Source organism: Dipodomys ordii, unplaced genomic scaffold (genome assembly GCF_000151885.1).
Source record: "Dipodomys ordii isolate 6190 unplaced genomic scaffold, Dord_2.0 Scaffold15, whole genome shotgun sequence".
NCBI classification, from domain to species: domain Eukaryota; kingdom Metazoa; phylum Chordata; class Mammalia; order Rodentia; family Heteromyidae; genus Dipodomys; species Dipodomys ordii.
In genome coordinates, this window is record NW_012267231.1 from 14,712,827 (window position 1) to 14,766,761 (window position 53,935).

Below are 53,935 nucleotides of genomic sequence, written 5' to 3' on the forward strand. Positions count from 1 at the left end.
TTGAACCATGATCCTCAGATCTCAGCCTCCTGAATAGCTAGGATTACAGGCATGAGCCACCGACACCTGGCTAAGTCAAGCTTTATATCTTGTAAACTTTGAGTATTAACCACTTCTCCTCATTGAATTTAGGGCTTTACACTTGCTAGGCTGGTGCTCTGACAATTGAGCCATTCCTTCAGCTCTCCCCCCCGCCCCCCCGCTTTTTTTTTTTCCCTTCCCTTGGTACAGGTAGTAAGGCTTGAACTCAAGGGTTCATACTTGGCTTCTTTTCATTCAAGGTTGATATGCCACTATTGAACCACACCTTTGCTCCAGCCTATTTTACAGTGATTATTTTTAAACTAGGGTCTTGAATTTTGTCTGGGCTGGCCTAGGCTTCTAAGAACTCCTACCTACGTGGTGTCAATGTACATGATAGGCACGTGCCACTGCACCAGCCCATGTGCTTCCTTCCCCCCTTGGGCTGGTCTCAAACCACTATACCCTTCTTTCTGCCTATCAAGTAGCTATGATTACAGCTTGAGCCACCGTGCCTGAGAAACTCTTAATTTTTTGAAGTTTATTATAATTTTTTGAGATGTGGATTTTGAACAACCAGACTGAGAATTAATGCCTTTTAGTCTTCAAAAATTCTTAGTAGTTTTTTGTCACAGTTTGCCTTTTCATCCAGTTCTCTTGATGATTTTGGAAATTTTTTTTCTACCCCTGTTGTGGGACTTGAACTCGGCCTGAGCACTGTCCCTGAGCTGCTTTTGCTCAAAGCTAGCATTCTACCACTAAACTATATTCCCAGCCCCTGGAAAATCTTTATAATTACCTGCTGAAATATATAGACTTGCATCTTCATCCTTGTATCTGTTGTGTGAATTTTTTTTGAGCCATCACAGGGGCTTGAACTCAGGGCCTGGGCTCTTCGACTTCTTTTGTGCAAGGCTATCACTTTACCAGTTCCACTTTAAACTATATTCTACAGCTTCACTTCCAGGTTTTTAGTCATCTGGAGATAAGAGGCTCAGGCTTTCCTGCCCATATTGGCTTCAAACCAGGATCCTCAGATCTTAGCATCTTGAGTAGCTAGGATTATAGGCATGAGCCACTGGTGTCTAGTGAAAATTCTTTTAATTTACTTTGTTCATCCATTCTACTGTGTGTGTGTGTGTGTGTGTGTGTGTGTGTGTGTGCGCGCGCGTGCGTGTGTGTGTGTGTGTGTGTGTGTGTTTATACTGAGGCTTGAACTCAGGGCAGTTTACTCAAGATTAGTGTTCTCCACTTGAGACATATTTCCATTTCTGGTTTTTACTGGTTAATTGGAAATAAAAGATTTGGATATTTTATGTTTGAACTGCCTTGAAACTTGACCCTCACATTTCAGCCTCCTGAGTAGCTGGGATTACAGGTGTGAATTCTGCTCTTTAGCTATGGCAAACTGTTTATCCCAGAGTATCTAGGTCATTCTTTTTTTTTTTTTTGGTCAGTCGTGGGGCTTGAACTCTGGGCCTGGGCGCTGTCCCTCAGCTCTTTAGCTTAAGGCGAGTGCTCTACCACTTGAGCTACAGTGCTACTTCCTAATAATATTATTCTTGTATATTAGTTTGTTCTCTGACTCCTCTTGATACATTGTCTTCTTATTCTACAGTAGAACTAAACAATGAGGATATACATAAATATGAAAAGTGGTTAAAGAGGAGATACAGGGAAATTTAGTTTTAAGTGTTTTTGTTGTTACCTCAAGTATTTTTACCTCAAATAAAATCAACCCCAGAAGTTAGGAAAAAAATACAGAACTAAGGCAGAGACTTAAAAGTAGACAGTCTTGAAATACAGAATACCAACAACAAAAAGCTAATTATGACCAGGCACCAGGGACTTATGCCTGTAATCCTAGCTTCGCAGGATGCTGAGATCTGTGTGAAAGCCCATGAGACTCATTTCCAATTAACTACCAGAACAGCTGGAAGTGGAGCTGTTGCTCAAGTGGCAGAGTGGTAGTGTTGAGCAGTAAAACTCAAAGGTAGCTCCCAGGCCCTGAGTTCAAGCCCCAGGACTGGCACACTCGTATGTGTGTGTGTGCGCGTGTACGCGCGCACGTGTGTGCGCACATGCATACACACACAAGCTAAATATGGAACATTTTTGAAGTAACTTAAATTTAAAGAGAACAAAGAAAATGACTAATCTCAGACTGGGAGAAAAAATTTTGCAGATACATCTATTGAAGGACTCTAATCAAAGTATAAAAAGATTACTTGAAACAACCACCAACCAGTTAAAACTAGGCCTAACTGGGCAATGGAATGCACAATTGATGTTAATCAGCACTTGGGAGATTGAGGCAAGATAGAGAGTTAGATGCCATCCTAGGCTTAGATAGTGAGCTTTGTCTGAAAAAATTTAAAGAAGAGTAGAAGACTTTCACAGATAGCTCATCAAAGAAAATATCCAGATGGCAAATAAGCATATGAAAACATGTCTAATGTCACAACAGCAATAGAAATTAAAAAGTGAGATACAATTATACTTCTTTTAGAATGTCAAACAGTGACAGCACCACAAACAGAAGAGAACACAGAGCAGTGGAAACATGATCCCCTGTGGCTGGGAATGGGGCTTAGTGATAGGGTGCTTGCCTGGTGTGCATGAAGCCCCTGGTTTGCTTCCTCATTACCACATAAACAGAAATAGCCAGAAGTGGTGCTGTGGCTCAAGTGATAGAGTGCTAGCCTTGAGCAAAAGAGGCTCAGGGACAGTGTCTCGCCCTGAGTTGAGTTCAAGCCCCAGGACTGGCCAAGAAAAAACAAAACAAAACAAAAAACCCATAATTTTCTGTAGGTAGGAATGGAGAGGATGGCATGGCTACTTTGGAGGATGGTGGACGTTTAATGCAAAATGAAATGCTCTTCCCTATGATTCGGATGTCCTCCTTGGTGTTTACCCAAATAAACTGAAAACTTTAATATCTAGATGAAAACATATGCATTGGCCAAAGTTTGGAACCAGCCAAAATATCCTTCCATAAGTGCATGAGTATACTAAACCGTAGTAATCCAGAACTGTAGTCCATTCAATGCCAAAAAGAAATGAGCTATCAGGCTATGAAAAAGTACAGAAGAACCTGAAACACTTTTAAGTGAAAGAAGCCAGTCTGAAATGACTGTATGATTCCAACCATAGGACATTTTGCAAAAGCTAAACAGTGTGTGTGGGGGGTTGTCAGTGGGCAGATGCTGGGATCTAGGGGAGTGTGGAGGGAGGGAGAATAGTGTAATGGGTTTAGAGCTGCAAAACCACTCTCTGTGATGGTACAATGGTGAGTGATGAATGTATCCATTTCTCCAAAGCATGGAGTATACAAGTGTGAAACACATGTAAACTGGCCTCCGAGTGAAAATGACAAAGCATTCATGGAGAGACAGTAGATGTATGTTCCTAGTATGGGATGATGTGCTTAGTAGGAGATGGTAGTAATGTGGGAACAGTACTCTGTGCTCATTTTTTTTGAACCCCCAATATCTCTTTAAAAATAGGTTCTGTGCACTTTTTGCTTGTTGTGTTGGTGGTACTGGGATTTGAACTAAGGATCTTTCAAGTGCCTACTTGCAAGTAGTAAATTTACTCTTGGAGCCATATATCCTTTTTGTGATAGTTATTTTTGAGATGGAGTCTCACTTTATGCACAGGCTACCTTGGACAGCAATCCTATTTGTGCTTCTCTATGTCCTTGAGAATTACAGGCTCATACCATTGACTTTTATTCCCTGACTGGCCTTGAACATCCACCTTGTGGTTTCTACCTCTTAAGTAAAGTATCTAGGATTATAGAATTGAACCATTGTATGTTCCCATGTGTTTGCTTTTAAAGGTGGGGAAGGGGCGTAAGTCATTTGCAGATGTGTCGTTGAGAAAGGGGAGAGCACACAAACATTGCACAATACAGGCAGGAAAACATTTCAAAAATGATAAAGGAATGCCATGTACACTTTTACCAATGTTTCTGAGCAGTTCAAAATAGAAAGTACCTGAATTATTTGCCACTAAGAACTAATAGAAAATTAATAACCCCAGTAAAATATTCCTTTCATTCTTCTAAAAGCACTAGATAATTTTAGGGGAAAGTTATTTAGCAAACTATCAGCTAAAAAAAAGTGGATACCTTTTTTTTTTTTTTTTTGGTCCGGTCATGGGGCCTGAGCTCTGGCCTGGGTGCTGTCCCTCAGCTCTTCAGCTCAAGGCTAGCGCTCTACCACTTGAGCCACAGCACCACTTCCGGCTTTTTTCTTCTTGTTTATGTGGTGCTGAGGAATCGAACCCAGGGCCTCATGCCTGCAAGGCAAGCGCTCTACCACTGAGCCACCTTCCCAGCCCTTTTTTTTTTTTTTGAAACAGGTCTACTTTTGTCTTTTTTGTGGATAATTGGAGATGAGACTCATCCCCTCTGTGGGCTGGTTTTTAATATGATCCTTAGATCTCAGCTTCTGTGTAGCTAGGATTACATGAGCCAACAGGACTTGTCTTTTAAAATATCTTTTTTTTTTTTTTTTCCTGCTGTTGGTTGTGAGGCTTGAACTCTGGGCCTGGTGCTGTCCCTGAGCTCTTCAGCTCAAGGCAAGCTCTTTACTACTTGAGCCACACTGCTACTTCGTTTTCTGGTGGTTAATTGGAGAGAGACTCACGGTCTTTCCTGCTTGGGCTGCTCTGAATTGTTTTTTTTTTTTTTGGGTCCAGTTGTGGAGCCTGAACTCTGAGCCTGGGCGCTGTCCCTCAGCTCTAGAGCTCAAGGCTAGCGCTCTACCACTTGAGCCACAGCGCCACTTCTGGCTTTTTCTTTTTGTGTATGTGGTGCTGGGGAATAGAACCCAGGGCCTCAGGCATGCAAGGCAAGCGCTCTACCACTGAGCCACCTTCCCACCCCTTGGCTCTGAATTGTTATCCTCTGATCTCAGCCTCCTGAGTAGCGAGGATTACAGGGGTGAGCCACCTGTGCCCAACAAAGTGGCAAAGCAGTTTTGTTTAGCTTGCATAAAAAAATTTATTCCATGGGGCTGGGAAGGTGGCTTAGTGCACGCACACGTGCATGCAAGCACTGGGTACTGGGACTTGAACTCAGGGCACTTTCCTTTGGCTTTTTTTGTGCAAAATTGATACTCTGCCATTAAGCAACTCCTCAATTTCCAGCTTTTTTGTTGGTTAATTGGAGTTTTCTGCCTGAGGTGGCTTTGAATTGTGATCTTCATATCTCATTTTTCTGATCAGCTATGATTATAGGCTTGAGCCAATGGTGCCCATATAACAATATTTTATTTTTTTTTTGCCAATCCTGGGGCTCTGTGCTCAAGGCTAGCATTCTACCACTTGAGCCACAGCATCACTTCTGGCCTTTTCTGTTTATGTGGTACTGAGGAATCAAACCCAGGGCCTCATGAATGCACCCTACACTGAGCCACATTCCCAGCCCCACAATACTTTATTTTAGAAGGGTTATAGTGTTCTAAACCTTAGGTTCCAATCTCATTCCCTAGAATAGGAAAAAATAATCGGTGTCTATTACTGAACTTCTCTTTCTGTGAAAGATGAAGACCTTGCTCCCAACCTGGAGAGTGTGGGGGTAGAGTTTGGAGAGTTTGCTCCTAGCCAGCCTAGGAATATGTAGCAATTCCCTGTTTCAAAACAAAGCACTGAGGGGGAGTCTTACAGTGCCTGCTTCCTGCTCTGTTGCTATATTCAGATCTTTTTATCCTTTTGTGATTTTTGCTTTTTATAAATTTGATCCTTTTCTTACTAGTCCATAGGATTTAAGAATTAGAAGTAGGTTAAAGTAGCCAAGAGATAGATTATTGAAATATTCTTAGAGAAGCTACTGATGTCAAGGAGCTTTTTTAGCATTTTGTCAGCACTTATAATTAAAATGTAGAAGAATTGTGACTGCTTTTCAGTAGTCCTTCACTTAAAATACTGAAAATTAGCTGGGTCCTGGTGGCTCACACTTGTACTGTAAGCTACTGAGGAGGCTGAGATCTGAGGACCAGTGTTCAAAGCCAGCTTAAGGAAGGAAAGTCCATGACTGTCTTATCTCCAGTTAACCACCCAAAAAAGCTGAAAGTAAAACTGTGGTTCAACTCATAGAGCACTATCCTTGAGCAAAAAAGCTCAGGGAGAGTGCCCAGGCTAGGCATAAATTAAAAAAGGAATCTTTTGTGTACTGACTAATTTTTAATTGTGAATCTCCTGCATGTATAAAAAATACTGAAGTCATTAAACTTTGGTAAAGCTAGAGTAATTTGGCAATTGTATATTGATATTTTAACTGTTGTACTGACTTAGAGATCAAAGGTTCTTTTTAGACTATTAGGCTGTTTCAGAAGGCTTTTTCTAAATAGTACTATTGGTAATCCTAGATGTTGAACTACTTCTGTATATTTAGGTACATATTTATGAAAAGCTAGTGTACAAGTATTTGATATAAAAAAGAAAATACTCAAAAATGTGAAAAATGCAAGTCTTACATAGAATGATCCATGTAATCTTTTTTTTTTTTCCCCCTTTTCTGGCCAGTCTTGAGGCTTGTACTTAGAGCCTGGTCACTGTGCCTGAGCTTCTTTTGCTCAAGGATGGTACTCTACTATTTGAGCCATAGCACCACTTCTAGCCTTTTCTGTTTATGTGGTAATAAGGAATGGAACCCAGGGCTTTGTGCATGCTAGGCAAGCACTCTACTACTAAGCCACATTCCCAGCCCTAATCATTTCATTGTTAAAGTGATTTTTTTTGTAAGGTATGCTTTGTGAGTGGTTTACTAAGAGCTTGCTTGTTTATTTAGTTGTCAGTTGCGGGCCTGGAACTCTGGGCCAGGGTACTGTCTATGAGCTCTTTTGCTAAGGCTAGCGCTCTACCAGTTGAAGCCATAGCACCACTTTGGGTTTTTTAGTGATTAAGTGGAAATGGGAGTTTCATACATGGCCTTTCCTGCTGGGCTGGCTTTGAGCCATTATCAGATCTCAGCCTCCTGAGTAGCTAGGATTACAGGTGTGAGCCACCAGTGCCTGGCTAGAGCTAATATATTTAAACTGATCTAATTTGTCAGGTATGGTGGCTCATACCTGTAATCCTAGATATTAAGGAAGCTGAGATTTAAGGATTGAGATTTGAGGCAGCCTGGATAGGAAAGTCTGTCAGACTCCTATTTTCATTAGCCTCTTACTTACCAAAAGGAAAGTAAAGCTAGGAGAGGAGCAGTGGCTCAAGTGGTACAGAGCCAGCCTTAAGTGGAAAAAGTGAAGGGGTAGTACTCAGGCCCTGAGTTCAAGTTCCAGTACCAGCATAAAATCACCCCTCCCCCCAAATACCAACCTGATTTAACTAAAGTTATTAATAGAATCAACTTAATTGTATAAATTAGACATTTCAGATTCTACTATTCTTCATAGGTGATTCAAGCAATATTGTAGTTTTCACCCTGACATTTTGGGACGGGTAAAATGCTAAGCACTTAACTTCCCATAGCTCTTATTCAGTGACAAAGATACCAAAAATCAAAGGCAGCAAAAACTGAATCACACACATACACACACCCTCTCACTCTCTATTTGCTACAATTTGTAGCCATTCCTTTCTCCTATCCTTTGAACAAAAGGTTAAGGTCTTGGTGATTTTAAATTTAGTGACGTGCTTTTCCTAATAGAAAATCAGTTTGGAGAGCTCTGACTTGCTATTACTGGGCTCTCATCCTTTCTGTTTAAATAATGCAGGTACTTTGATGGAAACCTGGAGAAGCTTTTTGCTGAGTGTCATGTAATTAATCCAAGTAAAAAGTCTCGAACACGCCAGATGAATACAAGGTCATCAGCACAGGATATGCCTTGTCAGATCTGCTACTTGAACTACCCTAACTCGGTGAGTATCTGGTAGTTTAAGGCTAGCACTGACCATATTTCAAAGAGTAAATCACCTTTCAGTATTTAAACAGGAAATCTGGGAGTCTAGGAGCAGTTCCATACTACCAGTAATGTATCAATTCATTAAGGATAAGGACAAAAAAATAATACCTTTGCTCCCCTTACCATTCCTATCCCTGGTAGTTTGTTTGAAAAGCTTGTTTATTATAGAAAGTTGTTATCACACACCTCAGGCTTTATGGAATTTGTTTTACCACCATGGGAAGAATTGTGTAAACCCTTTTCTATTAAAAAAAAAATCCAAGACTCTTCTAATAAGCCCCATGTTTAATATTATATGTGAAGGCACTTTCAGGATTCTTCATGAGATTTTGACTAACACTGATGAAATCCAAGTGGTGACAGAATTAGAAGACCGTAGACCAATGACACATATCTTCCTGTGAATGTGTGACTTTATTAGTAACTAGGAAAGTTACATTGTAACATAAGGGTAAAGAGTTACTTATAATTCAGTTTCTAAGATGTTTCATTATCTAACAAATTATTTCTTAGAAATTTTTATTAATACTGTATTTTTAATATACTTAAGAATTAATAATACTATATTTTTAGTATATAGTAAATTCTATAATTCAGGAATTATAGCTACTTGTTTTATTTTCTGCCTTAATATGTGACTCTACCAGCTTTTTCTCACCAGTATTATAGTTATGTAGTTTAACCGATCAAAAGTTTTTTTGATGAATATTCCTAAAGACTGTATTGATCAGAATTAATTCATTCAAGTATATAACCTATTAGAAAAGCAGTTGACAAATGTAGTTTTAGAGAAAATAGAATGATCAGTGAATTAGTGTAGTATAAGTATAGAACTGAATTTCTGAATTCTGAAGTTCTGATTTTAGCTGTTTATGATACTTCATCCTGTGCCTTTAAGTAGGTAAATCATTTGCTCTGGTGTTTCAAATGAGTTGACTAAAATATTCTTTTAGATCTCTTCCAGCCAGTGAACTATATCATTCTTTCTCCTCAAATTATCCTAAGTTGAGTATTACAATTAAAATACATGAAGTTAATTTTTTAAAAAATATTTTTATTGTAAAGATACTGTACAGAGGGGTTACAGTTACATGAGTAAGGTACAATTCCTATCTAGCATTGTGACCCCCTCCTTTGTTTTTCCCCTATCTGAAGTTAGTTTCTTTTTTTTAAAGTTAGGTTTTGACACCATTAATCTTTAACAGTTTCTCTTTGCCAGGTAATCTCTCTCTCTCTGTCTGTCTCTCTCTCTGTCTCTCTTTTCAGTCCTTGGGCTTGAACTCTGGGCCTGGGCACTGTCCCTGAGCCTCTTTTGCTCAAGGCTAGCACTCTACCACTTGAGCCACAGTGCTACTTCCCCAGCCTTTTCTGTTTATGTGGTACTGAGGAATTGAGCCCAGGGCTTCATGAATACTAGGCAAGCACTCTACCACTAAGCCACATTCCCAGCCCCTGCCAGTTAATATTTATGTATGCAGTTCTTTAGTTTATAAATATTTCTGTGAGCAAATACTAAGGTCCACATAATTTGTCTTAGACTTTTGTAATTTTGTAATTTTATTTTTTCCTGGTCCTGGGGCTTCAAGTCTTGAACTTGGGTACTGTCTCTGAGCTTTTGGGTGTCATGGACTTTTCTGCTCCAGTTGGCTTTGAACTGTGATCCTCAGATCTTAGTCTCCTGAGTAGCTAGGGTTATCAGGTGTGAACCACTGGCAGCACCTGGCTTATCCTAGAATTTAACAGAGTTCCTTATACTTTGACATTTTTTTCTTCCTGCATATTTGTTTCTCCATTTTACCCATAACTGATTCAGTACTGAAGCAGGCTACTACTGTAGTCACTGTAACTTTTCCAATGCTCTTGATATTGTTCAGTAGTTTCAAACCAGTGTTGAAAATCAGGAATGAAGATATACAGTGTGTAGTTTTGCCTTTGCACTTGTAACTGATGATGGAGAACTTAGTGCCAGGCACTGTTCTTTGTTTTACACCCAAAATAGAACCAAAAATTCATACACAATCTCTTCCTTCCAAGGTTATCTGGACAAATAAGTAGAAAGGCTTTGAGAGAATAGTTGAGTGATTTAGGAAGACACAAGATAAGATGCTGTGGAAGCCTGTTGGAGGGATGCTGTTGGTCCTTATATATACATCAGTTGCCGTGATGAGAGCTGAGGATGGAAGACTTACTTTGGGTCACTTGGACTCATTGCTTTGGTTTGTCTCTAGAACAGCATTGTGTGGAATACATGGTGGAGCAGGAATGCTCAACTCATGGTAGCCAGGGGTTGGGCGCAAGACATATACATGAATGGGAGAAAAAAGCAGGAATTTGTATCCCTTTTAATGGCACAACCCCTACCTGCAAAGTTTACACAACCTCTTTACCCTCATCTGGAGATTAATTTTGGAACACATGGCTTGGGGGCGGTGCTCATGGATCTTTAAGACCTAAACCAGAACAGACACCTAATTTAACTTTTGATATGGCAGGTCTTCATAAATTGGTAATTAGGAAAATACAGCGATACAGAAGCCAGAGGAGAATAGAAGCATGAATTTTAAGAAGTACTGATGTCTCTGAAAGTAGTGTGCTAGAATAAAAAACCAGACTGCATGGGCAAAAGAGTCACTGACTTGTTCATGTTCAGTAGTTTAGATCGAGACTAACTTGAAGTAGGAAGAGGAAGGAATTAATGTACAACTGTCTATTGGAACTAATTCAAGAGGGGTATGTGTGTGTTTGTGTGTGTGTGTGGAGAGAGAGAGAGTGTGTGTGTGTGTGTATGTTGTGTGTGTATGTGTTGTCATGAGTCTTGAACTTGGGGCCTGGGTATTGTCCCTGAGCTCCCCCCCCCCCCCCCCCACTCCCCTTTGTTGGTTCTGGGGCTGGAACGCAGCTTGGATGGATACACTGTCCCTGAGCTCTTTTTGCTCAAGGCTAGCACTCTACCACTTGTAGACACTGCTTCACTTCTGGTTTTCTGTTGGTTAATTAGAGATAACCGCTCCACTTCTGGTTTTCTGTTGGTTAATTAGAGATAACCCCTCCACTTCTGGTTTTCTGTCGGTTAATCAGAGATAAAAATCTCACAACCTTTCCTGCTTGGGCTATCTTTGAACTGTTATCCTCCGAGCTCAGCCTCTTGAGTAGGTAGGATTAGACCTGAGCCACCAGCACCTAGCTAGGAGTTTCAAAATCCCCATCACAGTTTATTATTTTGAAACAGCATAAAAATATATACGTACACTTACTCAGACTTCCATTAGGAAATAAATGTCGTATGTGCTATAATAGCTCACTTTTATGAAATGTATAATTTGTATTTTTAGAATAGGATGAACTAAATATGTAAAGACAGAGTCTCATGTCCACCTTGAGCCACCAAATACTCCTGTGGAATCTTTTTTTTGGGGGGGGGGTTGGTCGTGGGACTTGAACTCTGGTCCTTGGCACTGTCCCTCAGTTCTTTAGCTCAAGGCAAGCACTACTTCTGGTTTTCTGGTGATTTATTAGAGATAAGAGTTTCACAGTCTTTCCTTGCCTGGGCTGGCTTTGAACCACGATCCTCAGATGTCAGCCTCTTGAGTAGCTAGGATTACAGGCGTGAGCCATAGGCACCTGGCTTCCTGCGGAATCTTGATCTGAGAACATTCTTGAAAACTAATCTAGAGCCAACCTTGTCTTCCCTCACCAGTTAACCCTTGCTTTGTTGTTGTTTTTCCTGTCCTGGAGCTTGAACTCAGGGCCTGGACTCTGTCCTAGAGCTTCTTTGCCCAAGATTAGAGCTCTGCCACTTGAATCACAGTTTTACTTCCAGCTTTTTGATGGTTAATTGAAGATAAAAGTCTCAGGGACTTTTTTGCCAGGCTGGCTTGGAATCTTGGTCCTCAGATCTCAGCCTCCTGAGTAGCTAGGGTTACAGGCGTGAGCCACTGGTACCTGGCTCTTTACTGAGTTTTATAAGCAAAATGGCTTCAGTTTTGGAGATGGGCAATTTCTGGTGGGGAGAGCTGTTCATTAACATCTTAACATCAGTTATATATATGAGTATGTAGCTGTGGAGATAAGTAAAATACTTTAGTGTGTATTTGTCTTTTAGAGTGTTTCTCTGGGCTGGTCACATTTTTGTTACATAGATATCCTAAGCCCTTTTTTTTTTTTTTTGGTTTGGATTTATTTAAACTATATAAAAAAACCATAATATAATTGTGATTTAGGGGTACAACCCAGAGAGCTGAGGAGGGTAAAGGCCATCTAGTGGAAGAAGGAAGAAAAGGGAAATATGATAGATCCAGACTTGTCCACAACCCTGACACAACCCTTAGCACCGTATATAAATGCCATTAGCCACAAGTTAGGAACCAGAGGCATGGCTTAAGTTTTAGAGCACCAGAAGAACATGTTCAAGGACCATGAGTTCCAAACCTTGTGCATCAACAAAAAAAAAAAAAAAGGATTAAGAAAAAATGCTGTTTGTGACTCAATGGTAGAGTACTTGCCTAGTATGCATGAGGCCCTGGGTTCATTCTTCAGTACTACATAAACAAAAAATAAAGTTAAAAATTTAAGGAAAATGCTGCTTATAGGAACCATGAAGAGAAAGAAGAAGTAAACTGACAAAGTATAAACAAATTTTAAGTACTAACATATAAAAACAATGAATATTTTGGAAGAAAATAGTTAAAAGTATTGAGGAAAAAATAGTAAGCACTAATTCTTGCATATTCAAGAATGGTAGAGTGGTGGGTAAGGGAGTAACACATATGCATGAGGAGTACTTGAATATATGCATGAGGAGGACATAATGTATTAGTAGGGGGGCATTTCAGTTAGTGGTATTGGACCAGTTCTATAGCCACTTGGAACAGAAACAGAGTCTTACCTAGTTACTTGTATCAAAGTTACTTACTTCAGGAACTATAAATTGAAAGACTATTTTTTTTTTTTTTTTTTGGTCATGGGGGCTGAACTCTGGGCCTGGCCTCAGCTCTTCAGCTCAAGGCTAGCGCCCTACCACCAGCACCACTTCCAGCTTTTTCTGCTTATGTGGTACTGAGGAATTGAACCCAGGGCCTTATGCACATGAGGCAAGCAAGCACTCTACCACTGAGCCCCTTTTTACTTTATTTTACTTTATATAAATAAAGTGCTTCACAATAGAATGTGAATATGCAGAATTAAAACTGGGAGAACCCATGTAATTGTAACCGCTCTGTACGGTATTTTCACAATTAAAAAAAAACTGGGAGAAAATATTTTCACATAATTCGAATGCCAGTTTCCTTCATAATGTAGAGCCCTATGACCAACAACAACAAAAAAGACTAATGAGGTTCTTAGTGTGTTTTCACCAGATAGATTAGCAAAGATTGGGGAATTGAAAGATACACTGTGTGACATGGGATAAGAAACAACATACTCTTGAGCTCTATGGATTATTACCACCTCTTGTAAGAAACCTACTAATATTGTCAGATTGTACCTGTTAGGCGCACTTTGTCCTAAGGTACAATCACATGGTCAAAGATAATAGCCAATGTACTAGACCAGTAGGGAAAATGTATAAATGTCTGATAATAGTGGGCTGTTTAATGAGTTGGGTATCTTTCTGTAGGCTTTAGAAGTAGATCAACCAATTCAAGTGGTGGTAGCTCACACCTGTAATCTTAGATACTCAGTACACAAGGCTCTATCTTGAGGGTTTTTTTTTTGTGTGGGAGGGGGCTTGAACTATGGGCCTGGGTGCTGTCCCTCAGCTCTTAAGCTCAAGACAAGTGCTCTACCACTTGAGCCACAGCGCCACTTTCCAGTTTCTGGTGGTTCATTGGAGATAAGAATCTCATGGTCTTTCCTGCCTGGGCTGGCTTTGAACCACTATCCTCAGATCTCAGCCTCCTGAGTAGCTAGGATTACAGCTGTGAGCCACCATCGCCGGCCTGTCTTCAGTTAACTAGAAAAAAGCTGGGCTGGAGGTATGGCTCAAGTCTGTCTGTCTGTCTGTCTCTCTTTCCCTCTCTCTCTCACACACACAGTTCAAATCCTAAAAAAAAAAAAAGAGTTTAACCAATATATCAATGTGAAGCCATACCAGAAATATGTTAAATAAAGGGAGAACAAGGTGCACAGACGCAAACATGGGGTCCTTTTACTGTGTTTGTCCTTGAACTCTTCAACTCAAAGCTAATGCTCTATCTACCACTTGAGCCACACACAGTGCCATTTCTGGCCTTTTCTGCTTATGTGGTACTGAGGAATAGAACCCAGGGCCTCACTGAGCTCCTTCCTAGCCACATGTTAGAATATTTCTGTAAGCTTGTGTGAGAAATGGAAGTAGCAGTTGCTTCTAGATAGAGGCTTATTTTTTCAACAAACTTAAACTACAAGTTGTTTTTTAAATAAAGATAATGTGTTTGGCTGTGTTGCCCTGGCTGAAGTACAGTGGTTGTTCTAGTCATGACTCTGTGCTGAAACTGGGGGCAGATACCAGGTAGGGTGCTATATAGCCCCAACCTCTTGGGCTCAGTGACCTTCTGGTTTAGCTTTCCCAGTAGTAGTAGATAGCCCATTCCACCATGCCTGTCCCTGTAAAAAGAACTATTCTAGCTGTGAACCTGTATTGCTTATTAGTTGAAACTAATTTGTGATAGTGTATCCTTTTTTTAAAACCAGTCCTGGGCTTGAACTCAGGGCCTGGACACTGCCCCTGAGCTACTTTTGCTCAAGGCTAGCACTCTACCAATTGAGCCATAGCGTCACTTTGGCTTTTTCTGTTTATGTGATACAGAGGAATCAAACCCCCAGGGCTTTATGCATGCTAGGCGAGTACTCTACCACTCAGTGTGGTATTGTATTCTTAAACCAACACTGGTTAACTGTTATGTGAATCTTGAAGAGAGCCCTCCAAATCCTCTAGCATTATTTATAGTAGTTGCTTAATATCTCCTTACAAAATATAGTATGCTTCATATACTTTCAAAGGATATATGTAATCTGATTAGAGTAAAATGTTGCTGCTATTGTCAGCTATTTGGAATAAACCTTTTGATCTGCCATAAAACTTTATTTTCTGGATTGTTTGCCTTGCATGTAGTTCTGTGAACGCCTGTATTTGCATTATATTAAGAAAACTAAATTTATTGAAGTATAATATATTAGATTATTTGAAAAGTAGTGTTCTTTTGTTTTGTTTTTGTTGGTTATTGGGCTTGAACTCTGGGCCTGAGCCCTGTCCCTTAGCTCTTCAGCTTTCAAGCCTAGTGCTCTACCATTTTGAGCCACAGCTCTACTTCCAGTTTTTCAGTGCTTAATTGGAGATATGAGTCTCAAGGGATTTTCCTTCTTGGGCTGGCTTCAAACCACAATCCTCAGATCTCAGCCTCCTGAGTAGCTAGGATTACATGAGCCATCAGTGCCCAGCTAATAATTTTAATCTTGATTTTTTTTTAAATGCTAGTACTGTCTTTGAACCCAAGGTACTGAACTCTTGCTTAGCCTTTTCATGCAAGATTGATATTTTACTACTTGAGCCACAGCTCCATTTTTTGACTTTTTTTTTTTGCGGGGGGTGGGGGGGCATGGCTAATTGGAGATAAGACTCATTTCCTGCCTGGGCTGGCATTGAATTGGAATCCTCATATCTCAGCCTCCTAAATAGCCAGGATTACAGGTATGCCCATCCTTAAATTTTTATAGCCCCTAAAGAAATTTTGTACTTTCTGTTAGGACCCATCACAACCATTCCAGGGGACCACATAGTGGCAGTCAGGCACAGGAGAAAGATTATTATAAGGTTTATTAGAGGGGCCATATGTCCCCCTGGAGAGGGAGCAGTGTGGTGTCTGCCCCCATCCAGGTGGGTAGCTCTGGGCAAGTATGGTGACCAGGTAGGTCTGGGGGGAAAAGAGGGAGTGGCTAGCTTTGTGGCTAGAACTCTAGGGCTAGGTGGAGCTCAGGTCTGGGTGGAGCTGAGGCCAGAGGTGGGGATAATGCTAACACCTTTCATACTCATTCTTGAATCTCTTCCTGCTCCTAGCCCTAAACACATATTTTTCTTATTCTAGGGATTTGACTCTTTCCGGGCTTTTATAGAAATGGAATTGAACATTATATGGTCTTTTGTGTGGTCTTTTCTTTCATTTAACATAATATTTTCAAGGTTCCTCCATGATGTATTATGTAGCAGTAACTTCATTTATTTGGTGACAAAATACTCCATTCTGTGTGACTATTTCACATTTTTATCCTTTATTTGATGAATGTCTATCTAGGTTGTTTCTACTTTGGGGCTACTAATGATGTTACCACTGAGAATACTCATGTACAAGTTTTTGTCGACGTATATTTTCATTTGTTTTGAGTATATATAGAGTAGTGGTCGTATGGTAACTGTTGAATATTTTGAGGCATTGCCTGTTTGTTTTCCAATGTTAATGTACCATTTTACATTCCCATCAGCAGTGGATGAGCAGTGCTTTTTATTATCTACTTTTTTTTCTTAATTATTTGTTTTTTCTTAGTTGTTTCAGTATGTGTGTTGTCCCATTGTGGCTTTGACTAACATTTCCCTGATGGCTAATGATATTGAGGGTCTTTAATGCTCAATGAAGTGCTTACAATTTATTCTTGCATTTAATACAAATGGTTGCCTGCTTTTTCTAAAATTGGTAAATGCCTACCATATGTACTTGGATTATTCATTTTTTTGTGTTAATGTATTTGCATGTCTAGATTGCACCACCTTTAGAAGTTCATTTTAGCTCATCTGTTCATGTCCAGTTGGACATTTTAGCCACTTATCAGAGCCTTGAGTCATTACGTACAGTGTGTTTTTTTTGTTTTATTTTAAATAATATCTTTGTTAAAGTCATGGATTTTTTGTTTTTGTTGTTGTTGTTGCAGTATTTCACTGGCCTTGAATGTGGACATAAGTTTTGTATGCAGTGCTGGAGTGAATATTTAACTACCAAAATAATGGAGGAAGGCATGGGACAGGTAAAGATAATGATTTAATTTTCAGTTCTTGTTGAATTTCCTTTAGTGCTTAGACCCTTAGGTAAATATGAACAGGTGAAAGTTCCTGGATTAGTACGTAACAGACAGGTGTATTTCTGTTTGACAATGTGATATTTCAGTTAAAATAAAACCTAGATGAAGTTTTCTCAGCAGGCATCAGAATTGGCTAAATGTGGTGAGTGATTTTTGTCAGATACTTTGCTGATTTCACTTTATGGAATAACTGCATGTGCACACAGAAACATGTTGCCTTAGTGGCAAGTAAAGAATTGCGATCCTACTAACATTAAAATATCCCAGAATCTAGCTAAGTGCCTGGTAGTGGGAAGCATTCAGTAAATAATTGTTGAATGAAGACACAGTTTAAATTTCAATCTTTTTCAGACTATATCGTGTCCTGCTCATGGTTGTGATATCTTAGTGGATGACAACACAGTTATGTAAGTATTTTTGATAGATTCTGCACATTCAATATTGGCTAGTTGATTAACTAAATTGCCTTGTACTTAGTACTTCAAAGAATGAGTTTTTAAAAGTCTCTTCAGACTTTGTAATCTGCATTCTTTCCTATTACAAAGGCATGTTGTAACTTTGTTAAATGCTCAATCACTGTTGTAGTAAATTTGACAGCTGGATTTTGTTAAATTGTGGACTTGGAGTATAGGATATGTCAGTGTGTCATTGATGTACTCTGGGAAACGTGAAGATTGAGTTAAGGAAAACTGGGTTTTGTGAATGTAATCCCAGCTACTTCGGAAGCAGAGGCAGGAGGGTCCTAAGTTCAAGGTCAACCTGGGCAAAGTTACCAAGACCAAATCTCAAAAACAAGAAAAGCTAAAGGAACTGCAAGTAGCTCAAATGGTAGTGTACTTGCTCAGCAAGTATGTAGCACTAGATTCAGTCCCCATTCCCACAGGGGACTGTGGGATGAGGGGAGGGTATAAGGGAAATAGAAAAAGGATTGGGGATATACATAGCTCACTGGTAGTCTGCTTGCCTAGTATGAGTGAGATCCTGGGTTTGATCCCCTGTACCACAAAAATTTTAAATGAAAAATAAAGGAAAGATTCATTGTTTGAATGCAGGATTAAGTAGAGGAATAAAAGTAGACAAACCTCAGTGCATGTTTGGAAAGGAAAAGAAAGCAATTTTGAAGAGACTCAGATGCAACTCTTGAGCCCTGGCAGCTATGAGAATTGAGCATGGATTTCTTATAGAGGAATAGCTCAATAAATAGAAACTGCTGGTCTCGGGCAACCCTGCTGTGTGCAGTTGTTGGCTGGGATTATGCAGGGAGGATGTGTTCTCCTGGCTGCTGGAGGCTGTCTCCTAACTGCTTGTCATATCAAACATTCTCTTTCGAAGAGAGAAGAAACCCGGAGAAAGTACAGTTAGTGTAGCGTTCCTAAGCCTGGTGTAAAATCCCAGCTTGCTTAATTCCAGGTCATTGCTTATTTTCGTAACTTTTAAGTTATCTCATTGGCATCATTGTAGAATGACAAACAGATTCAGGGCTTGAATAATCCACAGTTTGTGTCATTAGTCTTAGATAATTGTACAGAAAAATGTATCTCGTGAAATGTAATGAAAGTAAAAGTATAGCCATATGCTTTAATGAGTCAATTTCTTAATGAAGCGACAAACTGGCCAGCACAATTTATAAAGCTCACTGATTGTGCTTGCTTAATTTCAGTCTGCTTTGGTTTATTTGGTACATATTTAATGTTGTTGCTAACTGTGTTTGTCCTGGATTTGTCTTTCAGTAAATCTTACTTCTGTTAGGAGTACCATAATTCTTTTCTGTCTTATCTCTCTATGCTTTTGCATCAGGGTTGTGGGTTTTTTGGGTTTATTTTATTTTTTGCCAGTCCTGGGGCTTGAGCTCAGGACCTGGGCACTGCCCCTGGGCACTTTATCTCTTGAGCCACAGCACCACTTTCTGCCTTTTCTGTTATTTGGTACTGAGGAACTGAACCGAGGGCTTCATGAATGCTAAGCAAACAGCACTCTACCACTAAGCCACATTCCCAGACCTGTGTGTGTGTGTGTGTTGGGGCCCGTGTGTGTGTGTGTGTGTGTGTGTGTGTTGGGGCTTGAACTCTAGGCTTGGGTGCTGTCTCTCAGCTCTTCTGCTCAAGGTGAATGCTCTACCACTCTAGCCACAATGCCACTTCCGGTTTTCTGGTGGTTCATTGGAGATAAGTGTCAGGCTTTCCTGACTGGGCTAGCTTTGATCTTCAGATCTCAGCCTTCTGAGTAGCTAGGATTACAGGTATAAGTCACTGGCACCTGGCAGGTTTTTTTTTTTTTTTTTTTTTTAAACCAAGAGATAGACAAGTTTGGTCCTGTGCATCATCGTTACAGATCATTGCATCCTTCCATTCAACAGACATTTGCTGGGAGCCCGTTTCCTAGCACATACGCACAGGGGATCAGAAAAGTTAAGATACAGGTTCTCCCAAGAGGTGCACAACACCAAATAACTGTAAAGGAAAAGCTTAAGTAAAAGGTATACAATAAAGTACTATTAGTGTATTCTCCCTTAAATCATTCACCCTTAGGAGTTTAGGAAGTAACATAAAAGGAATAAAAACTAGAATTGAGAGGATGGGTAATATTCATTAAATAATGTCAATATTTTAAAAATAGGTTGTATACTTCTCTGTTAATGTAGTCTGCAGTGTGCAGAGCACAGAGTAGTATAGTAGGAGCTTATTAGAGAGTGAAAAGAATTATAATTTATAATGAGTTATCATGATAATTGTTACGATTATTATAATAAGATTTGTGTTTTGGAAATAGAACTTTATAATGGAATATACTTTAGTGTGGTAAGGTATTTGAGCAAATTAGACTTGCTTAGAAGGTTCTGGTTAAAGATAGTAGTATGGGAGTTGTAATTTCAGTGGTAGCAGAAACAAACAGACTGGTGTGTACGAGGGAAAAAAGTAGTATGAATCTATGATTTTAAATAATTTGATCAGGGCTGGGAAGGTGGCACAGTGGTAGAGCGCTTGCCTTGCATGCATGAGGCCCTGGGTTCGATTCCTCAGCACCACATAAGCAAAAAGAAAAAAGAAGTGGTGCTGTGGCTCAAATGGTAGAGAGCTAGCCTTGAGCTGAAGAGTTGAAGGACAGTGCCCAGGCCCAGAGTTCAGGCCCCACGATTGGACCCCCCCCAAAAAAAAAAATTTGATCAGTTTGATAAAAATTAGTGCCTTTAGGTTTGGAGTTTAGTAATTAGATAAGTACAAGCTCTAACATAATAGGTGAACAATGTAGTACAAAAAAAGAAGGGCTGGGAAGGTGGCTCAGTGGTAGAGCGCTTGCCTTGCATGCACCATATAAGCAAAAAGAAAAAAGTTGGAAGTGGTGCTGTGGCTCAAGTGGTAGAGCGCTAGCCTTGAGCTGAAGAGCTGAGGGACAGCGCCCAGGCCCAGAGTTCAGGCCCTACGACCGGACCCAAAAGAAAAGAAAAGAAAATGCTTGGGGCTGCGAAGTTGGCTCAGTGGTAGAATGCTTGCTTTGTGTGCATGAGGCCCTGGGTTCGATTCCTCAGCATCACAAAGAACAGAAAAAGCTGGAAGTGGCAATGTGGCTCAAGTGGTAGCTAGCCTTGAGCTGAAGAGCTGAGGACAGCACCCAGGCCTCGAGTTCAGGCCCCACGACTGACCAAAAAAAAGAAAAAGAAAAGAAAATGCTTGGTGTTGGTGGCACATGCCTGTAATCCTTAGCTACTCAGGAGGTCTGAGATCTGATGATCACAGTTCAAAGCCAGCACAGGCATGAAAAGCACAAGAGACTCCTATCTCCAATTAACCACCAGAAAACCGGAAGTAAAGCCATGGCTTAAAGTGGTAGAGTGGTATCCTTGAGGTAAAAAGGGTCAGGGACAGCGCTTAAGCCCTGGGGTTCAAGCCTCAGGACTGGCCACCCCCCAAAAAAATAAGAAAATAAAAAAGATGAACTCTTAGAGACTGAAATTTAAGTTAAAAGAAGGGGAGTTAAGTGAAAGACACTCAGGTGATATTTTGAGAGAATAGCTTTAAATAAACCAAGATAGTTGAGAATTTCAACAAGAGACACTGATGATTTTACTTCTAGTGAAGATATAAATGAAGCTGGGTGCTAGTGGTACATGCCTGTAATCCTAGCTACTCAAGGAGGCTGCTATATGATGACCAAGATTGGAAGCCAGCCCTGACAGGAAAGCCCATGAAACTCTAACCTCCAGTTAACTATCAAAGCTGTAAGTGGAGCTGTGACTCAAGTGATAGAAGGCTAGCCTTGAAGACAAAAAGCAGGGACAGTGCCCACACCCAGAGTTCAAGCCCCACGACTGACCAAAAAAAATACTCCCTCCCTCCCTCCCTCTCCCCCCCCCCTTCCCCTGAAGGATGAAGGTATAGGCCAAATTAAACTGAGCTCAGTCATGGATGAATGGGAAGTGGTGAGAAGCCTGGTGGTTCACAAGGATGAAAGTTCTTGATTATATCCCCAGTGGCTTGTATAATGATGTATGTCATCCTAGATACTCAGGACATCATTGTAAAATCAGAGATGAATATGAGTCCATGAATGTCATTATTGACTCAGGTGTTCCTAGGCCCGTCTCCTGTCAGTGAGGTAAATTATATGTAATGAAGCCAGAAGCCAGAAATTTTCTGAAGATGCTTCAGGTGCTCTATTGAGGGCCTTCTTCTGGATTCAACCAGATAAGCTTATTTTCTTTTTTTTTTCTTTTTCTTTTTGGTTGGTTGTGGGGCTTGAACTATGGGCCTGAGCGCTGTCCCTCAGCTCAAGGCTTGAGCTGAAGTGCTACTTGAGCTACAGTGCTACTTCCACTTTTCTGGTGGTTTATTGGAGATAGGAGTTTCACAGACTTTCCTGCCCAGGCTGGCTTTGAACTGCGATCCGCAGATCTCAGCCTCCTGAGTAGCTAAGATTACAGGCGTGCGCCACCGGCGCCCAGTTAAGTTTCTTTTCTTTTTTTTGGGGGGGGGCGGGGGTCCAGTCATGGGCCTGAACTCTGGGCCTGGGCACTGTCCCTCAGCTCTTCAGCTCAAGGCTAGCGCTCCACCACTTGAGCCACAGTGCCACTTCCGGCTTTTTTTTCCTGCTTATGTGGTGCTGAGGAATCAAGCCCAGGGCCTCATACATGTAAGGCAAGTGCTATACCACTGAACCACCTGTCTTATTTAACTGTTTTCTGGATATGGCACTTCAGTTTTTGGAGACAAAGTCTTGCCATGTGTGTGTCACAAACTGGCCTTGAGTTCAGTAATCCTGGCTCAGCTCCCCAAGTAGTCTGATTACAGGATTATGCCTCTTAATTGCAGATACATACCTGGCCCACATAAGGTTCTGTTTAAGAGAACTAGAAGGGAAATGGACAGAATATATCTACCATTTAATATATCTACCATGATACCATGAGGTTCTTTTGTGTGTGTGTGGAGGGGGGGAGGTTGTGGAGCCTGAATTCTGGGCCTGGGCGCTGTCTCTCAGCTCAAGGCTCTAGCACTCTACCATTTGAATTACTGCACCACTTCCAGCTTTTTCTGCTTAGGTGGTATGGGGAATCAAACCCAGGGCCTTATGCATGCAAGGCAAGCACTCTACCACTGAGCCACCTTACCAGCTTATCATGAAGTTCTTATAAATAAATAGGGAAAAAAGATGCTCTTCTGTCAGGAAAAGAACATTTCACAGTGAAAGAAATCTAAATTCCATAAGTACAAATGGTCATACTTCATTAAATAAGTGCAATAAGGTTCTTCAGATGTTAAGATTTCAGATAGATTGGTTAAGATTTGAAGAAGTAGTTTAATGTGAGAAGGAAGTATGATAGTCTAACTATTGCAGCATTGTTGGAATACTTGGCAATTTCTAAAAGTTACTTTTGCTTGGGCCTTTTTATATTTATTTGTTTATTTACTTATTTATTGGTTGTGGGGCTTGATCTCTGGTTGGGCCTGAATGCTGTTCTTCAGCTCTTTAGCTCAAGGTGAGCGCTCTACCACTTGAGCCACAGTACCACTTCTGGTTTTCTGGTGGTTAATTGGAGATAAGAGTCTCATGGACTTTACTGCTCGAGCTGGCTTTGAACTGTGATTTTCAGATCTCGGCCTCCTGAGTATCTAGGATTACAGGTGTGAGCCACTGGTGCCCGGCTCTAATTTTTATTTTTATTATTTTTTTTAACCAACCTTTCTAAGGGTAACAATTTCAAACTGTATTTAGCCTATAATTCTCACAGCCTATTTAGATCACATGGAGATACAACCAGTTATCAAGTCCTGGCTTTGACTGTTAAATCCTTGTTTCTAACCTGTATGGTTTATGTACCTTTTCTAAGTATACATTGGACATATTTATTTATTTGTTTATTGTGGAGCTTGGGTGTTGTCCCTGAGCTTTTTAGCTCAAGGCTAGCACTCTACCATTTTGAGCCACAGTGATACTTCCTGTTTTATGCGAGTTAATTGGAGATAAGAATCTCATTAACTTTCCTACCCTGGCTGGCTTTGAACTGATCTTCTGATCTTGGCCTCCTGAGTAGCTAGGAATACAGAGGTGAGCCATCAGTCCCTGGCTTAAACTCCTTTCTTTGTTGTTCTATTTTTTTTTGCTGGTTTTAAGGATTGAAACCTGGGTATTGTGCAGATTCAATATTAAGCATATTGAGCTACACTCCAGCCCAACTCAAATTATTTTGTAATCCCACAATGCAGAGATTTAAACCCATGTCTCAGTTTTCCTAGGCAGGCACTCTACCACTGAAATATATTTCCAGACTTCTTAAATTCTCAACAGTGGTAATTGTACCTCATCCCTTTTTTTGTTAGTTTGTTCGTTCTTGCTTTTTTTTTTTGTTTGTTTTGTTTTTTGGGGTGAGTCTTGCTAACTTTGCCTGCACTGGCCTCAAATTTGTTACCCTCTTACCTCTGTCTCTTGTGTGTGTGCCACGTATACCTGTCTAACATGTTTATCTTAGGAAATTATGTCTATATACTAACTTTCGCCTTTTTCTTTCTGACCTTCCAGTTTCTCACAGCTATATAATTACATTGTTAATTTTATGGTTATTTTTTCCTGACACTGATAGCATATTTTGCCACCAGATTAATGAGAAAGTTATAAATGGATACATGTATAATTAGATATTCTATATTAGTATGTTAACGATTAGAATCAGTTAATTGTATAGGCCCAAAGAAAAATAAATACAATTTATATCTGTGTAATATCAAACCTCTAAGTTAAATGATGATTTTTTCTTTCTTTTTTTTTTGTTGGCTAAAGATCAAACCCTGGATGTTTTTCTAAGCAAGTGTTCTCACTGAGCTGCAGTCTCAGCCCAAGATGATTATGTTTGACATTCATAAGGGTCAGCTAGACCCTGTGTAATTAGGATAAGTCATACTGTTAATGCTATCTCTGGAAAATGTCTACAAAGATAAAACTATGAAATGACTTGGACGTTATGGTTAGCAGACAAATAGCTTTGTTGAAAGCCTGGGTTGCATTTCAGTATTTTCAAGTTAGAGCAGTTTTACTCATAGTCATAGCATCAACAGTTTATCAAGTCACATTGCAGAAGACCAGAAAATACTTTTAGATTTAAACTTCTAATAAACTTTATTCTTGGTTTCAGGCGCCTGATCACAGATTCAAAAGTTAAATTAAAGTATCAGCATTTAATAACAAATAGCTTTGTAGAGGTAAGTAATTTAACCTTTCCTTCCATTTAAGCTGGAACCAGTGGCTCACGTCTGTAATCCTAGCTACTCAGAAGGCTGAGATCTGAGTATTGCAGTTCAAAGCCAGCTCAGGCAGAAAAGTTCATGAGACTCTTATTTCCAGTTAAGCACCAAAAGCAGTTGGAAGTAGAGCCATGGCTGACATGGCAGAGCACTAGCCTTTAGCAGAAAAGCTCAGGGACAGTGCCCAGGCCCTGAGTTCAAGCCCCAGAATTGGGACAAAAACAATGTTCTGTTTAATAATATAAATACTAGTTGTTATTATTATTAAGTAGTTCTGCAGATAGTTTATTATTCCATAAGCCAGGTTTTGAGTGGAATGCTTCTTGATGAATGTAATCATTTCCATTGTTCTCATCTTCCGATGTCTATTCTCCAATATCTCTATTCTCCAATTGTATAGTTTAGTTTTTACATAATGTGCATTGGATAAAATGCTCTCATAGTAATGCTAGTTGTTTTTTGTCAGTCATGGGGCTTGAACTCGGGCTGGTTGCTGTCCCTCAGCTTTTCAGCTCAAGGCTAGTGCTCTGCCACTTGAGCCAGACACAACTTCCAGGTGTCTGGTGGTTTTGGAGATAAGAGTTTCATGGACTTTCTTGCCCCTGCTGGTTTTGAACCGTAATCTTCAGATCTCAGCCTCCTCAGTAGCTAAGATTACATGTGTGAGCTAACAGCGCCGGGCTTTGTAATGCTACATGTTTTTTGTGGTTGTTGTTTTTGTTTTTTGGTCAGTAGTGGGCCTGGGCACTGTTCCTGAGCTCTTCAGCTCAAGGCTAGCGCTCTACCATTTGAGCCACAGTGCCACTTCTGGTTTTCTAGTAGTTTATTGGAGATAAGAGTCTCATGGACTTGCCTGCCCCAGCTGGCTTTGAACTGTGGTCCTCAGATCTCAGCCTCCCGACTAGGATTATAGGTGTGAGCCACCAGTGCCCGGCTTAGCAGTGCTAGTTTTCAAAACATCTATTCTCCCAGCTTTCGGTGGTTCATACCTGTAATCTTAGCTACTAGAGAGGTTGAGAGCAAGATGTTCATTTGAAGCTTAGATCTGATCTCAAAAATAACCAGCAAAAGCAGAGCTGGAGGAATGGCTCAAGTGATAAAGGAGTAACCTAGTGGGTGTGTTGCCTTGAGTTCAAACCCCGTTTACCCTGCCAAAACCTGCAGTCTATTGACCATAAGAAACAGTGTCACCATGTTTATAAAGGACACCAAAAACTAGTCTCAGCTGAGTGCCAATGACTCACACCTATAATCCTAGTCACTCAGCAGTCACTTTGAACTGGTGGATCTCAGTTCAAAGCCAGCCAGGACAGAAGTGTCTATGAGACTGCATCTCCAAATAACCAGAAAAATGGTAGACTAGCATCATGGCTCAAGTGCCAGAACACCAGCTGTGAGCAGGAAAGTCCAGAAAAAGTTAGAGGCCCTGAGTTCAAAAACATGTCTCAAAGATATATGAGGCCAAGCACTGTCTGTGATCCTAGCTACTCAGGAGGCTGAGATCTGAGGATCACGGTTGAAAGCCAGCCAGGGCATGAAAGTCCATCAGATCTCCAATTAGCCACCAGAAAACCAGAAGTGGCGCTGTAGCTCAAGTGGTAGAGTGCTTGCTTGCCTTGAGCTGAAGAGCTGAAGGGACAGCATCCAGGCCTAGAGTTCAAGCCCCACAGCTGACAAAAAAAAAAAAGGCACATGAGGAGCCAATAAGTACATCTTTAGTTCTGATAATAAAATTTGTTTTTGCTGTGTTTTATGTTGATTCCTCTTTATTTCTAGTGGAGAATTTAGTAGGTTATCTAAGAGTTGTAGTAGACTCATAATTAAACATATCTAGTCATATTTTAGTTTCTATTCCTGCTGTTTTTCTGATTATTTTAGGTTCCATTCTCAATGGTTACTTGTCAGATTTGTTTTGTAAAGCAGAACCAGAGATTAGCATTGTGGCCTGCCTGTTTTCTAAATAAAGACTTATTTAGATATGTCCAACCCCAGTTGTTCTGTCTGCTTTTGTGCTTCAGTTGTAGAATTGAGTAATTGCTGCAGAGCGCATTGTAGACTACAATACAAAAAATCTTTACTGGCTTTGTATAAAGTTTGCTGATTCCTATATAGGAATGACACTGTAACTTTGTATTTCAAAAAAAATTATTTTTGGTAGAGATTAAACTGGAAAACTGTACAGTTTTGGAATCTATTGTTAATGGGCTTTTGGAATCTGGTAAAGAATGCTTAGCCATGTTTTGCCCCAGAAATAAAATTCTTGAAAAAATTTCAGCTCAGCATGGCAATACACACTTTGAAAATGGTGCTGGGGCACTTAGAAAGTTGAGAGTTTTAACTCCAGCCTGGGTTACCTAGCAAGGCCTTATCTCTCAAAAGCCAAAATCTGAGCCTGGATGCCAAAAGTTCATCATGGTGTATGTAATCCTAACTACTCAGAAAGCGGAGATCCAAGGATTGCAATTCAAAGTCAGCCCAAACAGGAAAGTCTATGAGACACTCTTCTCCAGTAAACAACTAAAAAGCTGGAAGTAGGACTGTGGCTTAAATGGGTAGAGGGCTAGCCTTGAGCAAAAATGCGCAAAGACAGTGCATAGGCTATAAGTTTGAACCCCGGGACTGGATCCATGCTAAAGAAACTCTAATTAATAAACTAAGTGATGCAAAACCAAGTGATGGAAAACCAACTTACATGTCAGGAACTGAAGTGAATTTTGCCCCTGTGCATTAGAGCTGAATTTGCTCTTTCTGTAGCATAATATATATGGCCATTAGCTCATTGCAGACTGTAGCACCTAACAACTTGCCTTATTAGGAATTAATCTAAAGAAATTGTCTGAAATAGAACCATAAACTATTGGTTAACAATCACATATCAGTAATTTCTGGTTTATCTTGGGATTTGTGGCTAAAATAAGAGATAGGTCATATGTTTTATAAAATTAGGTCTTAAGGGAATAATAAAGCAGTGCATCCAAAAGTATTATTGTAGGAGCCTGCTTAGTAATTTCCTGTCATGTTTTGATTTTCTAACCTCTGTTTCAGTGCAATCGACTGTTGAAGTGGTGTCCCGCTCCAGACTGCCACCATGTTGTTAAGGTCCAGTATCCTGACGCTAAACCTGTTCGCTGCAAGTGCGGACGCCAGTTTTGGTAAGGATGTGATTTGCTGAGTAAGAATAGTGCTGTCAGCTTGCCTGTGTACTCTTCATTGTAGTAAAATTGGGGATGGTGGAGTTCAAATTGGGAGATGAGTAGTCTGGTTTAAAATGATGTATATTTCTTTCAATTAAGAATTGGGGTAAGAGGAACTTGTGTTTCAAAGGGGTAGGATGCTAACCTAGAGCAAAAGAGCTCTGGGACAACATCTAGTCCCTGAGTTCAAGCCCTATGACTGCTAAAAAAAAAAGAAAAAAAGAATTGGATGTAGAAGTCACATCTTAAATAAGTTTTCCTCTGTCCGTGATACTCTAATTTCTGGATGTATTTTTCTTTTTTCTTCTTCTTCTTTTTTTTTTTTTTTTGCCACTTGGGGCTTCAACTCAGGGCTAAGGTACCGTCCCTGAGCTTCTTTTGCTCAAGGCTAGCACTCTACCACTTGAGCCACTGAGCCACTTCTGGCCTTTTATGTGGTACCCAGGGCTTCATGCATGGAAGGCAAGCACTCTACTACTAAGCCATATTCCCAGCCCCAGGATGTATTTTTCATAGAATGCATCTCTACCCACATTTCCTTTCTGCTTCACTACAGCTTAACTTATGTGAAAGGAAATTCAGTGATCTGAGGCAAGAATTCAGTTGTTTCGTTTTCTTTCTTTCCTTTTTTCTTTTTGGTTAGTCCTGGGGCTTGAACTGAGGGCCTGGACACTGTCCCTGAGCTGCTTTTTTTTGCACAACACTGGCACTTTATCACTTGAGCCACAATGACATTTCTGGTGTTTTCTGTTTTTGTGGCACAGAGGCATCGAACCCAGGTCTTGATGCATGCTAGGCAAGCACTCTACCACTAAGCCACATTCCCAGCCCAGTTCTTCCATTTTGAATGGATACTAATGATCCTATATAATGAACGTAATTGCACATTATTGTTTCAGAGTCTGCAATGGGAAAATGGAATCTGACTTCTTACTACTTTCAAATATATTTTTAATAAGAATTTTTAAAAATTTTTTATTTTTTGGTGGTCTTGGGGCTTGAACTTAGAGCCTGGGTACTGTCCCTAAGCTTTATTTATTTATTTACAATTTTAAGCCACAGTGCTGCTTCTGGTTTTCTGGTGGTTAATTGAAGAAAAGAGTCTCATGGACTTTTTTTTTTTTTTTTGCTTTTACTTTATTTTTTTTTAATTATCTTTTAAGTAGTTGTACAAAGATGTTCTCATTCTACAGAACAGTATATGAGTACAAAGTGTCTGACAACATTGTCACCCATCTCTCCTAACCCATCCCTTCTCTAACTTTTTTCTTTAATTGAGATTAGGTGATTACATAAGTTTCACATATATTTCACACTATTGTGGAATAGTGATACTTAAAGTCATAAACGCATTTTAACCTTCACAAGGCAAATTGTCATTATCATGGTCTATACAGTTTGTGAGTTCTGTGAGCTTTAACAATACAAGTTATTTATTCCATATCAGGTGATGTTTACATTTCTTTCTTTTTGCTTAGTGTAGGCTGTTGCCACTTATTCTGTTCCTCTCCCAGCTTCCCTCTGTTGTGTGTGCATATATGTACCATTTATATATGGTTAGGAACATGAAGTCATTTAGCAATGATAAGACAAAATGGGTGGCTGTCCTTTGTTTCTTGAGTCCTATTACTTTGCCATATTGTCTTGTGTTTTGACTTTAGCATCCATATCAGGGAGACCATGTGCTGTTTGTCTCTTTGTTCTTGGCTTACTTCACTCAAAACAATCTGTTCTAGTTCCATCCATTTCCCTGCAAATGCCATTATTTTGTCCTTTGTAATGGCTGCATAATATTCCATTGTATATGGGTACCACAATTTTTGGATCCAGTCATCAGTATGGGAGCATTTGGGTTGTTTCCATATCCTGGCTATTGTGAACAGTGCTGCAATAAACATGGAGGTGCATGTGTCTTTGTATACTGGTTCCTGTTGCACAGGGTAGATGCCTAGGAGTGGTATGGCTGGGTCATAGGGGAGGTTTATATTTAGCTTTCTGAGGTACCTACAAACTGTTTACCAAAGTGGTTGTATTAGTATACATTCCCACCAGCAATGCAGTAGGGTTCCTCTTTCTGCGCATCCCCTCCAGCATTTGTCGTTGGCTGACTTTAGGATGTGGGCCATTCTGACTGGGAAAAGGTGGTATCTCTGTGTTGTTTTTATTTGCATTTCCTTTATAACCAGGGATGATGAACATTTCTTCATGTGTTTCTTTGCCATTTTTATTTCTTCTTCTGAGAAGTCTCTGTTGACTTCCCTTGCCCATTTCATGATTGGTTTGTTAGATTTGTGAAGGGTTAGTTTCTTGAGTTCCCTGTATGTAAGGGATATCAGGCCCTTGTCTTATATTTTGCTGGTAAATATTTTTTCCCAATTAGTTGACTGTCTTTCTAATTTGGTTGCTATTTCTTTGTCTATGCAGAAACTTTTTATTTTAAGGTAGTCCCATTTGTCCAGTCTCTCTCCAATTTGTTGTGACCCTGGGACTCTGTTCAGGAAGTTCCTGCCTATGCCTGTAAGTTCAAGTGTTTCTCCTACGCTGTCTTGTAGTAGTTTCAGAGTATCAGGTTTGATGTTAAGGTCATTAATCCATTTTGAGTTGATGTTAATGCATGATGACAGGCTAGGGTCTACTTTCAGTTTTCTGCATGTGGCCACCCAGTTTTCCCAGCACCAGTAGTTGAAGAGGTTATGATTCTTCCACTGTACATCTTTGGCTCCTTTGTCAAATATCAACTGACTGTACATATATGTGACTTTATTTCTGGGTTCTCTAGTCTGTTCCATTGGTCTTCAGGTCTCTTTTTGTACCAAGCTATCTTTGTTATTATGGCTGTATAGTAGAGCTTGAAATCCAGTATATCGCAATCCCTCCTGCGTTGTTTCTTTTGCCTAGAATTGCTTTGGCTATTTTAGGTCTTTTGTTGTTCCATATGAACTTTTGTACTGTTTTCTCTATTTCAGTAAAGTACGTTATTTGGATTTTAATGGGAATTGCATTGAATGTGTATATCAATTTTGACAGTATAGCCATTTTCACTATATTAATTCTGCCTATCCAGGAGCATAGGAGATCTTTTTCAATTTCCTGGTATCCTCTATGAGTCTTTATGATTCCTTTTTTTTTTTTAAGGCTTTTATAGTTTTCATTAAATAGACCCTTTACATCTTTGGTTAGGTTAATTCCTAGATACTTTTATTTTTTCTGAGGTTATTGTGAATGGAGTTGTTTCCTTGATTTCCCTTTCTGCTTGTACATTGTTGGTGTACAGAAAGGTGACTGATTTTTGTGGGTTAATTTTGTATCCTGCTACTTTACCGAAGTGATTTATAAGCTCTTAAGAGTTTGGGGATGGAGCCTTTGGGATTGTTAAGATATAAGATCGTGTCATCTCCCAAAAGAGAGAGTTTAACTTCTTCCTTCCCTATGTGGATCCCTTTAATGTCTTTTTCTTGCCTTATTGCTCTGGCTAAGGATTCCAGAACTATATTGAATGGGAGTAGAGAGAGTGGGCATCCTTGCTTTGTTTCTTTTTTTAGGGGAATTGGTTGTAGTTTTCCCCCATTAAGTATAATATTGGCTGTTGGTCTGTCATATAAAGCTTTTTATTGTTTTAAGGAATGTTCCTTCTATTCCTATTTTTTCCAGAGCTTTTAACATGAATGAATACTGTATTTTATCAAAAGCCTTTTCTGTGTCAATGGAGATGTGTCAATGGAGATAATCATCGGCTCTTGACCTTGGATCTGTTGATGTGATGGATTACGTTTATTGACTTCCATTCATGGATTTTCTTGCCCAGGCTGGCTTTGAACCACAATCCTCAGATCTCAGCCCTCCTGAGTAGCTAGGATCACAGACATGAGCTACCAATGCCCAGCTCCTCCCTTTTTTTTTAATGCCATAAACATAGAAAACAAAATGCATTATCAGTTTATATATACTTAGAGAATAGCCTTTTAAAAAATACCTAAGCCAGTGGCTCACGCCTGTAATCCTAGCTACTCAGCAGGCTGAGATCTGAGGATCCTGGTTCAAAGCCAGCCCCAGACAGGAACGTCTGTGAGACTCTTATCTCCAGTTAACCACCAGAAAGCCAGAAGTGGTGCTATGGCTCAAGTGGTAGAGCCCTTACCTTTAGCTGAAGAGCTCAGGGATAGTGCCTAGGCCTAGAGTTCAAGCCCCACGACCAACCCCCTTCCCCTCCCAGAAACAAAACAAAACAAAACCTGGGCCACAACCATTTCTCTCTGTAGGGCAAAGGTTAATCTTTTAAATTATGGGAGCCTGTTTGCCTCTCATATATTGTTTACTGTGTTATTAGTACTAAATTATGTAATTAACTTACCATGTCACATTTCTTTATCTGGCATGCTACATAAAGATAGAATGTTGTTTTAACTTTTTGTGTCACTTGACAGCTTTAACTGTGGTGAAAATTGGCATGATCCTGTTAAATGTAAGGTGAGTTTGGCATTTTCATTTTTGAATAATATGAAGATAGGTATTTAAGACTTGATTGAAAAATAATAGGCAAAGACTTTGTTACGTCCTCTTTTCAAGAGATGATGGAAGGTATTCAGGTTAAATTGTAATAAGCTCCTGATTATTATTGGGATAGTCTGGTTGAGGCAACTCTCTTGATAGGCTTTGTTAATTGGGAGTGACGCTATGGACTCCCTTCTCATCCTAGTCAGAAGATCCTCCCTTTGGTTGGTTTTATGGGCACCAGATATTACAGCTTGCAAAGTTTAGAAAGAAGTAAGTGTAGTTATAATCTTGTTCTTTGGGTTTTACATTTAGAAGTTGATATTTAAATGCTAAAGTAACTTATTCATCTTTAGTCTTTTGGTAAGTTCTAATAGTAGTTGTTTTCAAACAGTGGTTAAAGAAGTGGATTAAGAAGTGTGATGATGACAGTGAAACCTCCAATTGGATTGCAGCCAACACAAAGGTTGGTGTTCATCCTCAGTAATGATGGCAGTGAAACTTAAAAAGGCTATTGTTTTATTTTTGTGGTACTGGGGATAGCGCCTGGAGCTAGGCAAGCACTTCGCCAGTGAGCTACATCCCAGCCTGAAGCTTAGAAGGGTAGATGTGGGTGGGTAGGTGTGGGTATTGTGACACCTTTTTCTCCATTAAGGTTTTTTCCCTCTTCCCTATTTTGTAATATTGAATACTTAACAGCATACATAGTGTTCCACTTCAGTTTTCTTTTTAAAACATTAATTTTCTGTAGAAAAAGGTGATACTTTTTCTAGGCTAGGTAGGGTTTGTTCTTGCCTTATAATCCACCGGGATTGTTTCTCATAGGCTGACTTACATTTCCACCTTAATTCTTTAGAGTCATTCTTTAGGGGCGGGTTTGAACAGGATATCTGAGCAATTATTAAGTTGGGTTTTTTTGTTTTGTTTTTTGTTGGTTGTGGGCCTGGGTGGTGTCCTTGAGCCTTTTTCTTTTTGGCTCAAGGCTAGCACTCTTACCACTTTGAACCACTGTTCCACTTCCAGTGTTCTGGGGTTAATTGGAGATAAGAATTTCACAGCCTTTCCTATCTGGCTGGCTTCAAACTGGGATCCTCAGATCTCAGCCTCCTGAGTAGCTAGGATTATAGGTGTGAGCCACCAGTGCCAAGCCAGTTATTAAATTTTTATTATGTAACTGAACTAAGTTTAACAAAATAATTTCTCCTAATCTGCTTCATATTTGACTTTTATTACTTATTAAATTACTTAACTCAGAAATAGAAGTTTTAGAGTAGCAAGTATGTCCACGTTTTTTTTTTTTTTTTTTGCCAGTCTTGAGGCTTGAACTAAGGGTCTGGGCACTGTCCCTGAACCTCTTTGTACTCAAGGCTAGTGCTTTTCCACTTGAGCCACAGCGCCATTTCCAACCTTTTCTGAGTAGTTTGTTGGTGACAATAATCTCACTGACTTACTTGCCCAGACTGGCTTTGAACCACGACCCTCAGATCTCAGCCCCTTGAATAGCTAGGATTACAAGTGTGAGTAGCCTGGCTTTATTTTTTGTTTTGAAGTACAATCATTGCTAATAGTAGTTTCAGAATTCAATCTCTTGCTGGGTGCCGGTGGCTTATGCTTGTAATCCTAGCTATTCAGGAGGCTGAGATCTGAGGATCACGGTTCAAAACCAGCAGGAAAACCTTTGAGACTTATCTCCAGTAAACCACCAGAAAACTGGAAGTGGTACTGTGGCTCAAGTGGTAGATGCTAGCCTTGAGCTGAAGAGTTCAGGGATGATGCCTAGGTCCAGAGTTCAAACCCCATGACTGACCAGAAAAAAGCAATCTCTTTATCACAACAAACAACTTCTTTGACTTCAGACTAGCAATATATAGTAGAAATACAATAGTAACAAATATTTGAATCCTAGTCTCTTAACAATGCATTCTATAAATATCTTTATTTGTTTAATTTGGTCTTAATACTATCTGTACACTTAAGTGACTTGAGTAACTTACCTATCAATACATCTCTCCCTCCTGGAAAGTATCAGCTTTCACAGTGAATCCTGCCCCATAAAATAGATGCCACATGGTTTGCGTTCTCTCTGTCTCTACCATCCAGCCATAATGCACAACATGCAGGAAAGCCTTTTAGAGTACACTGTGATGTCCAGAAGTAGTTAATTCTCTTGTTATTTTAATAGAAAATAAAAGTAATGTTTGGCAAGGGCAGCTTGGTTTTTGCTGTTTATTAAAAATTAACCTTCTGTACATTTATAGTTAGCTCTAAACCCCTTGCCACAGGTAGTTGACAGCAGAGCATTCAGGTTTATTTATTTTTATTACTATAATGGTGATGTACATAGGGGTTACAGTTACATAAATAAGGTGAGTTACATAAATAAGTTGTTAGTGAGAGACCTCATTTCAATCAGTAAGCCAGACACGGTGATGTACAACTGTGCTTCTACCTTTACAAGAAGAATAGAGAAGAAGGATCATGATCTAGGCCTGCCTAGGCAAGATTTTGAGGCCCTATTTAAAAAAAGCAAAAAGACATTTGGAAGCATGACTCAAGTGGGGGAGCTTCTTGCTTAGTAAGGAGCCTCTTGTGTAAGGGCCTGATTCAAACCCTAGTACTACCATATCAGCCTATTTAAAACCATTATAATTTATATTACAGAAAGTACACTCTGGAGTCTGGTGCTGGTAGCTCATGCCTGTAATCCTAGCTTCTCAGGAAGCTGAGTTCTGAAGATTGTATTTCAGAGCCAGCCTGGGCTGGACTTTTATCTCTAATTAACCACCAGAAAAGTGGAAGTGATACTGTGACTCAAAAAATAGTAGAGCACTAGCCTTGAGCAAAAGAGCTCAGGGACAGCGCCCAGACCCTTAGTTCAAGCCCCACGGTCAACAAAATAAAAGAAAGTACAATCTAGGAGTATATTTCACAAAGGTCAGGTCAGGTTATAGATTTCAGACTCAAATGAAACCACCCTTCCCCCCCAAAAAAAAGCTCTATGACTTACAGGGGGATTTGTTGGTCCTGGGCCCTGAACTTTTGGGTTTTGGATGGTATGGTCTACAAACTCCACTTTGGGCTTTTTGAGTAGTTAATTAGAGATAAGAGTCACAGGCTTTTCTGCCGAGGCTAGCTTTGAACCTTGATCCTCAGATCTTAGTCTCCTGAGTAATTAGAATTATAGGCATGAGTCACTGGTGCCAGGTTGTTTATAGTTTTAATAAATTATAATGAATAAGATTGGGTTTTTTATACTCAGAAGCAAAAAAACAAAACTTGCAGAGCAGGCTTTCACTTACCATTGGAGTGGGAGAAACCTGCATATTATGATGTCTGTAGCATAGTAGTTAAGGAGGCACAATGAAAAAAAAATTTAAAGTGGAGGTATTTGACCAAATTAAAGCTAGGAGAGTCAGCTTCTGCCTGCCTGCCTCACTCAGGATGCCCACGTACTTGAGTATGGTTTCATGTGACCTAAAACGAGTTTATTTCTTTTCCTATAGTTTATTCATCTGACAAACGAGGGGAAGAGTAGCATTACTATAAGGATTATAAATTGATGTACATAAAGCACTGAGAAGTATTCCATATCTAGATGAAACTAGAAAGTATTTCTATGTGAACAAAACACTTTATATTCCACAGTACCACTACTTTTTTTTTTGTGCCAGTCTTGGGGCTTGAAGTCAGGGCCTAGGCACTGTCCTGAGCTCTTTTGTTCAAGTTAGCACTCTATCACTTGAGCTCTCTACTTCTGGCTTTTTCTGTTACGTGGTATTGAGGAATTGAACCCAGGGTTTGGTTTTTTGGTTTTTTGGTTCTGGTCCTGGGGCCTGAACTCTGGGCCTGGGCACTGTCCCTCAGCTCTTCAGCTCAAGGCTAGCGCTCTACCACTTGAGCCACAGTGCTACTTCCGGCTTTTTTCTTTTTGCTTATGTGGTGCTGAGGAATCGGACCCAGGGCCTCAGGCATGCAAGGCAAGCACTCTACCACTGAGCCACCTTCCCAGCCCGAACCCAGGGTTTTATGTATGCTAGGTAACTACTCTACCATTAAACCTCATTCCCAGCCTTAAACAGTTACATTTGGATGTAACTCAGTGGTAAAGTGCTTGCCTAGCATGTGCAAGACCCTGGCTTCATTTCTCAGCACTGAGTGGCTATGAGGGTGGCGGACACCTACCTTAAAGCAGGCTCTGTGCTGCATCCCTGTAATCACAGCATTCCAGTCCAAATCAGGATGGTCTATAGTTCCAAGTCAGTCTGGACTTCATAGGAAACCTTGGTCAAAAAGCTGCATAAGCCTGGCGCGGTGGCTCACGCCTATAATCCTAGCTACTGCAATCTGAGGATTGCAGTTCAAAGCCAGCCCGGGCAGGAAAATCTGTGAGACTCTTATCTCCAATAAACCACCAGAAAACTGGAAGTGGTGCTGTGTCTCAAGTGGGGAGAGCACTCAGTCTTGAACTGAAGAGCCTAAGGACAGTGCCCAGACCCCCTAGTTCAAGCCCCATGACTACTCCCCACCTATAAAAAGCTGTTTTTAAAAAGTTCCTTAGTTATTATACATCTTATAAGCTGGTAATAGTGGTCATGGCTCATTTTTTAAAGCACTTGTCTTTACATGTAAAACCTACAATTAAACCAGGTCTAGAACTGGCTTCTCCTCAGTGGTAGTAATACAACCTCATGTAGCATTGACACCAACTTTATAGTGTCTTTTCATAGGAATGTCCCAAATGCCATGTCACAATTGAGAAGGATGGCGGTTGTAACCACATGGTCTGTCGCAACCAGAACTGTAAAGCAGAGTTTTGCTGGGTGTGTCTTGGCCCTTGGGAACCACATGGATCTGCCTGGTAGGTTGGAGGATGGAAGAACATGTTCACATGGTATGATGTATGATGTGTGCCACATAAATGATCTTTCTACCTCAGTGAAAGTAGCCTTTGACTTGGGAACCAAATAATGTGATCAGTGTCATTAGAAAAATACAAACAGGTATCCACACAGAGAGAGGGTTTGTTAGACATATTTAACAGAGGTAACAATTGACATGAATTTTTAAGAAGATCTGAGATTCCATTTGTTGAAAAAGCATTAAGAAGTGTATTTAGAGCAAAATGAGGACCATGAACAGAGAGAGTGCTGTGAAAATGCAGTACATGTTCAGTTGCATTGCTTACCATGTCTCTCTCTCTCTTTTTTTTTTTGGGGTCCGGTCATGGGGCCTGAACTCTGGGCCTGGGCGCTGTCCCTCAGCTCTTCAGCTCAAGGCTAGCGCTCTACCACTTGAGCCACCTTCCCAGCCCTACCATGTCTCTTAAGTGAGAGCTGTCAACTAAAGTCTCTGGAAGCCAACCTGTTTTTGTCTTTTTGTCTGTTACTTCCGTTAGCCTGGATACCATTCAATAGCAGTTTTCTCTTCTGTGCTTTATTTAAGTCATTTCCAGATTCCTATAATGTTAATGATGTGTCACTAGTTACTTATACTGTATGATGACAAAGAAAAATGTCTATATGTGTTCAACATAGATGCTTTATTTCCAGAAAAAAAAATTTTTTTTTTGGGGGGGGGGAGGGAGCTGTGGAGCTTAAATGCAGGGCCTGGATGCTATGCCTGATCTCTTTTTTGCTCAAGTCTAGTGCTCTATTACTTTGAGCCACAGCTCCACTTCCAGTGTTCTGATGTTAAGAGTCTCACAGACTTTCTTGCCTGGGCTGGCTTTTGAATCCCAATTCTCAGATGTCAGCTCTCTTGAGTATTTAAGATTATAGGCATGAGCCACCAGTACTGGCTCCAGATCTTTTTTTTCCAAACTGATTGAATACAAATTGTTAACTGTTTCAACACTGTTGTATCTTAAATATGCATATATACTTTTGTTGCATGCTTATTTTTTATTTCGGAGAATTCAAGTTTATGGTTAAGTGTTGAAAAATGGGAGCTAGCATTTTCTGATAAAAGTTAAATGTTTCTGAGTGTTATAATATGGCCCATTTTACTAATTTGTGTTACTTATTTCCTAGTGGTATTTGACACTGGCAAATTGTGGTGAATAGGAAGAAAGTTATGAAAGGGAATAGTTGATGTATTATTTTTAAAGTATTTTCAGAGGGAGAGGCATGGTTTGACATTCTTTAGAAGAGAAGTTTCTGTATTATGTATTTTACATAGTCTCATAATTCTGATGCCTGATAGAACATGAATAGGGGAAGGAAGAGATTGTAGATTCAAGATGTGATGCAGAGATTGTGAATTTAGGACAATGAAATGTCTTTTAGTTTCATTGGGATTTTCACAAAGTAGCATAGTGAGGAATGACCTCTGAAATTATTTCTGAGATTAAATTTTTGTTAAGTGGGGCTGGGAATGTGGCTCAGTGGTAGAGTGCTTGCCTAGCATGCATGAAGCCCTAGGTTCAATTCCTCATTACCACATAAACAAAAAAGGCTGGAAGTGGCACTGTGGCTCCTAGTGTTGAGCAAAAGAAGTTCAGGGACAGTGGCCAGGCTCTGAGTTCAAGCCCTAGGACTGGGGGGGAAAGAAAAAAAGTGAGCAAAAGAACTGAGGAGAAGGTTATTTGAGCTTTAGCTAGATTGTCTAGATTTTAAGAAGGCAACCTGGAGAATTTAAGTGTTGCCAGAAGCCAATAAATTCACCATGTGCTTTTGTAAACAAGCTTACTGAAGCATCCCTCCTTCTGGAGGACAAGAAGGAGATGGGAATATATTGTGTGGAGAGAAGAGAAAAAGGACTTACATAGTCTGTAAAATCACAACTCAGATTTTAAATGAGGTGGAACTGTTTGTGGCTGAGGCATTAAATATAAGCAGAGTATTTGGAGTGGATTGATTGACTGGAGAACACAATGGATTTGCACCTTCCTTTAGGAATACTTTAAAAACTTGCTAAAGGATGTTTTCATATAGACTGCTTTATTGGTCTGTTTTACTGATACTTACTTGAATTAGCGTAAGGACAGTATATTTTAGGGTTAAATCAAATGGAAGAATCAAATACATGTACGATAACTTGGGAGTCGTTGTTTGCTGTAGTAGAGCACCTGTTCAGCACGTGAATCTGAGGCTAAGTCTGTAGTACTACCACAAATCCCAAAACATTTGGCAAGTTGCAACAGCAGCTCCAGTTTAACAGTTTAAATTTCAAACTATTTCTTTAGATCTAAAATTAAAAGCTCATTGTGGAAAGATTTTGAAGAAAGGCACACAATCGTGGGAAAAGTGTTAAGAGCATGAGCTTCAGTTGTTCAAGAGGCCTGAGTTTAATTTACCTCACTTACCAACTCCTATTTACCCCATTTTCAAAATGATGATGATAATAGACATGTCAGAAGGTGTTTGAGACCATGTGGCCATACATTCAAGTCCTTTGGAAGCGCTTAGCAGTAATAAGGACCAAGGAAATGGCTGGTTTTACTCCTCTTGTGTGACCTCGCTAGTCATGTTCCTTATTCCTCCATTTTTGTATCATTCAATGTTCAGTAACAACAAACTAATAGCATGTAAATCACATCACAACAACTAGTATAGACTAGATTTTCAGCTCATGGTTCTCTTTTGCTTAGAGAACCAAGACATAAGATGAGTAATAGGAATAATAGGCCTGAGTAACACATGGCCTATGACATTAGATTCTTTTCTTCAAAAAGTGAGAAGGTTGAACTACGTAGACAGTAAATGGTAGTTCTAGAATGAGCTTTTTGGGGGGAAGAGGTTAGTCACGGGGGAACAGTGCTTTCTATTGAGTGTAGGTAAGCTGATTGGCGTGGTGGGCAATTTCCTATTAACTTGCTAAAGAATTGATCCATTATTAAAGAGGAGAGTCAAGTGCCTAGGTGTGGACTAGATGCAACACCCCAGTTCATTTCTCTTTAACAGTAGAACACTGGATGTTTTAATGTCTTAGTCTATTATAAAATGCAGTGTTGTAGATAATGTCTAAATTCAGGTTAAATGTTCTGCTTCACTTTATTTTCATTGGCTTATGGTTTTATGGAATCTCTTAATTTTTCTGTAAGGTACAACTGTAACCGTTATAATGAGGATGATGCAAAGGCAGCAAGAGATGCACAGGAGGTGAGTACACTTACTATAGAGTAATAATGGAATTGAATACTGGGTAACTATTTGTATTTTGAAAGGGGATCTTATCCAACGTGTTTATCAAGAGCAGTGTATTTTGTTTTGCTCTAGTGTTGTTTGGAGCCAGAGTCTTAATGGCTCAGTCTGGCCACAAACTCATGATGTTCCTGCCTCTGCCTCCTGAATGTTGATATTACAGGCTGTGCTACTACAGTCCACCATATCCACCATAAGAGAATTCTTATTTGTTTGCTTTCTTATATTTATGCTACTTGTGTTAAATATTTTCAGGGTTCAGTGTGTCATGGTATCAACATTCACCCCCATCACTCAGAAAAGAGCAGAAAATAGCAACTGGTAGATGGGTGCCCTACTGCTGTGTCTAGGCAATATGTCACTTTTAATTTGTTTTCTTTTGACCCCATTGTTTATGATGAAGTTTTCTTGATTATAGGTGAACTGATTTAAACAGATTATATGAGGAGCTGGGATATTTCCTGTTGTGGAATAAGGAAATCACTTACCGGGGATTCAAATACTAGTGTGGAATAACCTTGTTTAACACTTGTGGTTCCTTCAGTAGGTAATTCTATTGAAATTGTAGAACTCTGGAATTTTAATAGTTCTTCATTTCCTGTGCTAATCGAAATTCCTTGAGAAACAAGAAGTATTCTTTTCAAATGGTTCCCACAGCTGGGCTACAATCCAAAACATGGCTTGCATCTGTTTGTTACTGATTTTTGCTTTTTTGTAGCTATTGTTGGTTTTAAAGGGAAAGCAGTACAGGGGATTGAACTCAGAGATTCCCACTTGCCTGGGCAGGCACTTTTATCAGTTAAGCCACATCTCCATCTCCTTTTACCTTGGTTATTTTCAAGATCAAGTTTTGCTTTATGCCCAGACTGGCCTGGGCTGTGACTCACTGGCATGTGCCTCCTGCACCCAGCCATGTGCTACCTTTCTAGCTAGAATAACAAGTTTGCACCAATGTGTCCAGAAATTGGTTGATAGTGTCTGTGAGAATTTCTTTTGGCTGTCCTTGAAACATGAAAACCCCTGCTTTCCACCTCTACCTAACTTGGATTATACATTTGAGCTATCATTTCTGGCCTATTGTGTTATTTTTTAACATTTTAAAAAAATTCGTTTGTAGGGGCTGGGAAGTTGGCTCAGTGGTAGAGCGCTTGCCTTGCATGCCTGAGGCCCTGGGTTCGATTCCTCAGCACCACATAAGCAAAAAGAAAAAAAGCCGGAAGTGGCGCTGTGGCTCAAGTGGTAGAGCACTAGCCTTGAGCTGAAGAGCTGAGGGACAGCGCCCAGGCCCAGAGTTCAGGCCCCACGAGCGGACCCAAAAAAAAAAAAAAAATTCGTTTGTAGGCTGGCTACTGTAAGACATGCCTGTAATCCTAGCATGTAGGAAACTGAGGCAGGAGGATTAGGACTTCAAGGCCAACCTTGATTTCAGACCGAGTCAGGCTTTCCATAATGAGACCCTATTTAACATTTCTGATCTGGGTGTTCGTGAGTCCTATCTGTAATCCTATTTGGAAGGCTAAGGTAGAGTTGTAGGTTGAAGACTGGCTTGAAAATAAGGATTTATGGACTCATCAATTGATAGCTGGAAATGCTGGGATAAACTTAAGATTACTAGCCTTTAATCCTTGCCGTTTGGCCCGTGTAGATCAGGGGATCACAGTTCAAGGCCAGCCCAGGCAAAAATGTTTACTAGACTATTTCCAGAATAGTCACCAAAAGGCCAAGTTGGGTCAGGCACCAGGGAGGGGCTGATGCCTATAATTCTAGCTACTGAGGAGGCTGAGAGAGATCTGAGGGTCATGGTTCAAAGCCAACCCTGATAAATTTGTGAGACATCACCAATTATCAAAAAGCCAGAGCAGGAGGCCCGAGTAAGACTCTGACTTCAAACTCAAGGTCCCTGTTCTCTTCTCCCCTCCTCCATCTCTCCAAGAAAAAAAGTGAGATTCCATTTCAACCCATGGCTGGCTAAGGTTACATGCCTCTTCTGACCAGTGACTCAGGAAAGCACAGAATTGCAGCCCAGGCAGACCCCAGCTGGTACTGGTGTTTTAACTCAGAGCCTTGTGCTTTCTGGGCATGTACTCTATTGCTGAGCCACACCTCCAGCCCTTTTTTCACTGCTTATTTTTCAGATAGGTTTCGCTTCCTGCCTGGGCACATGCCTGGACCACAATATGACAGGTGTGCACCACCAAACTCAGCTTCTTTCCATTGAAATAGAATCTTAAACTTTTCTGTCTGGTTTTACCTGGCACTGTCTGTCTGTCCCTGCTTCTTGCTTGGTCTTTGTCACCACTTGTCTATTTTGGTAGCCACTAACTGGATGTGACTACTAAGCACTTAGGAATTGAATTTCATGTTTTAAGTTTAAATGGCTTATGGCTGCTAGATTGAAAAAGTGAGCAGAGCAGTATTAAAAGATAGCTGTGGATATGTTTATCCTTTATTTTATCCTCATTTCTGTGCTATTTCATTAATAAGTACATCAACTTGTGTGTATGTGTGTGTGTGTGAGTGCACACATACATGCACACATGTGCCAGTACTGGGACGTGAACTCAAAGCCCAGGCACAGTTCTTTAGCTCTTTCCCTCAAAACTAGTGCTCTACCACTTGAGCCACATCTGTACTTCCAGCTTTTGATAGTTAATTGGAGATAAGAGGCTATGGACTGCCTGGGCTGTCTTTGAATCCTGATCCTCAGATCTCAGGCTCCTAGTAGCTAGGATTCCAGGTGTGAGCCACTGGGCTAGTACATCAACTTTTAAATTACTGTTTATTTGCCAGATGCCATCTGTACACGCTTATGGGTACAATGTAATGTTCTGGTATATGTATACATGTGAATGATTAAATGAAGACAATTTTGTCAGTTCTGCCCTTTACTAATCTATCTTTTTGTTAATGATGGGACATTTTAAATTTATTCTTTTTATTTTATAAAAATTTTTGTTGTATAATCTCAAAACTTAGTTCTTCTTATCTGACTAGCACTGTACCCTTGGATCAAGAATTCCTTGACCCATCCTCATTTCCTCCCTCCTTTTTAAGGCTGAGTAATATTCCATTGCAATATATATTTATCTTTCATTGATGGAATCTTAGGATGCTCTATATCTTGACTGTTATGAACAGTGTTGAATGAATTATTCAAAATACTATCTTAGTTCTTTTGGCTAAAGTGATTGCCAGATTATATACCTAGTTTTGTTTTTTGAAGGGCTTCCTCCCATTTTCTGTAATGATTTTATTCCCACCAGCAAAGTACAGGAATTACTTTACCCCATTTCCTCATCTACACCTGTTATTGTTCCTCTTTTTGATGGAAGGCAGTTCTAAGAAATGGGCGGCACTATCTCATTGTGGTTTAACTTGATATCAGCTTTTGTGCATGGTACATATTACAGTTATGTGACCTTTATTTTTCTGACTGGGTGCAGCGGTCCCGGGCTGCCCTACAGAGGTACCTGTTCTACTGTAATCGCTACATGAACCACATGCAGAGTCTGCGTTTTGAGCACAAGCTGTATGCTCAGGTGAAGCAAAAGATGGAGGAGATGCAGCAACACAATATGTCCTGGATTGAGGTGCAGTTCCTGAAGAAAGCCGTCGATGTCCTCTGCCAGTGTCGTGCCACACTCATGTACACTTATGTCTTCGCTTTCTACCTCAAAAAGAATAACCAGTCCATTATCTTTGAGGTAGGATAGTTCCTCCTTAGGGAAATAACCACTTTGGTCTTCTGTACATGAGATATATAGAAATAGTTTTAGACCATCTTCACTGGTTCAGAAAATATGGGACAGCTGGGCACAGGTGGCTCATGCCTGGAATCCTAACTACTCAGAAGGCTGAGATCTGAGGATCACAGTTCAAAGCCAGCACAGACAAGAAAAGCCATGAAACTCTTAACTCCAATAAAGTGGCGCTGTGGCTCAAGTGGTAGAGTGCTAGCCTTGAGCTGAAGAGCTGAGCGAGCGACAACGCTCAGGCCCAGAGTTCAAGCCTCCTGACTACAAAACAAAAGAAAATATGAGACAAACATAGTACTTCTTAGGAAGATATGAAATTTATTTTTCCTACTAAACTGCATTCAGATATGTGATGTTTCTCCAAGCTCTGGAATCATCCCTAGACTTGAAGTTGTTATCTAGTTAGTTCTGTTAACCCAAGCAAATTATTCAGCCTCATCTCTCTGCCCCCCCCCCCTTGTTTTTAATGTGAAAATCTTAACTTTTTAGGATCTTACAAGGTTTAAGTGAGACAATCCATATACATTGCTTATACCTCATTGGGCACCTCCTAAGTTCTTAATAAAAATCTTTTATCTGACAAAACTAACCCATGCTATTAAAAGGTAATGTGGTTGCTACCTTTGGTAAAATAGTGATGATTAAAAAGGGGCTTTTGGTGGCAAATTATTTTCTAGTAAAGTAGATTTAAATGTTTTAAGTGCTAGGGTTAAAATTCTGACATCCATAGAGAAGTAGACAGTAGAGCTTAGTAGCAGTTGGAAATGTAGGTGAATGACATGAACCCATCTGGCTACAAAAGGAGATAATGCCATGTGCAGATGCTGGCTACTGTAAAGGATACCATGTCCTTCAGTTTGTATTTAGCACACTCTGAATGAAGTAAGGTGTATTCATGCAATCAGGAAGAAGCTGCAGCCAGGTGTGAGCAAGAATAGGTTTTCCTTTTGTCTTCAATATTCTTTCAGTGGTAATAGATCAATCTTTAGTTCTTTTAACATTTTAAATACTCTAAAGAAAACCAGTCCTTTTTTGGGGGTTAGGCATGTATCTATCCTTCTATCCATATAGCAAACTCATTTTTAAAAATACATTTCAAAGTAAATTAAAGATAGTATAAGCATCCCTAAGAAATTCAGGACAAATGCTAACTAGACTTTAGTATTTGCTTATAATTGTTTTCCTTTGAGGCACATTTTACAAAATAAAAATGAAATGCACAAGTCTTAGCATGTGTAAGTATATGCCAGATTTTTTTTTTTTTTTTGGTCAGTCGTGGGGCTTGAACTCTGGGCTTGGGCGCTATCCCTGCACTCTTCAACTCAAGGCAAGCGCTCTACCACTGGAGCTACAGCACCACTTCCGGTTTTCTAGTGGTTTATTGGAGATAAGAATCTTACGGACTTTCCTGCCCGGGCTGGCTTTGAACTGTGATCCTCAGATCTTAGCCTCCTGAGTAGCTAGGATTACAGGCATGAGCCACCAGTGCCCGGCTGCCAGATATTATTTTTGTATTAGGGCTCGAACTCACTGGCTAGAATTTGTCCCCTAGTTGTTTTTTTTTTTTTTTTTTTTAATCAGTCATGGGGCTTGAACTCAGCCTGGGCACTGTCCCTCAGCTCTTCAGCCAAAGGCTAGCACTCTACCACTTGAGCCACAGCACCACTTCTGACTTTTTCTGCTTATGTGGTTCTGAGGAATTGAACCCAGGGCCTCATGAATGTAAGGCAAGCACTCTGCCACTGAGCCACCTTCCCTGCCCCCACTTCTGAGTTTTTACGGGAGTCTCATGGACTTTCCTGTCTGGGTTGGCTTTAAACCACAGTCCTCATACGAGAACCAGTCAGTTCTTACAGGTGAAAGCCACTGATAAAATTTGTTGTATCATTATTGAGCTTGATAACCATCTGAAAGATTATGTCATTTGATGTTTTCCTTGGAGTCAGAATTTACTCTCTATTCTTTTTCTTGCAGAATAACCAAGCAGATCTAGAGAATGCCACAGAGGTGCTTTCAGGGTACCTTGAGCGAGATATTTCCCAAGACTCTCTGCAGGATATAAAGCAGAAAGTACAAGATAAATACAGGTGAGATTTCCATGGTTGGTGGCAGAATTTCTTTCAGTAGTCTAGAATGACTTATGCTGAATGTCGGTGCAAAACTGGACTTAATAACCAGCAGTGAGCAGCCATGACTCTCAGGTAGTGGGGTAGCATTTGTAGAGGAGGAATGCTGCCATTACTGGGCTGGCTGACTCTGCTCAGTTTGAACTAGCTAGTTGCTACCTTGTGGGGGGATGGAGGTGCATGATTAGGGTTAGGACTAGGGGTGTTGCTAAGTGAGCTGTAAAAACTTATCTTTTAAAGAGTTTATGTTAGCTGGGTGCCAGTGGCCTCACGCCTGTAATCCTAGCTACCTCAGGAGGCTGAGATCTGAGTATCACGGTTGAAAGCCAGCCTGGGGAGCAAAATCTGTGAGATGCTTATCTCCAGTAAATCACCAGAAAACCAGAAATGGCATGTGGGCTCAAGTGGTAGAGCGCTAGCCTTGAGCTGAAGAACTGAGGGACAGCGCCCAGGCCCAGAGTTCAAGACCCTCAACTAACCAACCAAAAAAAAAAAAAAAATAAAAGAGTTTATGTTCATTTTAGAAAATCTCTAGTTGAGATTTACTCTGCTCTGTCAGTACTGGTGTTTCAAGATATGATAACTTTTTTTTTTTTTTTTTTGGGTCCGGTCGTGAGGCCTGAACTCTGGGCCTGGGCACTGTCCCTCAGCTCTTCAGCTCAAGGCTAGCGCTCTACCACCTGAGCCACAGCGCCACTTCCGGCTTTTTTCTTTTTGCTTATGTGGTGTTGAGGAATCGAACCCAGGGCCTCATGCATGCAAGGCAAGCGCTCTACCACTGAGCCACCTTCCCAGCCCAAGATATAACTTTTTAAGCCAAAGATGGAAAAATTTTTTCAACATAAACCCTCCCCCCAAGTTTTTTCCTTACAAACTTCAATATCTGTTAAGTTAGGGAGTTTGTAATGTATAGACATTTAGGTCTAACTAGTATTTTTACTTCTTTCCAATTATAGCTACTAGTAATAGCTTTTACTATTAACAAAGATTTTACAGATATGAATAGATGATATGAAACTGTTTATCTGTAGAACTGTGGGGTTGAATTATGCTTTCTGAGGTTCACCAGATTGTCTGCAATTAAATTCCGGGCAGACATGGGTCTTTTTTTTAGGTCAGTCGTGGGGCTAGATCTCTGGGCCTGGGCATTTTCCCTGTGGTCTTCAGCCACAGTACCACTTCTGGTTTTCTAGTGGTTTATTGGAGATAAGAGTCTCTCTGGCCAGGCTGGCTTTGAACCGTGATCCTCAGATCTCTCCTGAGTAGCTAGGATTACAGGTGTGAGCCACCAGCACCCAGCCGGACAGGGGTCTTTTTAGAACATTAGAAGCAGTGTGATAGTCTGTACATCTCATTCTGAAATTGTGTCTAGTAAAGGCAGTGCTTAGTTTCAAGTCTACATCAGCTAGCTTTTTGTTGTTGTTGTTGTTGTTGGTCATGTGGCTTGAACTCTGGGCCTGGGCACTGTCCCTCAGCTCTTCAGTTCAACACAAGTGCTCTACTGCTTGAGCCACAGCCCCACTTCCTGCATCAGTTAGCTTTAAAATGTAAGTAAATGCTTCCATTTCTTCTTACTGTTAATTGGAGGCTGCCAACAGGTTCTTTTTTTTCTTTGATTACAGATACTGTGAGAGTCGACGAAGGGTTTTATTACAGCATGTGCATGAAGGCTACGAAAAAGATCTGTGGGAGTACATTGAGGACTGAGAATGGCCCTGCATAAAATGAACTCTGAAAACTTTACCATCTAGAGTGCTCATGCAATTAAAACAAAACAAACACAAACACAAACAAGGAGGCACTAAGCCTGTTCTGACACTGCTGGTCTGTAGTGCCAGAATTCTGTTTTGTTAACGGAAAGTTTAAGTAAATTATATTGTAATAAAAAAGGTAGATAAACCATTGTACAACAGTATTCTAGGCCGCCAACAAAAGTGTGACAGACACACTAAAAGCCCTCCAACTTTAACTTGTAACGTAGCTTCATTTTCAAAGCTGACTCCTTTTTTTCTTTTTCTTTTTCCTCAGTGTAGCACAGTTAAAAGTTTCAAATAGCTCCTTGACACTATTCTTCACGTCCAAACCATTTGTTGTACTTTGGTCAAGGACCTCTTCCCCTTCCTCCTCTGTACATTCAGATGCACCCCCACACATAGGGTGACTCTTGTCATACCCAAAGAACAGGAGAGAGTGATAATTAGCTCCCCAGAAGGGAACTTCTTGGGAGGGAGAGGGTAAGCAGCAAGAGGATTAAATAAACAACACACATACACACACACACACACACACACATACACACACACACACACACCAAAACAAAAACAAAAAAAAAAACCTTTGTATATGACTTTTAAAACAAGAGGACAACACAGTATTTTTCAAAATTGTATATAGTGCATATGCATGGACAAAGCAAGCGTGGCACGTGTTTGCATAATGTTTAATTACAAAAAAATATTTATTCTTTAAAAGTCTTCAAGATTATGTCTATTTGCTGTGCATTTTCTTTCAGTTGGCTTTATCTCCCCAGGGTTGGGGTTGGGATGAAGACGTGCTTGTTTATTAACACCTCTGCAACACCTGACTGGAGTGCTTCAGTTTCCCCTTCCTGAGGTCACTCGCCCTTCCTGATTTTGGTATGTCTTTGGCCTGGCCATGGTCTGATCCTTGAATTTCCAGCTCTCGGGCAGGAAGAGGGAGAACAAGTTCCGAATAGATGCCATGGTCTGGTTTGTGCTCGAGGTGTTGGGTGATTTGTCTCTGACTTACCACCCCTCCCTGACTTCAGGCTCCACCCAGCCCTGAAGATCAGGTCACGAACACAGCTGTAGACTCCTGGCACTCCCCATGACCAGAGGAAGTGGTTCCTAATATCTTTTCCTGTTTTGTTTCCCCTTAATTGCTGCTTTGAGCCTTTTACGATTTTAGTTATGGCTCGTCCCATCCCTCCTTTTTATGTTAGGGTGTTGAATAGAATGTTTTTGCTTTAAATATAAATAAATAGCCATTTACTTAGTCTCAGATTGTGAATTTAAAATGGCGGATCCTTGTGTGTGTTGCAGTGGGCCCAGTGTGTGAAGACAAACACCCCCAGACCTGAAATTCCTGCACAGTGCATTTATGTAGAAATAGGACTTTGCTTCTTTTCTACTGTCAGCAAATAGAAAAACTATAATACATTTTAGCTGTGAAGCCCATTTTTATGAAATTTCTACTAAAAGCTATGTTAAAAGTAAAGGATGGTGGTGGTTTTATTAACTCTCTACCTGTTTAGGCCATTCTGGCTGTGATATTTTTCAACAGGTCAGGTTTCTTACAAAAGCGCAGAGTGAACTAGGCAAACTAGATCAAGTGGTATAACTACTAGATGCCAGTTTGGGCTGAGGACCTCTTTGTCTTCCTTTCACTGTCCTGTGCCTGGGGAGTGTTTACCATTTGTGAGGCAGCCTTGTCTGCTCTTGCATTTGTACATCTTATTACTCCATTGGGAAGTAGGTTCACTTTCCTCTGGCCTTTTGCCTAAGTTAGGCTTTGCTGAATAAACCCTACTTTTCCTTTTAGAAAAAGTTGTTAAATGAGATGTACTTGCAGCTGTTCTTTTCCCAGAAAACAAAAAACAAATAACAAAAAAAACCCTGAAAAACAAAACCAGTGAATGTTTGCTGAGTATGTTATGCTGCTTCCTGAACCACTTGTTGCTTTAGGGTCAACTCTGTCCCTTTCTTCCCCTTTTCCACCTCAGTGCAGACCTGAACTCAATGTCTGCTTCTTCCACATTTTCCCCTTTCTTTCCCCAAACTTCCATTTGACTTTTAATAGCTGTTCCAACCTAAATGACATTTATGAAATCTCAAGAGATTTTTTTTCCTGTTTTTTGTTTTTTGCTTTTAGATAGCGTGACTATTTCTTTCCCTGGTAACTTCGCAAAGCAGCCAGAGCTGTTATATACATGTTTGTGGTTCCCTTAAAATGCTTTATGTGATGTTTCAACATGCACCGGTTAACTTTGCAGTATCTAGGTTTGAATATTCTCAGTCCCCCTTCCAAGCTCCCCTGGCATCACAACAGGTGTCCAGCAACAGTGTGTGCACTTGGTAGTATCAGCGCCACCCAAGAGGGACTGTTCTTTCCAGGGATGGGTTCTAGTTTCAGTGTTGGCCAGTGACCTGAGGGGATTGCCCTGCTGGATGCATTCCCTAGTTTGTGTGGATCAAGGTGGCCTGGCCTTTTCAGCTACTTCTAAGCTTTTAACAGCTTTCTCCATATTTGACAAGAGTTCCTGGAGTTAATTTCTTTTGTTGTTTATAGCTTCAGTGCCCCCCAGCTGGGATAGGCAAGCCATATTGTATGACAGCTTCCCTATTTCACCTACGTTATGCCTACCTGAGGGCTCTGTTCACAGGAAGCACTGGTGTCTCCCTGCCGTTCTGAGGTCAGTCACGTTGCCTTTTGCAAAGTGCATGTTTGATTTGATCCATTCATTGAACATTGAATCGTTTTCAGTGATTTACAATAAAACTTTGATCCAAAGCTCAGGACACAAACCATAATGATAAAATGGTGTAGCGTATAATGTCATCAGACTCAATTCTGTGTAATTTTCTGTGACCCAGATTATATGTGTTCTATGTGTGTTTAAATAAATATATTAAATACACTTGTACACACACACACATACATACATAACAGATCCAAGACTTCACTGACTTGATTTGAAATGGTTGAATCTGTAATGTAATGTGGTTCAGTTGTGATTCTGGAACTGAGATTTAGTACAAATACAGAAGCAGACTTGTCACATCCTTTAGTTACACATCCTGGTACAGAGCACTTGGGGGATGGGATGGGGTGGGTTGGTGAGACAATCAGATGATTGGTGAATTGATGAAAATGCTCCTAGCCCTGTAATGTTGTGCATAGAGCACCTGTGCTGTGGAAATGACTGTTCTTAGATTTTCATTGTAACTGGACTGTTCAGGTTGCCCACAGGGAAAGAACATTCCTAATTCTAATAAAATAAACTTTTATTTTGTTATTCCATTAGTTACTTACATTTATTTTTACAGTTGGAAAAATAGAACTTTTAGGTGGCTAACAGTCGTCTGTATGTAGGTACCTTATTCACTGTTCCTGCTTAATGGGAAATATTGGGACTTGGTTCATTTTCTTTGCAGGGATCTGTGAATGAGACCATCCCCGACATTTAGCTTGGTCAATGAAACCATCAGAATTTGTTCTAGAAGTTTTCCAATTTCTGTGTCTTGAACTTTGACTTTAATTGGCTGGTTATATTTTTAACTCTTGGCTATTCAGCAGGCCTTTGAAAGTCAGTTTTGTTTATTCTTTAAATTGAAAGTTATTCTTACCTCAAAACTGATTACTTCCATTTAGCTCACTCTTTATTTTTTATTGTTTTGGGGTCCGGTTGTGGGCCTGAACTCTGGGCCTGGGCACTGTCCCTCAGCTCTTCAGCTTAAGGCTAGCGCTCTACCACTTGAGCCACAGTGCCACTTTCGGCTTTTTTCCTTTTTGCTTATATGGTGCTGGGGAATTGAACCCAGGGCCTCATGCATGCAAGGCAAGCGCTCTACCACTGAGCCACCTTCCCAGCCCCTAGCTCACTCTTTAGTTGATTTGCCCCATCATAATAAAGGAAGAGTTATCTAGTTGGAGATGTTCATTGTGTTATAGCCGAGTCAAGATTTTTGGACAATTTAATTTGGTCTTATTGGCCCTATAATTAAGAGAATTCATTTGTCACTTTCATCTCCAAAGTACTTGAGCTTACATTATACTCTAAAACAAATGGTGTAAATTGCTTTTTCATAAGGAGAGAAGATAAAGCTCAGTGAGGTCAAATAACTTGCCCACAGTTTTTACATTGTTCTATGTGGGACTAGAACATTGGACTACCTCTGTATAATATTCCTAGTATAGTCTAAGAATGACCTAGCATTCAGGACTCAGAATGGTGGTTCTTAGATTGCATAAAACCTGTATCGGTGCTCCATTTAACTCATGATGCTATATACTATTCCTGATCCTAGATCCTATACCTGATAATATATACTTTAATTTGTTGCAACTAATTGTTAGAAAGCAGCCATAAATAGAGTAGCCCTTCCCATCTGGCACATGAGAGATGTCAGTCTTTACTACAAGGTAGTTGATGATAAAGTGTTCAGTTGACTAGTTTGTAGAAGTTGAGCTGTATTTCCTGTGTAAAGAATTTGGGCTAGTCTACTGGATCTTGGTACAGGATTTGATAACTGAAAATGCAAAGAACAGGAGATTACATTTGTCTTTAGCATTTATCTTGGAACTGAATGAACTTTTTTTTTTTTTTAAGAAGGTAATGTACTCTAGTGAGGGTTTCCTTCAGAAACAGGAAGATGTGTAGGCCCTTGAGATTTTGTTTTTCATATTTTATTGTGGATCGGTTGTATGTTGTATAAGAGATTTGCTTCCATTCTCATTCATTTCAGGTGAAGTAGACAGCTCTGAAATGCCTTGTACTGCCTACTATAGGAGTAAACAGGCAACTTTTTTTTCCTTGTGGAAATTTTGTTTGTTTTGGTTGGTCATAGCTCTTGGAACTCAGGGCCTGGGTGCTGCCCCTAAGTTCTTTCACTCAAGGCTAGTGCTCTACCACTTTGATCCACAGCTTCACTTCAATTTTTGAGGTGGTTAATTGGAGATAAGTCTCATGGCCTTTTCTAGCCAGATGTGACTTTTTTTTGAACCATAGTACTGAGATCTCAGCCTGCTGAGTAGCTAGAATAACAGTTGTGAGCCACTGTGGAAATTTTTTAAGGCAGCTGCCCATTCTTTAAGAATTAGCATTTAGAATGGAAAAGCATGAGATTCTTGTGAAGAGCTGATGTTTGGGGAGAAGAGGCATAGATATTAGTACTTTAGACCCATAATCACAGGTTGTAAGTGGCAGTTGTAACAATGCCAAAACTAGCCTTCCTCCCACAGTCGCTCTGGGGGCCAAGCCCCAAATGTTGTAGATCAGCCATGTAAATAGGGGGAAGCTGTCCTGTTCCAGGTGGACTCTGAGGAAGTGTTTCAGACTGATGCTGTGAGAGCAAGTTACACATTGAGTATGTAGCAGGGCAAGCTCGTCTCATCTGTGTGCATTCTATCATGCCATGTTGTCTGTTCATAGGACCCTTGTGAGGATCCAAAAAAGCCCCAAACTGATGGGAAGATAAAATCTAGTTGTTGAACAATATGCCCACCAGTGCCAACTTGGGCAAGAAATAGACATACCAGGCTATACTCCCAAAGACAGGATGAGACTGAACCTGGGAACAAGAAAGTCATTCCTAATTCCTGATGGCATTATCAGCCATCAGTTCATCAGCACCATTCTTTTTTCTTTTTTGGGGGGGGTGGGTCCAGTTGTGGGGCCTGAACTCTGGGCTTGGGCGCTGTCCCTCAGCTCTTCAGCTCAAGGCTAGTGCTCTACCACTTGAGCCACAGCGCCACTTCCGGCTTTTTTCTTTTT

At 40.3% G+C, this 53,935-nt stretch overlaps 1 protein-coding gene across 1 annotated transcript; it reads left to right on the forward strand.

The window, feature by feature from the left end:
• Nucleotides 1-7,743: 7,743 nt before the first annotated feature.
• Arih1 (ariadne RBR E3 ubiquitin protein ligase 1) lies at nucleotides 7,744-51,460 on the forward strand (the record flags this gene model as incomplete). Its single annotated transcript, XM_013012139.1, has 12 exons — nucleotides 7,744-7,890; nucleotides 16,836-16,928; nucleotides 17,334-17,389; nucleotides 24,607-24,673; nucleotides 27,761-27,867; nucleotides 32,334-32,376; nucleotides 32,795-32,866; nucleotides 37,128-37,258; nucleotides 40,442-40,499; nucleotides 43,985-44,245; nucleotides 46,271-46,383; nucleotides 48,045-51,460. Coding segments are annotated over 12 exons (1,233 nt in total), but the record flags the coding sequence as incomplete, so codon positions are not given.
• Between the last annotated feature and the right edge of the window lie 2,475 nt (nucleotides 51,461-53,935).